Here is a 72,089-nt window from a genome sequence, read left to right on the forward strand (position 1 = left end):
CCATTACTCCTTGTCCTGTCATCTGCTATCACTGAGAATAGTCTAGATCCATCCTCTTTGGATCCACCTTTCAGGTAGTTAAAAGCAGCTATCAAATCCCCCCTCATTCTTCTCTTCCGTAGACTAAACAATCCCAGTTCCCTCAGCCTCTCCTCATAAGTCATGTGTTCCAGTCTCCTAATCATTTTTGTTGCCCTTTGCTGGACTCTCTTCAATTTCTCCACATCCTTCTTGTAGTGTGGGGCCCAAAACTGGACACAGAACTCCAGATGAGGCCTCACCAATGTCGAATAGAGGGGAACGATCACGTCCCTCGATCTGCTGGCAATGCCCCTACTTATACACCCCAAAATGCCATTGGCCTTCTTGGTAACAAGGGCACACTGTTGACTCATATCCAGCTTCTCGTCCACTGTCACCTCTAGGTCCTTCTCTGCAGAACTGCTGCCTAGCCATTTGGTCCCTAGTCTGTAGCGGTGCATTGGATTCTTCCGTCCTAAGTGCAGGACTCTGCACTTCTCCTTGTTGAACCTCATCAGATTTCTTTTGGACCAATCCTCCAATTTGTCTAGGTCCCTCTGTATCCTATCCCTACCCTCCAGCGTATCTACCACTCCTCCCAGTTTAGTGTCATCCACAAACTTGCTGAGGGTGCAATCCACACCATCCTCCAGATCATTAATGAAGATATTGAACAAAACCGGCCCCAGGACCGACCCTTGGGGCACTCCGCTAGATACCAGCTGCCAACTAGACATGGAGCCATTGATCACTACCCGTTGAGCCCGACAATCTAGCCAACTTTCTACCCACCTTGTAGTGCATCCATCCAGCCCATACTTCTTTAACTTGCTGACAAGAATACTGTGGGAGACCTTGTGAAAAGCTTTGCTAAAGTCGAGGAATAACACGTCCACTGCTTTCCCTTCATCCACAGAACCAGTTATCTCATCATAGAAGGCAATTAGATTAGTCAGGCATGACTTGCCCTTGGTGAATCCATGCTGACTGTTCCTGATCACTTTCCTCTCGTCTAAGTGCTTCAGAATTGATTCCATGAGGACATGCTCCATGATTTTTCCAGGGACTGAGGTGAGGCTGACCGGCCTGTAGTTCCCAGGATCGTCCTTCTTCCCTTTTTTAAAGATGGGCACTACATGAGCCTTTTTCCAATCTTCCGGGACTTCCCCCGATCGCCATGAGTTTTCAAAGATAATGGCCAATGGCTCTGCAATCACATCTGCCAATTCTTTTAGCACTCTCGGATGCAACGCATCTGGCCCCATGGACTTGTGCACGTCCAGTTTTTCTAAATAGTCCCGAACCACTTCTTCCTTCACAGAGGGCTGGCCACCTCCTCCTCATGCTGTGCTGCCCAGTGCAGTAGCCTGGGAGCTGACCTTGTTCGTGAAGACAGAGGTAAAAAAAGCATTGAGTACATTAGCTTTTTTCACATCCTCTGTCACTAGGTTGCCTCCCTCATTTAGTAAGGGGCCCACACTTTCCTTGGCTTTCTTATTGCCAACATACCTGAAGAAACCCTTGTTTCTGGGTCCATCCAGTGTCCATCCTGTACAGCACCTTAATGCCCATGTTAAAGCTCCTCATCTACAGCCTGAAAAACAAGGAGGTGAAGAGAAAAGGAGTACTTGTGGCACCTTAGAGACTAACCAATTTACTTGAGCATGAGCTTTCGTGAGCTACAGCTCACTTCATCGGATGCATACTGTGGAAACTGCAGAAGACATTATATATACACAGAGACCATGAAACAATACCTCCTCCCACCCCACTCTCCTGCTGGTAATAGCTTATCTAAAGTGATCTAGCTTTAGATAAGCTATTACCAGCAGGAGAGTGGGGTGGGAGGAGGTATTGTTTCATGGTCTCTGTGTATATATAATGTTGTGTATATATAATGTCTTCTGCAGTTTCCACAGTATGCATCCGGTGAAGTGAGCTGTAGCTCACGAAAGCTCATGCTCAAGTAAATTGGTTAGTCTCTAAGGTGCCACAAGTACTCCTTTTCTTTTTGCAAATACAGACTAACACGGCTGTTACTCTGAAAGGAGGTGAAGGCAGCTCTGAGGAGACTACTGGGGGGAAAGAACCACCTGGCTCCCAGGTAACCCAAACATCATGATGTTGAACGTGTAATAAAGAAGCAGAGACGTGTCAATAGTTGACTGCTCAGATTTTCTGCTAGTGTATAGTTTGGTGAGACTTTGAATCTATGTGTTCGTAACCAATTGGGGTTAGGTTCTGAGGGCATCTCAGTCATCTCCAGGGACAAGTAGGGTGGGGTTCTCAAAGCCCTCAAAAGCCAGGACCTCTGGCCATTTGGAGAACTTTCCACAGTTTTGACTGGACTTTCCCCACTCTGATGGTCTGTTGGCTCCAACATAAGAATGTAAGAATGGCCATGAACTTATCTAATTCTTTTTGGAACCCTTTTATAGTCTTGGCCTTCACAACGTCCTCTGGCAAAGAGTTCCACAGGTTGAATGTTTGTTGTGTGTTCGTTTTAAACCTGCTGCCTATTAATTTCATTGGGTGATGTCAAGGTCTTTTGTTATGAGAAGGAGTAAATAACTCTTCCTTATTTAATTTCTCCACACCACACCTGATTTTATAGACCTCTATCATATCACTCTTAGTCATCTCTTTTCCAAGCTGAAAAGTCCCAGTCTTATTAATCTCTCCTCATATGGTCCCCCTTTCCCTGGAATGTCCCTTCTGCCTTCACTTTTCTTTCCACTTAGCTGATCGCCTCCTAGCTAAAGCCATCTTTAAAAAATACATCAAGTCTCTGACCTGCTGCTTGCTGCTGTGACATGGTTTGCTGCTAGTGTGTTCTCCCCCTTCCCCCACCCTGCATCTGTCTGGGCTATGCAGACTGCCAGCTCTCTGGGGCTGGGACCATCTGTGTTTGTACAGCGCCTAATACAGTGGGACCCCTGCTTGGGGGACTCGATCCTCCCGTAGGCAAAGTTCACACAGAGCAAAGCGAGTGTGAGCTGGCTGGAGAACTCCTTCTGAAGCAGGGAAATCTCTGGCAGGGGTAAGGAGGTGGATATGCTGCATCTGCTGCTTCCTCCTCTGACAGTGCTGTGCAGCCCACCAGGAAGGGGACGGCGTGGAGCAGGTGGATCAGGGCGGGAAAGGGATGGCAGCAAGTGTGGTGGAGGGAGACCCTCCTACCCCTGATTCTCCCTCAGTTATGTGAAGTTGGGGCACAGGGAGCGTAGCTCCCATGCGCACAGAGAAGAGCTAGGCCGTGTGTGGAGTACAGCAACGCCTGTGGTTACAATTGTTGTAGTGGTATAATGTTAACTGCTGGGGTTGGAATTGTCCCTGTTTGCCCTTCGCCTCAAATTCAATTTGTTTTTTCCAAGTTTGAGCAAAACCAGTTCTGCCCTTCCCAAGAACAGGGCGTGGGGCCACTTTCCTCTGCCCTTTTCTGAACAGCTCTGGCTCTGGGAAGTTGAAGCTTGGCAGATGGGCAGTCCTGAGGTCAGCATGAGGTCTGTAATGCTCTCAGTCATAGGTGGCGCGTGACTCGTCCATTTGGGGAGGCTGGGCACATCCGGAATGTGGCCCCGCCCTAATGCCCAGCTCCTCTCGGTCTCCTCCCCCTGAAGCCCCACCCCCACCTGTGCTCCACCCCAGGCTCAGCTCAGTCCCCACATCCACCTCTTCCCCTGAAGCCCCTCCTGCCCACCGCATGCACACCCCTTTGCCCCATCCCCCGGCAACGCCCGCCTGCCCACCCGCCAGCCACTCACTGCTCCTGCTTGCCTCTTCTCCCCCATCCCCAGGCTCTAATGTGGGTGGAGCAGGGATGGGAAGAGGCAGAAGGAGGGTGGTACCTCGTGGGGGAGGAGAATGAATAGGAACAGGGCCTTGGGGTGGAGCGTGGGCGGGGCCACAGCCAGGGTTCCCTTTCAGTGACGGGACACTCCAAAAGTGGTGGGCTGGCTGTTTGGGGAGGCTTAGCCTCCCCTGGCCTCTTATACCCGTTGCCCATGGTCCCAGTCAAAATCCATCCAGGTCAGATCAGCCACAGAGCATCACCGTTTGGACATGCCCAGAAGAACATGTCCAAAACTTGTCACTCAACATTCCCAATTGCATGCAGCCAGGTCTCCGCCGACTTCTGTGAATAGTTAGCCCTTTTACAGACCTTGCACAGCTGAGGTTTCACAAAGTCACATCGGACAGAGCTGGGAAAGAAAACAGATCTTTAGTAAGGGAGACTCCTGCCTCTCAGATGGAAATTCCTGCACATCAAACCCATTCCCCTCTAGGGGCTGGGCCAATGGGTATAATAAGCTACTACTGTGGGCAGCAAGTGACGTACTAGAGTTTAACGGCTACCAATAAGGTGCTAACTTCCTCTACTAGCTCAAGTGGCAGAGGGCTGTGTAGTGGATTGGACAGTCCTGGGTTCAAAACCTGGTGGTGTTAGATGTGGGGAATTGTTTCTGTTACATGTAACAATTGATATATGTGTATTCTTTTTAGAAATCCCTAGGAAATGCCATTTAAAACCCTACATTAAGGATAAAATTTTCAATTTTACTAATCTAGCACTCTAAATTACTTTTATGGGCCACATTACTGTAGCATTGGAACATCTCCGAGTCTGCAGTGTTTATGCTCATAATGCCACAGAGAGGTATTATTCCCATTGCACCGATGGGAAACTGAGGCACAGAGAGACTTGGGCACAGATCCACCAAGGCACTTGGGCAATGGCGAGTGTTTTAGATACCTGACCACCCAGTGGCATCTCCAGTCCCAGGTTAGGTGCCCTGTAAAATGCATGGTAAGAGTTTGGGCACCTAAGAATGGGATCCACAAAGAAAGCACACTAGGCAGGGAGCCGCGTAAGTGAGGCAATGGGAGATGCTGAGGAGGAGGGTGGGGCCTAAGTCCCTCCCCTCTCAGGGATTCGGCCAGAGGGAGGCACATCCCTCTGCTTGTTGTTCTCAGCTGTGACCCCTCTCCTGGAGTTGGGTGCCAATGCCATTTTGCAAGGAATTCTGGGAGGAGGGGGCGGAATGAAGGGGGAAGCGCACCCTTATCCCAATGGCTAGGGTGCTTCCCTGTGTCATGTGACATAGGATACCCCAGTTTAATTCCCTTTCCCTCCCCAGCTGTCTTGTGTGGCCGTGCGTATGCTCTGGGTATGCCCCCCAGATGAGGAAGACAGGACAATGCCGAGCTGGGGTATCCAGCTATGGCTTTGCTGTGAGATAGGCACCAGCCATTGGGGCTCACGTAACAAGGCACAAGCCCCGTGACAGAAACTTAGGCACCTTGGGGACATTAGTGGGCAAAATTTAGGTGTCTAGGGACTTTTAGGTGCCTCCAGAGTTAGGTGTCAGCTGAGCAGGGGTTCTGAGGATCTCAGTGGCTTCTAAAGGTCAGGCTTAGGGGTCTCACATGGCAGTTAGGTGTCTAAATCCTTTTGTGGGTCTGGGCCTAAGTGATTTGCCCAGTACATAGGAAGTCTGTGGTGGAACAGAGACTTGAACCTAGGTTTCCCCTAGGCTAGTGCCCCAACCACTAAGGAGGGTGAATTAAATTTCTATAGGAGTTGGGCACCTAAATCCCTTGCGCCCTTTGAAAATCCCAGTCTCTGATGCACTATTGGGAAGAAATGTTAATGCTGCCTTGGAGACGGTGCCAAAATCCTTTAGCAGGTTTGGAAAGTGCCACCGAGAACGTCTAGGAGAGGAGAGCACGGGGTGTATGTCAGAACCGAAGAGAAAATGGCAGCTGCCACTCACAGAATGATGGCTCCTTGACATGTAAAGGTGCAGCACATGGAGAACAAAATAATAATGGTGATGCTGGTGGAGTAAGACAGATACGGGCTAACTCAAACAAAGTCCACACTTTGGGACACTTTGGGAGGGAGAGATAGCTCAGTGGTTTGAGCATTGGCCTGCTAAACCCAGGGTTGTGAGTTCAATCCTTGAGGGGGCCATTTGGGATTTGGGGCAAAAATTGGGGATTGGTCCTGCTTTGAGCAGGGATTTGGACTAGATGACCTCCTGAGGTCCCTTCCAACCCTGGTATTCTAATGATTCTAAATCCCATGCTTCACACCACTTCTGCTTCCATTCCCTGCATGTGGTGCCCCCATCGCCCCTTAGAAGACCCCAGTAGGGACCCTCCATAGATCACTGGATCCCAGATAGCTGCATCAATGAAACCCCTCTGAACCCAGGCCCCATGGAGCTTCTGTTAACCCAACTTTGGTTACACAGCAATGTACACCACAAACTTAGTGGACTTTTAAAGGACTAAGGGCCTCACCCACAGATCCCCAAGTGATGTGGTGGATTCTCCATTCCTTAATGTCTTGTTGAGTGACGTGCTAAATGATATGCTGTAGGTGAAACCCAAATGATAGGACTGGCTACAGGAATCAGTGGGTGGAGCTCTCTGGATAGTGTTCTGCAGGTCAGGCTAGATGGTCTGACAGTCCCTCCTGGCCTTGAAATTTATGAATCTTCGAGTCCTACTAGCCTTGATTCATGTGAGCATGCTCACTGGCTTCAGTGGGATAAGTAACAGCTGCATCTAAGATATTCAAAGGAGCCTAAGGGGTTTAGATGCCAAGTACCACTGACTTTCAGAGGAAGATGGGTGCCCAACTCCTTTAAGCTTTTTTGGCAATCCCAGGCTACCTGCACAAGGAGGTGTTTTCAGGATGTAAGAAAGGACTTTAGGAGGGCTTTCTAAATGTCTCCTCTGGCACAGTGCTGATGCCCTCAGGGTTATCAATGCTCAGCCCATGGCAGGATCCGGCCCTGAGGTCACTAATGAGGCAGATGATGTGCTGTGGTCACTTCTTTTCATGATGAACTGTCCTGTCTCATTTTACCTTGTCCTTCCTCTGTCTGTCTGTTGTACCACCTATTGTCTCTTGTCTTACTTAGACAGTGAGCATTTCAAGGCACAGACTGTCTTTTCATCATTTGTCTCTACATGGCCTAACACTAGAGCTGGGTGGAAAACTAATGCTTTCCATCAGACAATGCCATGTTGATTAAACCGTTTTTAAAACATCATATCCATTTCATGTAAGAAAACTAATAAAAACATTTCAAGAATGTCAGAATGGGATAGTCTGAAATTTTCAGAACAAAAACTATTAATTGTTCATTTCAAAATTTTCTCCTTTGTATTTATCATTTTTTATTAACTTTTCCCAATACAAGAAATATTCCAAAATACCAGATTCATCATAACACATAATGTAAATCAAGAGGGTTAGGATAAAGGGAGGGGAAGCAACATATTTATCTTCAGGGTCTAGGTTAATCACAGACCTTTAAAAAGTCAGCCCAAACTGCTTTGAATTTTCCGGCCATTCCCTTTCTGCAGAACACCACTCGTTCGCTACCTCTCCCAACTCACTGAGCCAGGCAGTGCTCAAGTGGGGAGAAACTTTTCCAGTTTTGCAGGATTAACTTTTTAGCGACTAAAGCTTCATTGTGGAACCACACTGCCTTGTTGCCAGGTAATCTCCAGGTATCAGGAACAGGTGAAGGAATAAAACTTAAGGGGGAAGGCTTAGCATCCAGTATTAAATTGGTCCCTTGACCAACCTCAGACCAGAAATTTTTGACATAGGGGTATTCTCAAACCATGTGAGTTAATGTAGCATGAAAGGAGTTATATTTACAACAGTGGTCAGCACTTATGAGGCCTCTGATGAAGGCTTGAAAGGTTCCCCGAAGTGGGGTAGCTGATGAAGTGGAGGATGGGAGACATCTTTTTATTTTTAAAGTTCTAACTCCTGCTGGAGAGAGTTAACAAATGATGTGTCAAACAGCAGAGAGGTATTTAACTTCCACATTTTAGTTGGGGGCGCATACAAGACATACTTATAGAACATGGTCAGATATAATAATAATTAATATTAATTAATGAATAATGACACAATCAGTGACAGAATTGATCAAGTCTTGAGATACTAAGAAATAGTCCAATCTTGACTAAATTATCTAAACTATCATTATCTTCCCAGATACAGAGGTGTGCAGAATTCCAGGTGCCTTGTAAAATGTGGAGAGTCAGAACACAGAAGCAGAGGAAATATGTAGCTGTTAGTATTATCCCCTCATTACTCACAGATCATGTGATTAACATGATCTAGGGGCAACCTCAATGCTACCTCACTTGCTGGCTAAACCACACAGGTTGACTCCCCTACCGGTCAATCCATCTGAATTTTTGTGAGTGCCGCATAGTTTGGATGACTTTCCTCATGGCTTCCTTGACCTCTCTGTTTCTCAGGCTGTAGATGAGGGGGTTGGCCAGGGGAGTCAGGACAGTGTAGAAGACAGAAAGCACTTTGTTGAGGTCTCTCAGTACAGCAAAGTCTGGGAGCATATAGACAATGATCAGGGTCCCAAAGAAAATTGTCACCACCATGAGGTGAGAGGAGCATGTGGAAAATGCTTTTTTCCTCCCGGTGGTGGAAGGGATTCTCAGGATGGTGGTGATGATTGAAATATAGGATGTTACTGTTAATATAAATGTGGAAAGCACCTCTATGGAGCAGAGTATGAAACTCACCAGTATGACCAAGTTAGTATCATTACAAGAAAGCTTAGTCATTGGGGTGAAATCACAAAAGAAATGGTCAATTTCATTAGGGCCACAGAATATTAATTGTGAAACTAAACATACAAGTAGGGTACTAGCCACAAATGGCCATAGCCATGACCTAGCTGCTAGCTGGAGGCAGAACCTCCCTTTCATACGGGCTGCATAATGCAGAGGTTTACATATTGCTAAATACCGATCATAGGACATCGCAGCTAGGAGGTAACATTCTGCACCTACTAGAGAACCAAAAAAATGTAATTGTATGAAGCAGCCATTGACTGAGATGGTTCTGTTCCCCCTCAGGAGTCTGGCCAGCAGCCTGGGCAGGATGGTGGAGATGTAGCAGGTCTCTAAGCAGGACAAGTTCCCCAGGAAGAAGTACATGGGGGTGTGAAGGTGCTGATCAGAGGCAACTAGCACAATGATGAGGATGTTCCCAGCCACGGTCACCACATAGATCACTGGAAGCAGCAGGAGGAGAAGAACCTGCAGTTCTGGGACATTCCCAAATCCTAGGAGGATGAACTCAGTGATGGACGTTTGATTTTCCCCTTCTCCTTTCCCCATGGGACATATCTAGTAGGAGGAAGGAAACAAGAAACACTGGAGTTTTTTTCTCTCTCTCCTGTTAAACTCGATAAAGCAGCATCCATATGATTACAGAAAAGTACCAATGGGACTCCGAGAAGGTCATTTACTGTCTTCTAAGGCTGAAACCTTTGAGACTTAGTAAGGAACATGGGCATTGCCACACCAGAACAATCCATCTAATCTGGTTTCTTTAATAATATGCCTTTATTAGTAGGCAGTCTCGGATTCTACAGAGGAGCTGTAAGATCCCATAATGGATATTGATGCAACAGCATCTACATGGGGAATTGTTTGGCCAGGCAATTTATTGTTGGCCTCCTGCCCAGTACTATGAAAGCTTGTATCTCTTGTACATTTTTAACTGAGCTGGTGCAATTATGTGTATGCATTTATTCTTAGGTCCTCATATGGCCCCCATAACCAAAGTATCTGATCACCTCATGTTCTATAATGTACTTACCCTCACAGCACCTCCTGGGAAGTAGGAACATGCCATTATGCCTGTTTTACACAAAGGGCCAGATGTTCAAAGGCATGTAGGCACTAAAGATGCAGGTAGTTGCTTACTGGAGTTTCAAAAGCCTACGAGCAGTTTAGGTTCATAGATTCATAGATATTTAGGTCAGAAGGGACCATTATGATCATCTAGTCTGACCTCCTGCGCAATGCAGGCCACAGAATTTCACCCACCACTCCTAAAAAAGACCTCACACCTATATCTGTGCTATTGAAGTCCTCAAATTGTAGTTTGAAGACCTCAAGGAGCAGAGAATCCTCCAGCAAGTGACCCGTGCCCCATGCTACAGAGGAAGGCGAAAAACCTCCAGGGCCTTCCAATCTGCCCTGGAGGAAAATTCCTTCCTGACCCCAAATATGGCGATCAGCTAAACCCTGAGCATATGGGCAAGATTCATCAGCCAGATACTACAGAAAATTCTTTCCCGGGTAACTTGGATCTTACCCCATCTAAAAACCCATCACAGTCTATTGGGCCTATTTACCATGAATATTTAATTACCAAAACCATGTTATCCCATCATACCATCTCCTCCATAAACTTATCGAGTTTAATCTTAAAGCAAGATAGATCTTTTGCCCCCACTACTTCCCTCGGAAGGCTATTCCAAAACTTCACTCCTCTGATGGTTAGAAACCTTCGTCTAATTTCTAATCTAAATTTCCTAGTGGCCAGTTTATATCCATTTGTTCTTGTGTCCACATTGGTACTGAGTTTAAATAATTCCTCTCCCTCTCTGGTATTTATCCCTCTGATATATTTATAGAGAGTAATCATATCTCCCCTCAACCTTCTTTTAGTTAGGCTAAACAAGCCAAGCTCCCTGAGTCTCCTTTCATAAGACAAGTTTTCCATTCCTCGGATCATCCTAGTAGCCCTTCTCTGTACCTGTTCCAGTTTGAATTCATCCTTCTTAAACATGGGAGACCAGAACTGCACACAGTATTCCAGGTGAGGTCTCACCAGTGCCTTATATAACGGTACTAAAACCTCCTTATCCCTACTGGAAATACCTCTCCTGATGCATCCCAAGACGACATTAGCTTTTTTCACAGCCATATCACATTGGCAGCTCATAGTCATCCTATGATCAACCAATACTCCAAGGTCCTTTTCCTCCTCCGTTACTTCTAGTTGATGCGTCCCTAGCTTATAACTAAAATTCTTGTTATTAATCCCTAAATGCATGACCTTACACTTCTCACTATTAAATTTCATCCTATTCCTATTACTCCAGTTTACAAGGTCATCCAGATCCTCCTGTAGGGTATCCCTGTCCTTCTCTAAATTAGCAATACCTCCCAGCTTTGTATCATCTGCAAACTTTATTAGCACACTCCCACTTTTTGTGCCCAGGTCAGTAATAAAAAGATTAAATAAGATTGGTCCCAAAACTGATCCTTGAGGAACTCCACTGGTAACCTCCCTCCAACTTGACAGTTCACCTTTCAGTAGGACCCGTTGTAGTCTCCCCTTTAACCAATTCCCTATCCACCTTTCAATTTTCCTATTGATGCCCATCTTATCCAATTTAACTAATAATTCCCCATGTGGCACAGTATCAAACGCCTTACTAAAATCTAAGTAAATTAGATCCACTGCGTTTCCTTTATCTAAAAAATCTGTTACTCTCTCAAAGAAGGAGATCAGGTTGGTTTGGCACGATCTACCTTTTGTAAAACCATGTTGTATTTTGTCCCATTTACCATTGACTTCAATGTCCTTAACTACCTTCTCCTTCAAAATTTTTTCCAAGACCTTGCATACTACAGATGTCAAACTAACAGGCCTATAATTACTTGGATCACTTTTTTTCCCTTTCTTAAAAATGGGAACTATGTTAGCAATTCTTCAATCATACGGTACAACCCCTGAGTTTACAGATTCATTAAAAATTCTTGCTAATGGGCTTGCAATTTCTTGTGCCAATTCTTTTAATATTCTTGGATGAAGATTATCTGGGCCCCCCGATTTAGTCCCATTAAGCTGTTTGAGTTTCGCTTCTACCTCAGATATGGTGATGTCTACCTCCATATCCTCATTCCCATTTATCATGCTACCATTATCCCTAAGATCCTCTTTAGTCTTATTAAAGACTGAGGCAAAGTATTTGTTTAGATATTGGGCCATGCCTAGATTATCCTTGACCTCCACTCCATCCTCAGTTTTTAGCGGTCCCACTTCTTCTTTCTTTGTTTTCTTCCTATTTATATGACTATAGAACCTTTTACTATTGGTTTTAATTCCCTTTGCAAGGTCCAACTCTACTTGACTTTTAGCCTGTCTCACTTTATCCCTACATATTCTGACCTCAATAAGGTAGCTTTCCTTACTGATCCCTCCCTTCTTCCACTCCCTATATGATTTCTGCTTTTTCTTAATTACCTCTCTAAGATGCTTGCTCATCCAGCTTGGTCTACAACTCCTGCCTATGAATTTTTTCTCCTTTCTTGGGATGCAGGCTTCCGATAGCTTCTGCAGCTTTAATTTAAAATAATCCCAGGCCTCCTCTACCTTTAAACCCATAAATTCTTCAGTCCAATCCACTTCCCTAACTAATTTCCTTAATTTTTGAAAGTCAGCCCTTTTGAAATCAAAAACCCTAGTTGCAGATTTATTTTTGTTAATCCTTCCATTCAATTTGAACTGAATTAGCTCATGATCACTTGAGCCAAGATTATCCCCTACAACCATTTCCTCTATGAGATCCTCATTACTCACCAAGACCAAATCTAAAATGGCATCCCCTCTAGTCGGTTCAGCAACTACTTGTTGAAGGAATCCATCAGCTATCGCATCTAGGAAAATCTGAGCCCTATTATTATTACTAGCACTCGTCCTCCAGTCTATATCTGGGAAGTTAAAGTCTCCCATGATCACACAGTTTCCATTAGTATTTACTTTATTAAAAACATTAAAAAGGGCTCTATCCATATCCAAATTAGATCCCGGCGGTCTATAGCACACCCCAAGCACTATCCCAGCGGAGGCTCTAATAGTTTTCTTCCCCAATTTAATTATTGCCCAGACAGACTCAGTCATATCCATTTCATCGCTTCTTATTTCTTTACATTCTATCTCATCATTGATATACAGTGCTACTCCACCACCTTTACCTTTATTTCGGTCTTTCCTAAACAGCACATACCCTTCAATACCTGTAGCCCAGTCATGACGACTATTCCACCAGGTCTCTGTTCTCCCTAGAATATCTGGTTTCACTTCCTGCACCAGTAACTCTAGTTCCTCCATTTTGTTACCTAGGCTCCTTGCATTAGTGTACAAACATCTTAATTTTTGCTGTTTAGCCTCACTCACATTCTGTACCCTGTTAGGCACGGTTATTTTACTACCAGTATAACCTATTAGACTTGTATCTACACTGCCCTTCCTCCTACCTACAGCTGTATCCACTCTTACTTCATTTTCTTTCCACTCTATGCTAAATTCTGGCGTGGAGATTACCTGGACATCTCCCAACCATCTCCCCCAAATTCCTAGTTTAAAGCTCTCTTAATCAGTTGTGCCAGCCTCCATCCTAGAAGTCTATTTCCTTCCCTACTCAGATGAAGTCCATCCCGAGAGAACTGTCCTCTATCCATGAATGCCTCCCAATGGCCATACATCCCAAAGCCCTCCTTATAGCACCACTGCCTAAGCCATCTATTGATAGTCATAATCTTGTCACACCTTTGTTGCCCTTCTCTAGGAACAGGCAGAATCCCACTAAAGATCACCTGAGCCTCAATTTCCTTAAGCGTCCTCCCCAGCCTAGCATAGTCTCCCTTAATACTTTCCAGCGAGAATCTAGCCGTATCATTTGTTCCCACATGAAGGATAATTAGGGGATTCTTTCCCGCTCCCTTTAGAATCCTTTTTAACCTCAGGTCTACATCCCGTATCTTAGCACCTGGAAGACAGCACACCCTCCTATTTTCTGGATCAGCTCTGGTTACAGGCCTATCTATTCTTCTCAGTAAAGTGTCCCCAATCACATAGACCTGCCTTTTCCTAGTGACGGTGCTATTCTCCAGTCTATCCCCTGTTCCCTCTGGCTGCAAGTTTTTTCCATTCCCATTCTCCCTTGTAATCCTTTTTAACCCATCCTGTATCCTCCTGGGGCTCATATTTGGTGTAATCTCCATTAACTCTTCCCCTTTTCCTATAGGACTAACCGCTCTTCTCTTCTTCCTTGCCCTGTCACCTTCAGTGACTACCTGCTGAGCCCCTTCTTCATTTTCCAACTCTGCAAACCTATTCTGAAGCTCTATTTCTCCTTCACTAGCCCGTCTTTTCCTCTGCCTAGTTCTTTTAGTCACATGCTTCCACTGACCACTTTCCTCACCCAGTCTCCCCTCAGAATTCCCTAGTCCTGCTTCCATCTGCAAGTCTGAGCTTTTCCCTTCAGATACCTCATGTCTTTGCTCCATAATCTGCTCAAACCCCTTCCTAAACTCTACCAGACTTTCCACCTGCATCTCCAAACCTCTGATCTTTTCCTCCATCAGCTCTATCAGACGGCATTTCATGCAGACAAAACTCTTACCAGGTGCCCCCTCCAGGATCATGTACATACCACAGCTTCCACATCCAGTCATCTTCATTGTGTCATCTGCTACATGGGTCACTCCCACTGCCACCTCTGAATCTGTCATAGCCTTCCCACCTAAATCCTGTTAATCTGGGAAACACAAACCACACCAAAACACCACCACCCACAGCAAAACCAAACCCCACACAAGCACCACAAGACAAACTCCCCTTTCAAACTCCCACTCAAACTCCCCTGTTTACAGCTCTGTTTGCTAGCTCCTGTTCCACTGCCTGACTGGCTGCTACCTTTATAGGACCCCTAGTCAGTGAAGCCCCACCCCCTAATCAGGGCTCAGCTTCTCTCCCAGCACAAAGCCCCTACAAGCCTCTACACATACAAATACTACCAATACAAAACCAATACAAGGTACCAGAGTTGCATTGAAGTCAATGAGATTAGGTGCCTAAACACCTTAGATTATTTTGAAAATCCCATTAGCTGTGTATCTGCTGCTTTAGGGGGCTAAATACCTTTGAAACTGTGGCTATAAGTGAGTTGCTAAGGTTACACAGGCGTTTGTAATGGAGCAGGGAAATGATCCCCGGTCCCCCAGGGTCACACAGGAATTGCTTTGGGGGAGTTCTATGGCCTAGAGCAGTGGTTTTCTTTGTGAAGCCCTAAAAATTTTGAATGGAGGTGCAGACTCCTTTGGAAATTTTGGCCATAATCTGCGGACCCCCCAGGGATCTGCAGATCACAGGTTAAAAGCCACTTTCTTTGGTAACAACAACCTTTCAGAGACCCCTTAGACATAGTCGGCTGACGCCCCTGGGGTCCATGGACCGCAGATTGAAAACCACTGGCAAAGATATTCAGCGTAACTGATCACAATGGTCCCTTCTGGCCTTGGAATCTATGAATTGAGGAAGTTATAAGTTATTGCCCTGGGCAAATAAATCTATCTGTCTATCTATCTATTTATCTATCTCCTACACACTGTACCTCATGCACAAGGGACACCCCAAGAAGACACGGACACAGATCCCTCACACTCTTAGGAACCCCGCGAGACAGCTAGAAACCCTCACACACATTCTGTCCCCAGCTGCACCCTGCAGCCCAGCTAACATGTGCACGCCTGTTGGTGTGCAATTACAGGCGGATTCTGGGCAGCAATAGAGCGTCTGTAACTCGGTCCTCCCAGCCACTGTCTCAGCTCAGCCATGTTAGGAGCCATGAGGAGACGTATCAGGGGGAGAATGAGAAATGGAACCGGGCAGGGAAGACTCACAGTGGGTGTCAGGCATACAGGGGGGCTGCTCTGTTCCCTGATCTGTAAAGCTTTCCACTTATCGTCACCCCAGTGCTCTGCTCCTGTGTAGGGTGGGAAGAGCCCGGAGCTCTCCCAGGGCTTGGCATAGGAGGCCACCTAGACCTTAAGGATTGGGCCCAGGAGCAGATGAAAAATCTCCACTCCTCCATTTGGAAACATCTGGGGAGGCATGTGTGAAAGGGCTGGGCCAGGAGGGATGAAGGTGGAGGAGATGTCAGAGGGATCATCAGGCCTGTCTGAGGGGAGGGGAAGGGAAACCGAAAATCAGGACAATTCTGCCTCCAGCTCCACCCAGCAGCCCAGCAGATGTGTCTGTGTCTGTCAGGGATGCGGGGACTGAAGGGGACGTCGGTGCTGTGTCCCTGCTGCAGTACAGCAGCCGTGACGCCGTCCCCCCAGCCACGCTCTGCGGCGTCTCAGCTCAGCGGCATTAGGAGCTGTGATGAGACGTGTCAAGAAGGGAACAGGCAGTGCCACAGAGCAGTAAGTGCATGGTTACAGGGCGGGCCTGAGTGAGCGCTCCGGCCACTCTGCTCCCCAACATGCTGACTTTTCCTTCCTAACTGAACCCCCCAGCACTTGTCCCAGGAACAAGGGGATACACTTGGACTTTTTACTGGTCCCATTTTGGGGCTTGCATAGCCGAGGGTTCAACTGCAAGGGCTATAATCCATGCATTTTCAGAGGGTAAGGTAAGGGTTATTTCATCTTGAGTAAAATGCAGGGTGGCACCTAGGCAACACAGCAGGTCCCATCCCAGCAACGGTGTTGGGCATTCAGGGAGGTATATTAGCTTATGGGGTATGGTTCTGTTTCCCAAAGCACATTTTGCTGGGGCATACACTAGGCACTTGGTATCTTTGCCTGTGGCTCTTGTCACAGTGAGGGAGTCTGCTACTGGCAACTGAAGGGGTTAATAAAAGCCCCGGCTCTCGGTCTGCCAGATCTCTCCAAGCCATTTCAGTTGTATGTATATAAACAAAAGGGGGTGGCCCTAAAAGAACTCACACAGCTGCTAAAAGCATAAAAACGACCGGTGGCATATTTTTCTAAACAACTGGACCAAGTAGCCAAGGGCTGGCCAGTGTGCCTGTGGACAGTGGCAGCCACCGCCCTGACCCTGGCAAAAGCAAAAAAACTGACACTAGGGGGAACAATACAGGTTTTTACACCACACATCGTACGCGCTTTACTAGATGTTAAGGGTGGCCTCTGGCTCACACAAGCACGTATAGCAAGATACCAAGCAAAGCTCTTAAAAAACCCTGAGGTCACGCTGCAGCCTTGTTCATCTCTTAACCCTGCCACCCTCTTACCAGAAACTGAGAAACAAAAACATAACTGTTTAAAAATCATGAATGCCCAATATTCTAGCCGCCCAAACTTAAGAAATGTGCCCCTCCCAAATGAAGATTATAAGTAGTACACTAATAGTAGCAGCATAGTAATAAATAAACAAAAAAGAGCGGGTTATGCTATTGTGACCCTCAATGACACCATGGAAGCTGAAAGTTTGCCCGCTGGGACCTCTGCCCAGTTGGCTGAGCTAGTGGCCCTGACCCGTGCACTCGAACTGTACAAAGGAAAACGGGTCAATATTTTCACTGATTCCAAATATGCTTTTGGGGTGCTGCATGCTCATGCTGGCCTGTGGAAGCAGAGGGGAATGCTGACAGCCCAAGGCAAGTATGGGCCCCAAATTCTCCAGCTTCTGGAGGCAGTGCAATTCCCTTTGGAAGTGGCAGTGGTACACTGTAAGGCCCATCAGAGGGAGGATCAAAATGTAACCAGGGGTAATGCCAGGGCAGATAAAGAAGCAAAGCATGCTGCCACCCTAATATCCCCTCACACTAAAAACACCTATATGCATGCCCTTATCCCATCAGTGGGGGAGCTCCCAACCCCTCAGTATTCTAAAAAAAAAAACTAGCTAGCTGACAAACTTGGTCTCCAGGAAAAGGAGGGATGGCTTCATTCCCTGGAAGGGAAAGTCCTCTTACCAAAGAGCCTAATTCTGCAAGTATTACAAAAATTACATCAAACCACTCATGCTGGCAGGGAGGCACTTATCCAACTAATGAAAAAGTACTTCATAACATCCAGACTCCGACCCCTGGCTGCCCAGGTACAAGCAGACTGCTTAGTTTGTCAAAAAAATAACCCCCGACCAAAACACCCAGTACCACCAGCAGCCCTGGAACCCACTCCAGGCCCCGGACGGGTGTGGCAAATGAACTTTACTAAGTTTCCCCGGACCCAAGGGTTCAAGTATCTCCTTGTCATAGTGGATAGATTCAGCGGATGGCCAGAAGCCTTTCCATGTCGCAATTGCACTGCCAGGACAGTGTTTGTTAAGGAGATTATTACTCACTTTGGACTTCCCCAGTGGATGGAATCTGACAATAAAACACACTTTTCACGTCAAAAATCATCCAAAGCATCTCAGACGCCTTACAGATTCCCTAAAAACTCCATACACCCTGGAGACCGCAAGCCAGTAGAGTAGTAAAGCAAACCAATCAGACCCTTAAGCAACATCTCTCAAAAGTATGCCAGGAGGCCTCCCTACGGTGGCCTGATGCCCTGCCCCCAGTTCTGCTCCGCATCCGTGCTCTCCCAAAGGGTAGATTAGGGCTCAGTCCCTTTAAAATTATGTTTAAAAGGGCATGGCCTATAAGTGGTACACCGGTTGTGTCAGGGGGAGAGTGGGAATTGGGGAATGGGTTTTTGTCTCAGTATATGTGTTCCCTGTCTGCTGTTCTTTTGTCTCTTCACAGGTATACTAAAAATTCCCAGCCTCTACCCTTAGATTCGCCCATCCACTCCCTGCAGCCTAGTAATTTAGTGCTCGTACGTACCTGGAAAGACAAGCCCCTCCAAAAAAAGTGGAAGGGACCCTATACCGTCCTGCTGGTGTCCCACACAGCAGCAAAGGTCGAGAGACACAAAAATTAAATTCATTATACCTGGCTGAAAGCAGTGTCAACCCCTCCCCCCCACCCCCGCCCCCGGCTAAAAGGTAGACCATGCATTCAGCCCCCTCCACTAAAAGTCTTAAACTAAAATTACTATTTAAATGGCAGCCCGCCAAAAAATCAAAAAAATAAATAAAAAAGTATATTTTATTCCCCCTCTTGGCCATGTGCCTAACTGTACTGCTGTTTCAGGCATTGTACCCATAAATACCTGGCTGGCACTGGCCCAGAGTGCAGTAAACGCAACGTTGTTTTGTTTGCCACATACATTTTCAGTGGGTGCAATCATAAAAACTTGTTTTATTGGTATATGTGCAGCCCCAACCCTGGTTCAACATTATTCCCTGTTAAAAACCATAAATAAAACATTTACTTATACTGATTTATATACCGTTAAATCTGCCCAGTATAAGTTAAATGCCTCCATGTTTTCTTATTACCTAGTCAATACAACCCTTGCCCCCTCTTGTATGAGGTTTGTAAATGCTACTCACATTAAAAAAAACCTCACCAATAAAAAACTTAAATATAATAACAGTGTAAAAATCTCCTTTGCCTACAGGAGCATAAAATTGCCAGCAGGGTGGTTCCTTACATGTGGCAGACATGCGTATTCCTATGTCCCAGCCAATAGTTCTGGGGGTCCCTGCTCTCTTGGTCGCGTGGCTCCATTGATTTTTCCATACCCTCCGCAGTTATATGCCCATCATAAAAGGGATGCTATTCCCCTTGATTCCACCTGTAGGTCAAAAGTAACCTTAAAGTAAGGTTAACCAAAGTTAAAGTAACCAAAAAGTAAGGCAGCAGCTCTGGCCTTTTCCTTAGTTGGTATTGGTATCCCTAGGCTTGTGGTGCATAATTATCACGCAGTAGAGCACCTTGCCTGCACGGTGGCAAAAGCCATTAATTTAGTCCTGGCCCAACTCTCACATAAGTTAAAAAAAGTACATCAAAGTATGCTACAAAACAAGCTAGCTGTAAACTATTTGCTTCTATGCCATAGTCACCTATGCCAAAAGTTTGAAGGCATGTGTTGCTTTAATATAACAAATGCAGGGCCATCCGTAAAAGCTAATTTACAACGCCTAAAGCAGCTGGTAAAAAGCATTCATCAGCAAACTAAAAAAACTTAGCTAAGCTCTTTATTTTCTGGTTGGGGCCTTTCCCCATGGCTAAGTGGGTTGTTTAGCCTATTATTTAAGTTTTTTTTCCCTGTATTAATCATGTTATGTTTACTGTGTTCTATGTAGTCCTGTATAAAAATGCTTATTTTACATAGTTTTAAAAATTTTAATTTTATGCATAGCCCGCTAATAAATAAATAAAAATAAAAAAACTCAAGCAATAAAAATAAATATTCTCAAAAAAAATTGTTAAAAACCCCAGGGCATGGCCACTAGTTAAGTCGAGGAAATAAAAGGCCATAAGAGTCAAAAAGGTCTCCCTGCTAAAAGCCTAAGGGCTTCTTCTTAACCCCCCCTTAACAAAATTCAGGCCTGGCTGGTTTAAATAAGCTCTTTTGCTCTTAAAACAATGTTGCCGCCGCAAATAATGCCTTATAATATAAAGTTTGCTAACGCCAAGTTAAAAATAATAAAAAATAGTTACAAGGCCAAACAAAATGTGCTAGTTATTTAAGTTACTAAAAATGCTTGTTAAAAATTACAAAAAATAAACATTATTATAACCCATATAAAAAAAAACAAAATATTTGTACAAAGTTTTAATTGGCTAATATGTAGTACAATAGCATTAAAAATATAAAAGTGTGTATAATAACCTGCTCTGGTGTGCAGAATTTAAAATTCTATTCTCCTTGTACCTTGTTTGCAGCTTTCTGATTCTCCACCCCGTTGTAATTATTAAGTAAAACACACTGGGTAACAAACCCCTGCTGTTGTTTTGCCTCTCGGCATTGGGTGCCGGCAACAACAGAATTGTAGAATCACAGAAGATTAGGGCTGGAGGAGACCTCAGGAGGTCAATCGGAATGATCTGATTTACCTTTAATTCTCAGCATCCAGTGGCAACCTCTCCCTCAAGGGCACCCGCTGTCCTCACTGTCTCACACACTCTCCTTCACTCAGCAAAGACACCTTAATTTTGCTGCTGGCCTGGGCTGCTCTTGCTTGATGCTCTTGCTTGTGCGGATTACACAGAACCTCAGCGCTTCCTGGGGTAGATTCTTACAGAGTTTGTAAGGGAATGCAGCCTCACACAGTCTTCTGCTGCTAGACGGGTCTCCTCCCGGACTGCTGATTGTGATCACTTTTAAATGGACCTCCTGGGGGAATTAACCCCATGTCGCTTGTTAAAACAGTGTGAATGTGGAGGCCAGTGCAACCTCATGGGAAACCTCCCTCTTTGTCATGCCCTGTGTGTGTCAGGAGCCCGGGTGACTGAAAAATAAACATCCATCACTTTACTAGTTGTACTTAAACAGTGTACAATAATTTTATTCCATACATTTTCAATGTACTGATTATATGTTTGTGAATGCCAGTTTCACAGATGGGGAAACTGAGGCCTGGGAAGGGGAAGTGACTTGCCCAAGGTCAGCCAGCAGATCAGTGGCGGAGACAGCAACAGAAGACAGGTCTCCTGGTCTCAAGGCATGTGGGAAATCCACTGGCCAATGCAGAATGTTAACTTTTCTTGTTAGGTGATATGAAGGGAAACAAGAGACAAACAGAGATATTTCAGAAATGAAATGTGCAAGACACCAAGACATGAAGCTGAGAGGTGAAGTCAATGCATAAGGGGCCTGACTGTCAGTCACACAAAGGCCTCTTTATGCCATAAATAGGATTTGCTCCCACTTTAGTGTCCCTTGTCCTCAGTATAAATGAGAATGTCGCCCAAGGCACCTAACAACATGGATATGTTCAGAAGCACCCGGGCACCTAACAACCACTGAAATCAGTGAGTTTTAGGTGCCTAAATGCTTTTGAAAATCCCACTAAATGCCTAAAATACCTTTAAAAATCTGATCTGAATAACTTAGGAGCAAGTCCCATTTCCTAAAATACCTAAAACACCTTAAAAATATCCCATAGGGACTTCTTAAAATCTTAACCAAAATGAAGGGCTGCTTATGAAGAATGCTCTACAAGCAGCCCCCTTTCCTTCATTGCAAGAACGGCCCAGCTTGAATTCCTCAGCTGGTTACAGCTCTGGCAGTATTGTTCAGAAACAAAGGTGATTTCTGATGTAGCTTGGTACCAAGCTATTTAAAGCCTAATAGGTCAAGCTTGGCACCTGGAATCCCACACTGACATCTAGGCAGCCAGCGTAGAGCCCCTCAGGTGAGTGCCCTAAGCAGTGGACTGTAGAGTGGGTCTCATGCTTTCTCTAGCCCGATGCATATTGAATTATTTATTTAATACAAAATGGACCTGCCTCAATGGATAGTCTGAGAGACACCCCCACATTGGTCAGGACAGTCACCACAGAGATAACAGATCCTTGTTCAAATCTCTTGAGGATTTATTATACTATTAATTATTATTATTATTATTATTTATTAGGCTGGGATTTTCAAATGACTCCAGGGGAGTTAGGTGCCTACTGCCATTAATGTTCAATGGGCTTCAGGCACCATAATCCCCCTCTTTTGAAAATCCTATCCTTGATTATTTCTTACTAAATAATGTCAAGACGACACAAGCCCACAGTTCCCAGTTCAGATCACCCACTGAAATCTCTGATGATGCAAGGGAGTAGCAGGCCATACAAGGGAGCTCTGACACTGTCTGATGCCCAGTGGATATGTCCAGTATAAACCTGGAGCAGCACAATGGTGAGTCAGGCCGTGTTCTAAACAGCCTTTCCTGACAGTGTTAAAAGCGGGTTGTGAGGGGAAAGAGCCAAGAGCCAGGGACTAGGACAGAAATCAGAGGCAGGTTCAAGAGACAAGGAGACCGCTAGCCTGAATCACTTCTGTGCTGGAACTCAAAGCCCTTTTTAGGGAGTTAGGAATAAACTATTCAGTGGATAGAAAGAAAAGTGGCATAAAGAACTAAGTGAGACTGACTTTATTGTCTGTCCCTCTGCTGAGCAGTAGCAGATGTTGGGTAGTTGCATTTCATTTCCTGTTGGAGGAAAACTCAGTGATGTGGAGTTTCCTGGGTGCATTCTTACTGAAGTTTATTTATGCCAGTCCTGGAACAGAGGTGGTCATAAATAGCATGAAGGCAAACCCATCTTTCAGAAATAGCAGTCCAGATACAAATGTCTGGTTTCCGGAGAACAACTCTCCCCCAAGCATTGACTCTAGTTAGAGAGATTCAGGCAGAAAGCAAACTCTTTTGTTGTTTGCAACAACTCTCCACAACAGAAACTCCATCACTAAACCAAGGACAATACACCATTTCTTCAAAGACTGTCCATTGTCCACACACTAAGGAGAGGAACGTCTAGATGATGTGCAACAGCATCACCGATTGAGTTGTGCTAGAGCGTTGATTTTATTGTCATGGCTTGAGGAAAGATTTTATTTACTTATTATTTAAATTGAAAATTGCTATGAGACTATCATGCTGCAATTAATCAGTAATTGAATTGTGTATTTGAAATGCCATCATCCCTGGGCTAGCTCTTACCTATTGCACCATCCATCTGATTTGTCTACATGGTTTCAGGTGTATTGCTCAACTTTGCGTTACTCATTTACTGGGGTCCCTCCTCCGCAGCCCTGAATGCTCAGACTCTTAAACCCATAGCCCCAAATGCAGTGGTCAGAACTTAATGAGAGACATAATTGGCCCAGGCCCTGTATATCCATCCAGAAGAGGGGAGAAGAGGGAAAGTCTGTAGTTTCTAAATCCCCATAACAAATGCCATTCTGTTATTCCTAGAGGCCAAAATGAGTTAGGTGTCCTACTCCTCACTGAAAGTCAATGGGACTTGTGCACCTAAGTCACTTAGGCCAGATTTTTTAAAGGTATTTAGTTGCCTAAAGTGGCAGATAGGTGAATAGGCACTTAAAATGCACTCGGTGGCTAATTCCCATTGAACTAAAAAGAAATTAGGTGCCTAGGTGCTTTTGAAATCCCATTTGGCCCCATCTGCATCCTTAAGTGTCTAAATACCTTTAAAAATCTGGCCCTTTGTCATTATTAAAAATTCCATTCTAGACACCTTCCTTATTTTCCTATCTCTATTCACTCAATTAAATCACTGAGGTGCTTTAGAAAACCCTACCGTAAAATTCAGTGGCAGTTCAATGCCAAGCTCACTTAGGTCCTCTGAAAATCCCAGCTGAGGTCACAAGACTCTGCTGTGGCCAAGGGGTGACCTTAACTGCTCCTTAAACTGTTTTATTTTCTTGAACTGGCCTAAACTGTGCTGAACTCCACAGTTTCCTGACAGCTTTTTCTCCAGGTTTCCTTTGCCTTCATGAAGGGATTGAGGGGTGGAGACAAGAAGGTGGAGAACTCTTTGTTCAGGTCTCTTAGTGCAACAGCGTTTGGTAGCAAACCAGCTATTAGGTCCCATAGAAAATTGTAACCCCAATGAGGTGAGAGGAGCAGGTGGGAAATGCCTTTTGCCTGTGGTCATGGAAGAGATTCACAGGATGGTGGTGATGACACAAGCATAGGATGCCGGGGTCAATAGAAATGGAGCAGGGTGTCTATGGAAGAGAATCTGAAGGTCACCAGACATCCAGGTGTTGCCATGGCAGGAGAGATTGATCAATGGGGTGAAGTCACAGAAGAAATGGTCAATTTCATTGGTGTCCACAGAACATTATTCGTTACAGCAGAGACGTTACTATGGTAATAGTCAGAAAGGCACTTATGCTACAGCCATTCACCAGGGCTGCATAATAGGGTGGTTTACATATTGATAAATACCAATCATAAGACATTGCTGCTAGCAGATAACATTCAACCACGAAAACAAAACTATCATTATTTGGTACCTTACCTGCCCCTAGGATGTTGAACCTAATTATATATAATTAAATCCTCACAGAAACACCCCTAGAACCCTGACCAGAGATATTTTATCTGCTACCCAAGATCCATAAACCTGGAAATCCTGGAAGCCCCATCATCTCAGGCATTGGCACTCTGACAGCAGGATTGTCTGGCTATGGAGACTCCCTCCTCAGGCCCTATGCTACCAGCACTCCCAGCTATCTTCAAGACACCACTGACTTCCTGAGGAAACTACAATCCATCGGTGATCTTCCTGAAAACACCAGCCTAGCCACTATGGATGTAGAAGCCCTCTGCACCAACATTCCACACAAAGATGGACTACAAGCCATCAGGAACACTATCCCCGATAATGTCACGGCAAACCTGGTGGCTGAACTTTGTGACTTTGTCCTCACCCATAACTATTTCACATCTGGGGACAATGTATACCTTCAGATCAGCGGCACTGCTATGGGTACCCACATGGCCCCACAGTATGCCAACATTTTTATGGCTGACTTAGAACAACGCTTCCTCAGCTCTTGTCCCCTAATGCCCCTCCTTGCGCTACATTGATGACATCCTCATCATCTGGACCCATGGAAAAGAAGTCCTTGAGGAACTCCACCATGATTTCAACAATTTCCATCCCACCATCAACCTCTGCCTGGACCAGTCCACAAAAGAGATCCACTTCCTGGACACTACGGTGCTAATAAGTAATGGTCACATAAACACCACCCTATACCGGAAACCTACTGACCGCTATTCCTACCTACATGCCTCCAGCTTTCATCCAGACCACACCATTGTCTACAGCCAAGCTCTACGATACAACTGCATTTGCTCCAGCCCTTCAGACAGAGACAAACACCTACAAGATCTCTATCAAGCGTTCTTACAACTACAATGTCCACCTGCTGAAGTGAAGAAACAGATTGACAGAGCCAGAAGAGTACCCAGAAGTTACCTACTACAGGACAGGCCCAACAAAGAAAATAACAGAACGCCACTAGCCATCACCTTCAGCCCCCAACTAAAACCTCTCCAATGCATCATCAGGGATCTACAACCTAACCTGAAGGATGACCCATCACTCTCACAGATCTTGGGAGACCGGCCTTGCTTACAGACAGCCCCCCAACCTGAAGCAAATACTCACCAGCAACTACACACCACACAACAAAACCACTAACCCAGGAATCTATCCTTGCAACAAAGCCCATTGCCAACATACCTATTCAGGGGACACCATCATAGGGCCTAATCACATCAGCCACACTATCAGAGGCTCATTCATCTGCACGTCTACCAATGTGATGTATGCCATCATGTGCCAGCAATGCCCCTCTGCCATGTACATTGGCCAAACCGGACAGTCTCTACGTAAAAGAATAAATGGACACAAATCAGACGTCAAGAATTATAACATTCAAAAACTAGTCAGAGAACACTTCAATCTCGCTGGTCACTCGATTACAGACCTAAAAGTGGCAATTCTTCAACAAAAAAACTTCAGAAACAGACTCCAATGAGAGACTGCTGAATTGGAATTAATTTGCAAACTGGATACAGTTAACTTAGGCTTCAATAAAGACTGGGAGTGGATGTGTCATTACACAAAGTAAAACTATTTCCCCATGTTTATCCCCCCCCCTCACTGTTCCACACACATTCTTGTCAACTGCTGGAAATGGTCAACTCCATGGAAATGGAGTCTCTTGATTACAAAAGGTTCCCCCCGCCCTGGCTCTCCTGCTGGTAATAGCTCACCTTACCTGATCACTCTTGTTACAGTGTGTATGGCAACACCCATTGTTTCATGTTCTCTGTGTATATAAAATCTTCCCACTTTATTTTCCACTGAATGCATCCAATGAAGTGAGCTGTAGCTCACGAAAGCTTATGCTCAAATAAATTTGTTTGTCTCTAAGGTGCCACAAGTACTCCTTTTCTTTTTGGAGATACAGACTAACACGGCTGCTACTCTGAAACCTAATTATACTGTGGGCACAGCTGCTTAGTGGCTCCCTCTACTGTTAAGCCTTGATCCTGTATATTACTTTGAATGGCAGTCTAAGGCACAAGGTACTACTCAATGGGTAGAATTTGCCAAGCCTCTAAGTGATTTAGAAGCCTAAGTTCCATTTTCAAAAGTGAACAAGGTCCTTAGAAATCTACGTTTCAGTGAAAGTCAGTGGGATTTGTGCTTTTAAGGAATTTAGGCACTTTGATAATTTTACCCAATGTGCTTCAGGAGAATAGATCCTGGCGTTTTTCAAATATAGAATTGAGTAGCATTTTCTTCACATGTACTTAGAATTTTTTACTTAACAATGACTTGTTGTTGTTATAAAGAAATGTTTCAACAAAAACATTTTTATCATTTATTGACTGATTATTGATTGATGGGAAACTATTTACGGTCTTCTAAACTTACTAATCTTTGCAAGAGAACCCATAATTACAAAAATACAGTCTTCCCAGATACAAAATTAGGGAGCATTTAGGAATCCAGGACACAAAGGAGAGATCAACTAGTATAACAATCAAGACCCACCCACTGGAATCCAAAACCAGGGCTATGCAAAATGTGTTTTCCCAACTGAGAGCAGAAGAGCAGAACGGAACTGGAATCTTGAATTTTGCTGTGTGGAGTGCAGAGTATATCACAGTTATGTTTGCAGTGAGGGCAGTAGTAAATAGGAGCTCTAGTATTTAATGGGAATGCAGCCATCCCAAAACTTAGTATGTCCTCACATTCCCCACTGAAGCTCCAATGGGCATGAGCTACAGGCCACCTAGATGCTACCTCCACTGCTACTTCAGCCAGATGGATTTGTTCCCACAGCCGTCACTCCTTCTGAATTCCTGTGGGCACCATCAACTTATGAATGATCTTTCTCAGGGCCAACTTGACCTCTTTGTTCCTCAGGCTGTATATGAGGGGATTGACCAGGGGAGTCAGGACAGTGTAGAAGACAGAGAACACTTTGTTGAGGTCTCTAAGAGTGTCAGTGTCTGGTAAAATACAGACAGTGATTATAGTTCCATAGAAAATTGTCACCACCATGAGGTGAGAGGAGCAGGTAGAAAATGCCTTTTTCTTCCTGGTGGTGGAAGGGATTCTTAAAATGGTGGTGATGATAAAACTGTAGGATGCCACGGTTAATAGAAATGGGAAAGGGACACCTATGGAGGTGACTATGAAACTCAGCAGTGTGATCAGGTTGGTGTCATGACAGGAATGTTTAATCAATGGGTTGAGATCACAGAAGAAAAGGTCAATTTCACTAGGGCCACAGAATGTTAATTGTGACATCAAATATACAGTTATGGTACTAGCCACAAACGCCCATAGCCATAACCCAGCTGCTAGAACCCAGGTTCTTCCATTCATAAGGGCTGCATAATGCAGAGGTTTACATATAGCTAAATACCGGTCACAAGACATTGCTGCTAGGAGATAACACTCTGTACAGGCCAAGAAACCAAAACAATAAAACTGCATGACACAGCCACAGACAGAAATGTATCTGTCCCCAGTCAGGAGACTGGCCAGCATCCTGGGCAGGATGGTGGAGCTGTACCAGGTCTCCATGCAGGACAAGTTCCCGAGAAAGAAGTACATGGGTGTGTGCAGGTGCTGATCAGCCACAACTAGAGCAATGATGAGGATGTTCCCAGCCATGCTCGCAATGTAGATCACGAGAAACAGCAAGAAGAGAAGAGTCTGCAGTTGAGGATGATCCCCGAATCCCAAGAGGATGAACTTGGTGATGACTGTTTGATTGTCCACTTCTGCTTTCTGTATGAGGGTCATCGAGGTAAATATAAAAATACTATATAGGAGAGGCAGGACTTTCAAAGGCAGAATTGGGAAACTGTGAACTTGCACTGTGTCAAGGTTCCTTCCCCACTCTGAACGCTAGGGTACAAATGTGGGGACCAGCATGAAAACCTCCTAAGCTTACTTTTACCAGCTTAGCTTAAAACTTCCCCAAGGTACAAACTATTTTACCGTTTGCCCCTGGACTTCCACTGCCACCACCAAACTTTATCTGGGTTCCTGAAAAAATGGAGTTTGGACACGTCTTTCCCCCCAAAATCCTCCCAACTCCACTTCCTGGGGAAGGTTTGGTAAAAATCCTCACCAATTTGCATAGGTGACCACAGACCCAAACCCTTGGATCTTAGAACAATGAAAAACCATTCAGTTTTCTTACAAGAAGAATTTTAATAGAAGTAAAAAGGAATCACCTCTGTAAAATCAGGATGGTAGATACCTTACAGGGTAATTAGATTCAAAACATAGAGAATCCCACTAAGCAAAACCTTAAGTTACAAAAAAGACACACAGACAGGAATATTCATTCTATTCAGCACAGCTATTTTCTCAGCCATTTAAAGAAATCATAATCTAACACATACCTAGCTAGATTACTTACTAAGTTCTAAGACCCCATTCCTGTTCTGTCCCTGGCAAAAGCATCATACAGACAGACACAGACCCTTTGTTTTTCTCCCTCCTCCCAGTTTTTGAAAGTAACTTGTCTCCTCATTGGTCATTTTGGTCAGGTGCCAGCGAGGTTACCTTTAGTTTCTTAACCCTTTACAGATAAGAGGATTTTTCCTCTGGCCAGGAGGGATTTTAGAGGGCTTTACCCTTCCCTTTATATTTATGACACGCCCCCAAATCTAGGGTAAAACGCTGGCTGGTATTTCTTCCTGGAGCTCTAGGAAAAAACAGAGTTAATAAGACACATGAACCTCTAAATATACTACCAAGTACATAAAGACTAACAATATTTTCCACATCTCAAGGACGATTTTAATCAGTTGATTCTGGGAAACTTTCAAGGGACAGTGCATCAGTCACTTTGTTAGAAGCTCCTGAGATGTGTTGGATGTCGAAATCAAAATCTTGGAGACCTAAACTCCACCGAATAAGTTTTTTTTCATTTCCCATGGCAGTATGAAGCCACTGTAGTGCAGCATGGTCGGTTTGCAGGTGGAAACGCCATCCCCAAACATATGGGCATAGCTTTTCCAGGGCGTAGACAATGGCGTAACATTCTTTTTCACAGACTGAGCAGTTGCTTTCCCTCTCAGACAGTTTTTTTGCTGAGAAACACTACAGGGTGGAATTCTTGATCAGGTCCTTTCTGCATTGAAACTGCTCCCACACCACGCTCGGACGCATCTGTGGTTACTAGGAACGGTTTGTCAAAGTCTGGAGACCTTAGTACAGGGTCAGACATGAGTGTCGCTTTAAGCTGGTTAAAGACCTTCTGACACTCTTCGGTCCACTGAACGGCGGCGATTTGGCTGCATACGGGACAAATCGTCTGTAATAATCGGCCAAGCCGAAGAAGGATTGAACCTGTTTCTTTGACTTTGGGACAGGCCACTTTTGGATAGCATCCACTTTGGCCTGTAGGGGGCTGTTAGTTCCTTGACCTATCTGGTGTTCAAGGTAAGTCACTCTGTTGAGGCCTATTTGACACTTCTTAGTCTTAACAGTTAGTCCTGCCTCCCTTACGCGCTCAAGGACTTTTTGTAGATGTTCCAGGTGTTCTGCCCAGGAATCCGAAAATATGGCCACATCGTCAAGATAGGCGACTGCATATTCTCCTAATCCCGCTAGGAGACCATCTACAAGTCTTTGGAAGGTGGTGGGTGCATTTCACAGCCCGAAAGGGAGTACATTAAATTCATACAGCCCGAGATGTGTGGTGAAGGCTGACCCTTCCTTGGCAGATTCATCTAGCGGTACCTGCCAGTACCCCTTGGTTAAGTCCAAGGTAGAGATGAACTGGGCCCGTCCCAGTTTCTCTAATAGTTCATCTGTGCATGGCATTGGATAGTTGTCTGGGCGAGTTACAGCATTTAGCTTACGGTAGTCCACGCAAAAACGTATCTCCCCATCTGGTTTGGGAACTAGAACCACTGGAAATACCCATGCACTTCCAGAGGGGCGGATTACACCCATCTGTAACATATCATGGATCTTCCGGTCTATAGCAGTTTTAGCTTGAGGAGACACCCAGTAAGGTTGGACTTTAATTGGGTGAGCATTACCTGTGTCAATGGAGTAGTATGCCCGTTCAGTCAGCCCTGGGGTGGCTGAGAACATCGGCGCATAGCTAGTGCACAGCTCCTTGATCTGCTGTCACTGCATACGCCCAAGCGTCATGGAGAGGTTCACCTCTTCCACACCACCAGCACTTTTCCCTTTGTAGTAGACAGCTTCAGGCCACTCAGCGTCGTCTCCTCCCTGGGCTGTAAACTGACAAACCTTTAATTCTCTGGAATAAAAGAGCTTTAGAGAATTAATATGGTACACCTTAGGCTTTCAGTTGGAGGTGGGGAATGCTAGGAGATAATTAACAGCTCCCAGACACTCCTGGACCGTGAATGGCCCTTCCCACGAGGCTTCCATTTTATGGGCCTGGAGCGCCTTTAAGACCATGACCTGGTCCCCTACTTTGAAGGAACGCTCTCTGGCATGTTTATCCTACCAGGCATTTTGGCTCTTTTTGAGCATCCTGTAGGTTTTCTTTAGCAAGGGCTAAAGAGGTTTGGAGGGTGTCTTGTAGGTTGGTTACAAAGTCCAGAAGGTTAGTTCCTGGAGAAGGTGTAAATCCCTCCCATTGCTGCTTCACCAACTGTTTTGGCCCCTTAACCTCACGGCCATATACAAGTTCAAATGGTGAAAACCCTAAACTGGGATGTGGTACAGCTCTGTAGGCAAAGAGCGACTGCTGCAACACTAGGTCCCAATCATTGGAGTGCTCATTTACGAATTTACTTATCATGGCCCCCAAAGTTCCATTAAACTTCTCCACCATGCCATTTGTTTGATGGTGGTAAGGAGTAGCAACCAAGTGATTTACCCCATGAGCTTCCCAGGGGTTTTCCATACTTCCTGCCAGGAAATTAGTCCCTGCATCTGTGAGGATGTCGGAGGGCCAACCTACCCTGGCAAAAATGTCTGCTAGTGCCTGGCACACACTTTCAGCCCTAGTGTTGCTTAGAGCTACTGCTTCTGGCCATTGGGTGGTAAAATCCATGAAAGTCAGTATGTACTGCTTTCCTCTGGGTGTCTTTTTCGGAAAAGGACCCAGAATATCCACAGCTACTCGCTGAAATGGAACTTCAATGATGGAAAGTGGCTGGAGAGGGGCTTTGACCTGGTCTTGGGGTTTTCCCACTCTTTGGCATAGTTCACAAGACTGGACATAGGTAGAAACATCCTTGCCCATTCCCTCCCAGTGGAATGACCCCCTAAACAGTCTTTGGTCCTGTTCAACCCAGCGTGACCACTAGGATGATCGTTGGCTAAGCTCAAGAGCTTGGCCTGGTATTTAGTTGGAACTACCAACTGTCTCTGAGGATGCCAGTCTTCCTGGTCTCCACCAGAAAGAGTTTCCTTGTATAAAAGTCCTTTTTCTACAACCAACCTGGATCGATTAGAAGAGCTGAGAGGCGGTGGGTTGCTCCGTGCCGCCGTCCAAGCTCTCTGGAGGCTTTCATCTTCTTCCTGTTCGATCTGGAACTGTTCCCTTGATGCTGGAGGCATCGGTTCCTCATTGGATTGTGGACCTAATCTTGGTCTCTCTGGAAGCGATGTAGGGGATGGGGCTGTTTCCGTTGACTGTGAACCGCTCTCCGCTGGGACACTATTTTGGGGTTCAGGCTCCGGCTGAGCCTCTTGTGTAGGGTTATGGGCTGCTGCCGGTTCAGGTTCGGTGGGACCCTCTGGTGTTGAGGTTGCAAGTTCTGGATTCAGTGCTGGCAATGGGTCTGGTATTGGTTGTTTCGCTGGTTCTGGTTCTGGGACTGGTTCCGTCTGGGTCTCTGGGAGTGGATCCACTACTGCTGTTGCAGATATTGGGCTGGGGTTCGGGTCCATCACCTCTGACCGGGTCCTGATAGAAGTTTCCGGAAGAGAGCTAGGCGTCACGGCTTGTTTAGCCTTGGCTGTGGGTGACCATTCCCACCCTCTTGGCCCGCTTCACATGATTGGCCAAGTCTTCCCCCAAAAGCATGGGGTTGAGATAATCATCATAGACTGCAAAAGTCCACATTCCTGACCAGCCCTAGTACTGGACAGGCAACTTGGCTGTAGCCAAATTGAAGGAGTTGGACTTGAAGGGTTGAATCGTCACTTGGATCTCTGCGTTGATTAAATTGGGGTCCACTAAGGAAGCATGGATAGCTGACACTTGTGCTCCGGTGTCCCTCCACGCGGTGACCTTCTTCCCACCCACACTCACAGTTTCCCTCCGCTCCAAGGGTATCTGGGAGGTATCTGGGCCTGCGGATCTCTGGTGTGATTCCGGTACAATGAACTGTAATCTGTTGGGGTTCTTGGGGCAGTTGGCCTTTACATGCCCCAGCTCGTTACATTGAAAACATCGTCCAGCTGACGGGTCACTGGGGCGAGGCGGGTTGCTGGAGAACGGGGTGGCGGGACGATAAGGGGTCTGGAGGGTTCTTTGGGAGGTAGGTGAGGCCTTGGGTGGCCCCCGGTAATAGGGTGTGGTCTGGGGTTGTCCCTTCTGGTCTCCACTCCAACTGCGACCAGTTTTCTTCTTCTCTGCCACCTCTACCCATCTGGTTCCAATCTCTCCTGCTTCGATTACAGTTTTGGGCTTCCCATCTAGGATGTATCTTTCTATTTCCTCAGGAACACCCTCTAAGAATTGTTCCATTTGCATTAGGAAGGGCAAATTTACTGGCGATTCAACACTTGCTCCTGATATCCAGGCATCCCAATGTTTCACAAGGTGGTAGGCAAGGTCAGGTAAATGGCACGTCTGGTTTCCACCTTAGGGCTCTGAACCTCCGACGAGACTGCTCGGGTGTTATCCCCATTCTGACTCTCGCCTTGGATTTAAACAGTTCATACTTGTTCATGTGTTCTTTAGGCATTTCAGCAGCCGCTTCAGCTAAGGGTCCACTGAGCTGCAGCCTCAGCTCTACCTCAGCTCTATGTATTGGTCGGTAGAGATGCTGTACCCAAGGCAGGCCCTTTTGAAGTTTTCTAAGAAGGCCTCAGTATCATCTCCTGCCTTGTAGGTGAGGAACTTTCTGGTATGGGAAGTGGTACCTGGAGAAGGATTGGTAGGGTTTGTTGGTATATTCTGCTCCAGTTCATGCTGCCTCTCTTTTTCCTTCTCTTCCTCCACGCTTCCTCTCTTTTTCCTTCTCCTCCTCCACATGCTTCCTTGCCTCCATTTCTCTCCTGTGGGCAGCCTCCTGTACCTCCTTCTCCAGTCGCATGAGTTCTATCTGTCTTTCATGTTCCTTTTGTTTTTCAGCAGCCTCAAATCTGGCTAATTCCAGCTTTTGTTGAGCCGTGGAGTCTGTTATCCTAACCTCTCTGTTTTTAACTAACTTTACACCCGAGGTTTAGAAATAAAACAAACAAAACTTGGCTTGTAAAATTTTGCTGTGCTGGATTAGGATACCTATTCTCTGATAGTGATTGTCAGCCTATAGAAAAAGATAATTCCCTTTGTCTCTCTGGCCCCAAAGAAAGCAAAAAAAAAAAAATCACCGTCCAACTATTGCCAGTTGGAGACACAAAGCAACACAAAGATCTATGAATCTAGGTTTAATTGGTCCTGCCTAAGCACAAGGGGCTGGACTTGATCTCTTGAGGTCCCTTCCTGCCCAACATTTGTATGAATCTATGAAAAGGCTAGTAGGAACCACTGTGATCTTCTCTCGTCTGACCTCCTGTGTCACACATTCCACAGGGCTTTCCTGAATTCATGTCTATAAAACAGCATATTTTTAAGACAGATGTCCAATCTTGTTTTAAAAAAATGTCCAGTGATGGAGAATCCACCACGACCCTTGATAAAGTGTTCCAAAGGTTAATTACCTTCTCTGATAAAAATGTATTCCTTTAGTCTGTCACTGTAAGGCAGGTTTTCCAATCCCTTAAACATTCTTGTGGTGCTTCTCTGAACACTCTCCAATTTATTAACATCCTTCTTGAATTGTGGCCAACAGAATGAGACAAGTTATTCCAGTAGTGGTTACACCAGTGACAAATACAGAGGCAGTATATCCTACTTACTCTTACTCGAGATTCCTCTGTTTATACAGCCAAGGATCATATTATCCTTTTGGTCCCAGCACCACGCTGGGAGCTCATGTTTAGCTAATCCTCCAAGTCTTTTTCTGAGTCACTGCTTCCCAGGATGAAATCCCTCATGCTGTAAGTATGGCCTATGTTTTTGCTCCTAGATGTACCACTTTACATTTGACCTTATTTAAATGTATTTTTTAAAATTGTGCCTAGTTTACCAAGAGATACCAATTTCTCTGCATAGGTGGTCTGTCCTTTTCATTATTTACCCACTCACCCAACCTTTGAGTTATCTGAAAACTTTACCAGTGAAGATTTTATGGGTTTTTCAGAAAAGGTTAAGGCTTGCAGGGCACCACTAGAAACACATGCACTAAGTGATGATTTCCCATTTACAATTACATTTTGAGACTTGTCAGTTAGCCAGTTTTTAATCCATTTAATGTGTGCCAGGTTAATTTTGTATCAGTCTCGGTTTTTAATTAAAACTGAGCTGCGAAGATATTATTTACAGCGGATCCTGCTCATTTATATAGCTCTTCTGCCAAGGCTGGGAAAAGACAGATCAAAAGGACAGAAACAGTTTAAAAAAAAAGAGAGAGAGAGAGAGTTGTCAGGGGCCCTTTGCAGGGAAACAGACTGACACATAGGGCTTGTCTATACTTATGGATAAATCAGCACTGTTGCGATCGATGCAGTAGTGTCGATTTAGCGGGTCTGATGAAGACAAGCTAAGTTGATGGCAGAGTGCTCTCCTGTGGATGTCTTTACTCCACCTCCCAGAGAGTTGGAAGGTAAGTGAGCAGGAGAGTGTCTCCCATCAACACAGTGTGGTGTAGACATCGCTTTAAGTCGACCTAAGTTATGTCAACATCAGTTACATAATTTACATAACTGAGGTAGCGTAACTTAGGCCAATTTACAGCTTTAGTGTAGAACAGCCCATAGACAGGCCATTCCAGATGGGGCTGTGTCATATATATAAAGGGAAGGGTAAACCTCTTTAAAATCCCTCCTGGCCAGAGGAAAAATCCTCTCACCTGTAAAGGGTTAAGAAGCTAAAGGTAACCTCGCTGGCACCTGACCACAATGACCAATGAGGAGACAAGATACTTTCAAAAGCTGGGAGGAGGGAGAAAAACAAAGGGTCTGTGTCTGTCTGTGTGATGCTTTTGCCGGGGATAGAACAGGAATGGAGTCTTAGAACTTAGTAAGTAATCTAGCTAGGTATGTGTTAGATTATGATTTCTTTAAATGGCTGAGAAAATAGCTGCGCTGAATAGAATGAATATTCCTGTCTCTGTGTCTTTTTTGTAACTTAAGGTTTTGTCTAGAGGGATTCTCTATGTTTTGAATCTAATTACCCTGTAATTATCTACCATCCTGATTTTACAGAGGTGATTCCTTTTCTACTTCTATTAAAAGTCTTCTTGTAAGAAAACTGAATGCTTTTTCATTGCCCTAAGATCCAAGAGTTTGGGTCTGTGGTCACCTATGCAAATTGGTGAGGATTTTTACCTAACCTTCCCCAGGAAGTGGGGTGCAAGGGTTGGGAGGATTTTGGGGGGAAAGACGTGTCCAAGCTCCGTTTTTTTCAGGAACCCAGATAAAGTTTGGTGGTGGCAGTGGAAGTCCAGGGGCAAAGGGTAAAACAGTCTGTACCCTGGGGCAGTTTTAACCTAAGCTGGTAAAAGTAAGCTTAGGAGGTTTTTATGCAGGTCCCCACATCTGTAAATACAGTTCAGAGTGGGGAAGGAACCTTGACATGGTGGCAGAGTGGTGGGATTAACGTGAAATCCTTTTGAGATCAATTTGAGATTTTTTGAACCAGAAAAACAGGTTTTAAAAAGGAATTTTTTTTTCTTTGGAGCTGCTGGAAAGGAGGTCCAACCGAAAGCGGCTAGTTTTTTCTCTGCTTTGGAGCCAGAGCACAGACAAAAGGGGATTATCTTTGTGAATTGCAGGTTTTCTTTGCCTGGAGGCAGAGTAGTTAACCTCCTGCAGGGAAATTCAGTCTTCACAAACCTGAGGTTTTTTTTCCCCTAAAAGTAAATAGGAGAGTGTTCTACCCATTTGCCTGGAGACAAAAGTGGTAGGGTTGTTTTTTTTTTTTTTTTAGGAGAAGGAGGTACAGGAGGCTGCCCACAGGAGGGAAATGGAGGCAAGGAAGCATGTGGAGGAGGAGAAGGAAAAAGAAAGGAAGCATTTGGAGGAGGAGAAGGAAAAAGAGAGGAAGCATGTAGAGGAGGAGAAGGAAAAAGAGAGAAAGCATGAACTGGAGATGGAGAAGGTAAAGGCTCAGCAGAATATACCAACAAACCCTAGCAATCCTTCTCCAGGTACCACATCCCATCCCAGAAAGTTCCCCACCTACAAGGCAGGAGATGATACTGAGGCCTTCTTAGAAAACTTCAAAAGGGCCTGCCTTGGGTACAGCATCTCTACCGACCAATACATGGTAGAGCTGAGGCCGCAGCTCAGTGGACCCTTAGCTGAGGTGGTGGCTGAAATGCCTAAAGAACACATGAACAAGTATGAACTGTTTAAATCCAAGGCGAGAGTCAGAATGGGGATAACACCTGAGCAGTCTCGTCGGAGGTTCAGAGCCCTAAGGTGGAAACCAGACGTGCCATTTACCTGACCTTGCCTACCATCTTGTGAAACATTGGGATGCCTGGATATCAGGAGCAAGTGTTGAATCGCCAGTAAATTTCCCTTCCTAATGCAAATGGAACAATTCTTAGAGGGTTTTCCTGAAGAAATAGAAAGATACATCCTAGATGGGAAGCCCAAAACTGTAATCGAAACAGGAGAGATTGGAGCCAGATGGGTAGAGGTGGCAGAGAAGAAGAAAACTGGTCGCAGTTGGAGTGGAGACCAGAAGGGACAACCCCAGACCACACCCTATTACCGGGGGCCACCCAAGGCCTCACCTACCTCCCAAAGAATCCTCCAGACCCCTTATCATCCCACCACCCCGTTCTCCAGCAACCCGCCTCGCCCCAGTGACCCGTCAGCTGGACGATGTTTTAAATGTAATGAGCTGGGGCATGTAAAGGCCAACTGCCCCAAGATCCCCAACAGATTACAGTTCATTGCACCGGAATCACACCAGAGATCCGCAGGCCCAGATACCTCCCAGATACCCTTGGAGCGGAGGGAAACTGTGAGTGTGGGCGGGAAGAAGGTCACCGCATGGAGGGACACCGAAGCACAAGTGTCAGCTATCCATGCTTCCTTAGTGTACCCCAGTTTAATCAACCCAGAGATCCAAGTGATGATTCAACCCTTCAAGTCCAACTCCTTCAATTTGCCTACAGCCAAGTTGCCTGTCCAGTACCAGGGCTGGTCAGGAACGTGGACTTTTGCAGTCTATGATGATTATCTCATCCCCATGCTGTTGGGGGAAGACTTGGCCAATCATGTGAAGTGGACCAAGAGGGTGGGAATGGTCACCCACAGCCGGGCTAAACAAGCCGTGACACCTAGCTCTGTTCCGGAAACTTCTATCAGGACCCGGTCAGAGGTGATGGACCAGGGCCAATGTCTGGACCAGATGATGGACCAGCCCAATGTCTGCAACAGCAGTAGTGGATCCACTCCCAGAGACCCAGATGGAACCAGTCCCAGAACTGGAACCAGCAGAACAACCAGCACCAGACCCATTGCCAGCACTGAATCCAGTACTTGCAACCTCAACACCAGAGGGACCCACCGAACCTGAACCAGCAGCAGCCCATAACCCTACACAAGAGGCTCAGCCGGAGCCTGAACCCCAACATAGTGTCCCAGTGGAGAGCAGTTCACAGTCAATGGAAACAGCCCTATCCCCTACATCGCTTCCAGAGGGACCAAGCATAGGTCCACAATCCAATGAGGAACTGATGTCTCCAGCATCAAGTGAACAGTTCCAGACCAAACAGGAAGAAGATGAAAGCCTCCAGAGAGCTTGGACGGTGGCACGGAGCAACCCACCACCTCTCAGCTCTTCTAATTGATCCAGGTTTGTTGTAGAAAGAGGACTTTTATACAAGGAAACTCTTTCTGGTGGAGACCAGGAAGACTGGCATCCTCAGAGACAGTTGGTAGTTCCAACTAAGTACCAGGTAAAGCTCTTGAGCTTAGCCCACAATCATCCTAGTGGCCATGCTGGGGTGAACAGAACCAAAGACCGTTTGGGGAAGTCCTTCCACTGGGAGGGAATGGGTAAGGATGTTTCTACCTATGTCCGGTCTTGTGAAGTATGCCAAAGAGTGGGAAAACCCCAAGACCAGGTCAAAGCCCCTCTCCAGCCACTCCCCATCATTGAAGTTCCATTTCAGCGAGTAGCTGTGGATATTCTGGGTCCTTTTCCGAAAAAGACACCCAGAGGAAAGCAGTACATACTGACTTTCATGGATTTTGCCACCCAATGGCCAGAAGCAGTAGCTCTAAGCAACACTAGGGCTAAAAGTGTGTGTCAGGCACTAGCAGACATTTTTGCCAGGGTAGGTTGGCCCTCCGACATCCTCACAGATGCAGGGACTAATTTCCTGGCAGGAAGTATGGAAAACCTCTGGGAAGCTCATGGGGTAAATCACTTAGTTGCCACTCCTTACCACCATCAAACAAATGGCATGGTGGCCATTCACAGTCCAGGAGCGCCTGGGAGCTGTTAATTATCTCCTAGCATTCCCCACCTCCAACTGAAAGCCTAAGGTGTACCATATTAATTCTCTAAAGCTCTTTTATTCCAGAGAATTAAAGGTTTGTCAGTTTACAGCCCAGGGAGGAGACGACGCTGAGTGGCCTGAAGCTGTCTACTACAAAGGGAAAAGTGCTGGTGGTGTGGAAGAGATGAACCTCTCCATGACCCTTGGGCGTATGCAGCGACAGCAGATCAAGGAGCTGTGCACTAGCTACGCGCCAACATTCTCAGCCACCCCAGGACTGACTGAACGGGCATACCACTCCATTGACACAGGTAATGCTCACCCAATTAAAGTCCAACCTTACTGGGTGTATCCTCAAGCTAAAACTGCTATAGACTGGGAGATCCAGGATATGTTACAGATGGGTGTAATCCACCCCTCTGGAAGTGCATGGGTATTTCCAGTGGTTCTAGTTCCCAAACCAAATGGGGAGATACGTTTTTGCATGGACTACCGTAAGCTAAATGCTGTAACTCGCCCAGACAACTATCCAATGCCATGCACAGATGAACTATTAGAGAAACTGGGACGGGCCCAGTTCATCTCTACCTTGGACTTAACCAAGGGGTACTGGCAGGTACCGCTAGATGAATCCGCCAAGGAAAGGTCAGCCTTTACCACACATCTCGGGCTGTATGAATTTAATGTACTCCCATTCGGGCTGCGAAATGCACCCGCCACCTTCCAAAGATTGGTAGATGGTGTCCTAGCTGGATTAGGAGAATATGCAGTCGCCTACCTTGATGATGTGGCTATATTTTCGGATTCCTGGGCAGAACACCTGGAACATCTACAAAAAGTCCTTGAGCGCGTAAGGGAGGCAGGACTAACTGTTAAGGCTAAGAAGTGTCAAATAGGCCTCAACAGAGTGACTTACCTTGGACACCAGGTCGGTCAAGGAACTAACAGCCCCCTACAGGCCAAAGTGGATGCTATCCAAAAGTGGCCTGTCCCAAAGTCAAAGAAACAGGTTCAATCCTTCTTCGGCTTGGTCGATTATTACAGACGATTTGTACCGCAATACAGCCAAATCGCCGCCCCACTGACAGACCTAACCAAACAGAAACAGCCAAATGCCATTCAGTGGACTGAAGAGTGTCAGAAGGCCTTTAACCAGCTTAAAGCGACACTCATGTCTGACCCTGTACTAAGGGCCCCAGACTTTGACAAACCATTCCTAGTAACCACAGATGCGTCCGAGCATGGTGTGGTAGCAGTTTTAATGCAGAAAGGACCTGATCAAGAATTCCACCCTGTAGTGTTTCTCAGCAAAAAACTGTCTGAGAGGGAAAGCAACTGGTCAGTCAGTGAAAAAGAATGTTACACCGTTGTCTACGCTCTGGAAAAGCTATGCCCATATGTTTGGGGACGGCGTTTCCACCTGCAAACCGACCATGCTGCACTACAGTGGCTTCATACTGCCATGGGAAATAACAAAAAAACTTCTTCGGTGGAGTTTTAGCTCTCCAAGATTTTGATTTCGACATCCAACACATCTCAGGAGCTTCTAACAAAGTGGCTGATGCACTGTCCCTTGAAAGTTTCCCAGAATCAACTGGTTAAAATCATCCTTGAGATGTGGAAAATATTGTTAGTCTTTTTGCACTTGGTAGTATATTTAGAGGTGCATGTGTCTTATTAACTCTGTTTTTTCCTGAGCTCCAGGAAGAAATCCCAGCCAGCATTTCACCGTTGCTGAGATTTGGGTGGCGTGTCATAAATATAAAGGGAAGGGTAAACCCCTTTAAAATCCCTCCTGGCCAGAGGAAAAATCCTCTCACCTGTAAAGGGTTAAGAAACTAAAGGTAACCTCGCTGGCACCTGACCAAAATGACCAATGAGGAGACAAGATACTTTCAACATTTGGGAGGAAGGAGAAAAACAAAGGGTCTGTGTCTGTCTGTATGATGCTTTTGTTGGGGACAGAACAGGAATGGAGTTGTAGAATTTAGTAAGTAATCTAGCTAGGTATGTGTTAGATTATGATTTCTTTAAATGGCTGAGAAAATAGCTCTGCTGAATAGAATGACTATTCCTGTCTGTGTGTCTTTTTTGTAACTTAAGGTTTTGCCTAGAGGGATTCTCTATGTTTTGAATCTAATTACCCTGTAAGGTTGTCATAAATATAAAGGGAAGGGTAAACCCCTTTAAAATCCGTCCTGGCCAGAGGAAAAGTCCTCTCACCTGTCAAGGGTTAAGAAGCTAAAGGTAACCTCGCTGGCACCTGACCAAAATGACCAATGAGGAGACAAGATACTTTCAAAAGCTGGGAGGAAGGACAAAAACAAAGGGTCTGTGTCTGTCTGTATGCTGCTTTTGCCGGGGACAGAACAGGAATGGAGTCTTAGAACTTTTAGTAAGTAATCTAGCTAGGTATGTGTTAGATTATGATTTCTTTGAATGGCTGAGAAAAGTGTTGTGCTCAATAGAATGACTATTCTTCTCTGTTTCAGAGTAACAGCCGTATTAGTCTGTATTCGCAAAAAGAAAAGGAGTACTTGTGGCACCTTAGAGACTAACCAATTTATTTGAGCATAAGCTTTTGTGAGCTACAGCTCACTTCATCAGATGCAGCTGTAGCTCACGAAAGCTTATGCTCAAATAAATTGGTTAGTCTCTAAGGTGCCACAAGTACTCCTTTTCTTTATTCTTGTCTGTGTGTCTTTTTTGTAACTTAAGGTTTTGCCTGGAGGGATTCTCTATGTTTTTAATCTAATTACCCTGTAAGGTATCTGCCATCCTGATTTTACAGAGGTGATTCCTTTTCTACTTCTATTAAAAGTCTTCTTGTAAGAAAACTGAATGCTTTTTCATTGTTCTAAGATCCAAGGGTTTGGGTCTGTAGTCACCTATGCAAATTGGTGAGGATTTTTACCAAACCTTCCCCAGGAAGTGGGTGCAAGGTTTGGGAGGATTTTGGGGGGAAAGATGTGTCCAAACTACGTTTCCTAGTAAACCAAGATAAAGTTTGGTGGTGGCAGTGGAAATCCAAGGACAAAGGGTAAAATTAATTTGTACCTTGGGGAAGTTTTAACCTAAGCTGGTAAAAGTAAGCTTAGGAGGTTTTCATGCAGGTCCCCACATCTGTACCCTAGAGTTCAGAGTGGGGAAGGAACCTTGACAGGGCTATTGCCACTCGCTTCTCACCTGTGAGGGCTGCTCTCATCTTGGTATTCTTGCCCCTCAGGGCAGGGGAAAGCAAATCACAAAGTTGCATGAAAGTGCCCTTACGCATGCGAAAGTTTCGCAGCCGCTGGGAATCGTTCCAGACCTGCAACACGATGCTGTTCCACTAGTCTGTGCTTGTTTCCTGGGCCCAGAATCGGCGTTCCACCATATGAACCTGCCCCATTAGCACCATGATGCCCACATCGCCAGGGCCTGTGCTTTGAGAGAAGTCTGTGTCCATGTCCTCGTCACTCTCGTCTCCGCGCTGACGTCGCCCACTTGCCTGGTTTCCCTTTGCCAGTTTCTGGTGCTGCATATACTGCTGGATAATGCACGTGGTGTTTAATGTGCTCCTAATTGCCAAAGTGATCTGAGCGGGCTCCATGCTTGCCGTGGTACGGTGTCTGCACAGAAAAAAGGTGCGGGATGATTGTCTGCCTTTGCTCTGAAGGAGGGCGGGGTGACTGACAACATGGTTTACAGGGTTGGCTTACAGGGAATTAAAATCAACAAAGGGGGTGGCTTTACATCAAGGAGAAACAAAAACAACTGTCACACAGAATGGCCCTCTCAAGGATTGAACTCAAAACCCTGGGTTTAGCAGGACAATGCGCAACCCAATGCTCAATGCACTGAGCTATCCCTCCCCCTGATATTTCACACAGGACTGAATCTCTGTTAAACTTTTCAAGGTGCCCCTGACAGACCTCACTGAAATGATTGTCAGCCATAGATTTCACGGAGAGAGGGAGGGGGAGCAAATGAATACAAAACAAATCTGGTGTATTTCTTGTTTTGATCCACTCCATCTATCTTTTACATCTTTGGCTGGCAGCAGACGGTGCAGTAGGACTGCTAGCCATCTTCATCTCCTGCCTGCTTGCCATAAGACGGTACAACAGGACTGCTGGGAGGACTAAAGAGAATGACCTGGTCGAGTCACTCCTATTTTAGTCCTTGCGCCCATGTCTGCCCAGGCGCTCCTGACTGACCAGGAGCACCTCAGACATGATGACGATGGTTATCAGGCCTATTGTACCATCTGCTGCCACAAGGCAATAGGTTGCTGCTGTGTAGCAATGCAGTACCATGTCTGCCAGCACCCAGGAGACGTACGAGCTGAGTGGGCTCCATGCTTGCCGTGGTATGGCGTCTGCACAGGTAACTCAGGAAAAAAGGCATGAAACGATTGTCTGCCGTTGCTTTCACAGAGGGAGGGAGAGAGGGCTTGATGACATGTACCCAGAACCACCCGTGACAATGTTTTTGCCCCATTAGGCATTGGGATCTCAACTCAGAATTCCAATGGGTGGCAGAGACTGCGGGAACTGTGGGATAGCTACCCACAGTGCAATGCTCTGGAAATCGACACTAGCCTCGGTACTGTGGAAGTACTCCGCCGAGTTAATGCACTTAATGCAGTTAGAGCATTTTGTGTGGGGACACACACAATCGACTATATAAAAACGATTTCTAATAAAACAACTTTTATAAATTCGACCTAATTTCATAGTGTAGACATACCCTCAGGCTATATATAAGGGGATTGACCATAGGAGTTAAGACAGTGTAGAAGACAGAAAACAATTTGTTTAAATCTCTGAGTGTGTTGTTTTTTGGTAACACATAGACAATCATTAGTGTCTGGTAAAAAACTGTAACAGCTACGAGGTGAGAGGAGCAGGTGGAAAATGCCTTTTGCTTTCCAGAGATGGAAGAGAGTCTCAGGATGGTGGCTATAATAAGAACATAGGAGATAATGGTTAATAGAAATGAGGGCAGAGTGAAAATGGAGGCAAATAGGAATGCTACAAATTCCACCACGATTGTGTCACAGCAGGAGAGTTTTATCACTGGGGTGAGCTCACAAAAGAAATGGTCAATTTCATTGGGGCCACAGAAAGTTAACTGTGACATGAACGATACTATTATGCTAATAGCCAGAAATGCACTTATCCAAGACCCAGCTGTGAGCTGAAGGAAGAACCTGGCTGTCATAAAGGTTGCATAATGCAGTGGTTTACATATTGCCAGATACTGATCATCAGACATTGCTGCGAGGAGGTAACATTCTGCAGCTGCCAAAGAACCAAAAAAATACATTTGTGTAACACAGCCCATGAAAGAGATGGTTCTGTCCCCCGTCAGGAGACTGGCCAGCAGCCTGGGCAGGATGGTGGAGGTGTAGCAGTTCTCCAAGCAGGCCAAGTTCCCCAGGAAGAAGTACATGGGGGTGTGAAGGTGCTGATCAGCCATAACTAGAGCAATGATGAGCATGTTCCCGGTCATGGTCACAATGTAGATCACTAGAAATACCAGGAAGAGAAGAACCTTCAGATCCTGAATATTCTCAAATCCCAGGAAGATGAATTCTGTGATTATCGATTGATTTCCCCACTCAGTGTTTGCCACTGATTGCATCTAGGGGAAAGAAAATAAATTCAGCCATTTAAATTTAAGGAGATACTTTTAAATTTTGGCCAAGTATCTTTTATTTAAACCCAGAAATACCAAAATCCTCACCTCTCTTCTGGGATCTGGGTTCTTTACTCAACTGCTGGGCTATTTACTTTCCCAACAGGTGGATCAAGACCCCAGATCAGAAAGGTGAACTTTCCGGTATCTTGACATTTTAACCAACCATGTATTTTGCTCCCAGCAGTCTGAATGTCTGAAATTCCCACTATACAAATTCATTTTAATTCTGGTAACCCATCTCCTCTTATGAGAGTTCAAGCAGGTTCTCTGTTTATCCACACACCTGGCTGGTGCCATCAGAATTTTTTCATCTTCTTTGGTGTCCTATCTCCTCACAGTGGAATATGAGCACCCAACTGCCTTAGACAATTTTTACAATCCCAAATTCTAAATTCAGTATACATATTTGCTACCTTGACATTCCCCAGGGTACAATCTGGACTGTTGAACAACTGTGTCCCCTCCATTCTCCAGTCTGGGGTGCCTTTTACACTGCTTCACTGTGAAAGCCACCACACCTAATCTGTTCACACACAATCTCCAGCATGTAAATCACTCCCAGCTATATTGTACGAGTGCTATAACCAGCCACTCTTGAATTACACTGCAGAACGCCAGCAAATTCCCGGTCCCTGACTTCCCCCCAGAAACATGCGTCTTGTACAGCCCAGCTCTCTCCTTCTAGACAAGCTCATATAAAGTCTGTCACTTCATCAACAGAAAGGTGGAGTGGTGGAATCTCCATCCTTAGAGGTCTTTAAGGCCTGGCTTGACAAAGCCCTGGCTGGGATGATTTAGTTGGGGTTTGTCCTGCTTTGAACAGGGGATTGGACTAGAGGACCTCCTGAGGTCTCTTCCAACCCTAATCTTCTATGATTCTATGATTCTATGCACTGAAAGGTTCAGAAACAAGAATGCAAATAAAAAGCACCCCCGACCCCCAAAAGTTCTGTTTGGTTTTTGTGTATCTTATGATTTTCAACCAACCTTATGAGATTTTGGGGGCCTGACTCATGATTTTTGAATGACTGGGGTTGGCAATCCGTGTGTGTGTGTGTGTGTGTTTGGTTGTGTTTCTTTCTGTGTGTATGTGACTGTGTCTTTGTGTGTTTGTCTTTGGATAGGATCTGCTGCTGCTTTATATTTGATTTTGGCAGTATGGCCAATCCCAAGTGTTAAAGATAAGTAAATTAGGTCACAGAAAATAGAATCATAGGACTTGAAGGGACCTTGAGAGATCATCTAGCCCAGTCCCCTGCACTAATGCACTCAATAATAATTACATTATTATTGTTATTATTATTACTATTATTAACAATAATAACAACAATAACAATATAAAACCATGGTTCTGCATACAATTATGAATATCAAGGAAGATGTAGAGAGGTTGTACATCCAATGATGTGATGGAGGGAAAGGTCTGCTATCTTTGGAGGAAGAAATTAACAATGAAAAATATAACATCAATTCTATGAGGAGTCAGTCAGAGTAAAAGGTCACGATACCAAGCGACGGCCAAGTGTGCATCCTGGCCCAAGGAAGCATAAAGGAGAGAAGAAAGCAAATCTCTAAGGAAAGACTGGAAATATTTACCCGGAAATCAACGCATGGTCAGAAAATATGTCTGATCACACCACTAAACATATCTTCATGGTCTGGTGAGTTATTGCTTCAAAGTTACCTGAGCTGTCATCTCATCTACCTAATAAAAACAAAGACATCCTTTGAGTTAGAAGTTCTTCTCACTCCTTAATTTTCCCTTTTGAGTTTAGAAGTTGACTCCATTGCTACCTCTGCTAATACTGTCTAGAGAGTATAGATATGATTAGCTTTTCCCCTTTGGCTTATTTCAAGCACCTACCAGCCGAAGTGCCAAGGGAGATGCCTTCTTCTCACATGAAGGATAAATAATGAAGCAAAAGAAACACAAGCTTTTTAGTACTACATACAAGGCACGGGAAACCAAGCAGGCCATCGGGACCATTGCTGAGAGAATAAAGACAAGTGAAAAAGATGGTGACTGATGGTCGAGAGTGCAACCTGCATCCAGCTCTCCAAAATGCTGACTGAAGAGGTTATATCAGAGATTCAAGATCATGCAGATCAGTCTTAAAGGTAAAGCAATCTTGTCCCCCTCTTCCTATTTGAAATGGTAGAAATAGATCAGGAAATAAAAATACAACCATTCATAGATTCCAAGGCCAGAGAGGGCCATGGTGAACATCTAGTCTGACCTCCTACAAAACACAGGCCTTTGGAACTTCCCCAAATTAATTCCTGCGGCACCCACCAATAAAAGAAAATGCATCTGTGTGCAATACAGTATCAGCTTGAAATAGTTTCTCATCTGAAAGTGAAATGTAGCTGGATTTCCAAAACAAACAGATATTTATATGGCCAAATTTGCATTCACTGTGATACTGTCGTGATTTATGGCTGTGATGACTTGGGGAATTTATCTGTGCAATTTATGAATTCTGTTTGATGCTATGAAGTTGCTATAACATGGATGTATCCAGGAATGCCTCTATGTGGATGTGGACTCCACCACTTGCTGACACGGGCTGAAGGATGTACCTACCAGGCAATGGAGGGCAGTTAACCCTGATGGCTGAACTCTGACTCAACAATTGGTATGCTGAGGAAGTGGGCTGTGCTTGGAGAAGCTACTTCCTCCAGATTGTTGCGGGGGGTGGGGGAGGGACTAGTGATGGAGGATTTGGGAAAAACACTGGGAGCAGAACAAAGGAACCAGGTTTTGGTAGGGGAACATATACATTGAAGACACTTGCTAAGACAGGAAGACGAAGCTTTGAGTAGGAGAGGAGAAGAGAGAGAAAAACTTTTGTAGTGGGGGGGGTCCTGTTTAGTTGCAGACTAGCCAAGTCAGAGAAGGCTGGCTGGGGTAGAGAAGTCATGAGCTGCCAGCAGAGGATCCTGTACACCCAAAGGGTGTCTCCCAAGCCCAGAGAACTCTCCAGAGTGGGGAGAAAGCTGAGGCAGGGAAATGTGGATGGGTGTGTTGAATATTTTGTGTAACTCTGTGTATCTCTCGTGCTGTTAAGTAAAGAGCAATGGGGTTTTAGAATCCTGAACAAAATCTGTCTGTGCATCTGCTGGCTCTCGCTGCAAAACAGAGGGCTCATACCTTTTGAGGCACAGAATGCACAAAAGCTGCTTGGGAGGCCTGAGGAGCTGGTGCTAGTTTCAGAGCCTGGGCAACGGGATCTGGGGTCCTCACTGGCGAGAGGGGTGTCAGACAAAAGGTCTGCACCTGGAGTCCCAAAGCCAGGGACAGTGCCTACACTCAGCCCAGCACCAGAAAGCTAAGAGCATATGTGATTCAGCATTTGTAACCCCTGACAACGTTCTGAGACGTGTCCCTCGTGGGGAGCGGGACTAGATCCCTGACAATGGCATTACACAGATGTTGGTGTTATCCTTGTCACTTCTATTCAGGTAATTCTGTTCTATCCCACACCAGTCACAATCATATCACAGCACCTACAAGAGTGAAAACCCGCTAAAGAGCAATAAGGGAGTCACCCCAAAATATCAAATAATGAACATCCTCAGCAGTGGGCTCTTCACTGAAGGGAAGCATTTTTCTGCTCCTATATTTAGTGCATGACAGAAGGTGATCAAACAATCTGAACTGTTATGTTTCAGTGTTTGGGGTTTTGGTTCTTCTACTTAGGTCTCTAAACACTGAGGGGGGATGGATAACTCAGTGGTTTGAGCATTAGCCTGCTAAACCCAGTGTTGTGAGTTCAATCCTTGAGGCAGCAGTCTGAGGCAAAAATTGGGGATTGGTCCTGCTTTGAGCAAGGGGTTGGACTAGATGACCTCCTAAGGTCCTTTCCAACCCTGATATTCAATGATACTGCTAGTGAAAATTTTTTCACTGAGGTGCATCTTTTGAAGCAAAATGGTCTTATAAATGAAATGGAATATTTTGTGAAAATTTCCATATTCTGCTAAATTTTCTGGGGTTTTTTTCCTTTTGAAGAACCAAAACCCCAAACACTGAAAACAATGAGCAAAAATTGTAGATGAAAACATTTTTTTTCATCCTTTTTTTCCAGAGGAAAAAAAAGAGCAATTTCCCAACCACCTCTAAGTTGGGTAGCCTGAGCCATTATTTGATCTTTTACTGGTGTAGTTTGGATGGCAGAATATGCATGATTTGTTCCAAAATGAGAGATACCAGGCAAAGAAGCCATGGTCTGGGGTTTTGATCCAATTGCTGGAAAGGTAATTAGCAGGGAATGATGAGTTTTGAATATTTCAGGAACTTAAAAGAAGATGTGGTTTACGTTTATTCTCTTCAAGTTGAATTTTTGCATTTGTTTGTGTTCCCTAGATATGACAATGGCAAACACAGAGTGGAGAAACCAAACGGCCATCACAGAATTCATCCTCCTGGGATTTGGGGATCTTCCTGCATTGCAGATCCTTCTCTTCCTGTTGTTTCTAGTGATCTACATTGTGACCTTGGCTGGGAACATCCTCGTCATTGTGCTAGTTGTGGCTAATCAGCACCTTCACACCCCCATGTACTTCTTCCTGGGGAACTTGTCCTGCTTGGAGACCTGCTACACCTCCACCATCCTGCCCAGGATGCTGGCCAGTCTCCTGACAGGGGACAGAACCATTTCTGTTAGAGGCTGCCTGGTACAATTATATTTCTTTGGTTCTCTAGTAGGTACAGAATGTTACCTGCTAGCTTCAATGTCTTATGATCGGTATTTAGCGATATGTAAACCACTGCATTATTCAACCCATATGAATGACAGGTTCTGCCTCCACCTAGCAGCTGGGTCTTGGCTAAGTGCATTTTTGATTGTTACCATAATAATATTTTTAATGTCACAATTAACTTTTTGTGGCCCCAATGAAATGGACCATTTCTTTTGTGATCTCACTCCAGTGATAAAACTCTCCTGTAGTGTCACCCATCAGATGGAACTTGTGACCTTCTTGGGCTCCTTCCTATTCACTTTACCACCATTTCTATTAACCCTGACATCCTACGTTTGTATCATAACTGCCATCCTGAGAATCCCTTCTAGCACTGGAAGGCAAAAGGCCTTTTCCACCTGTTCCTCTCACCTTATTGTGGTTACTACTTTCTATGGCATGCTAATCATTGTGTATATTTTACCAAAAACCAAGATGCTGCAAGAGCTTAACAAAGTATTCTCTGTCTTCTACACCGTCCTGACTCCCCTGGCCAACCCCCTCACCTACAGCCTGAGAAACAAAGAAGTCATGGAGGCCCTGAGAAAAGCTGTCAGGAACGCTGTGGCTTTCATGAGCTCATTTATGGAGGGTGACGTGAAATGGAGTGTATGATGTATGACATTCAGTCACTGGACCAGAATCTGTCTGGTCTGTTTTCAGAGTCCTTTACTGTAAGTTTTTCAAAGCGGGTGTAACATAATAAAAGTATAGCTGTACTGGTCAGATAAATATGTGTATGGAATCAATTAAAGTTGGGGACAAGGAAACTGGTACATACTGTGTTTGACCTAGTAGATTTGGTTAGAGGTTTTCATGACTTCTGAGAAGGTCGTAAAGTTACTGTAGTAAGAATCCAAAATGTGAGTTGCATCAACTGCAAATAAGTGGAACCATTAGATAGTTGTTTTTGTTAATTAAATTGGATGTGGTGATGTTGCCACCTGTCTCTGGACATTTCTTTTCTGGGGTCACTTGGCAACTGGCTTAAGTCTGAAGAATGAACTGGTTGATGGATGAGGTGGGAGGAGAAGTGGTGAACTTCATCAGCAAGGCTGTCCACACCATTTATTCAGACACTGAGCCCTTCCACAACATCACTAGGTGTGACTTATCCTGATCCAGAAGCATGCTGGCTGGGATTTCAAATGAGCCTAAGGGAGTTAGGAGACTTGTTCCCCATGAACACTAATAAGAATTGTGATCCAGACTTTCAAAGGTAGTTAGGCACCTAAGGATGCAGATAGGCACCTGGCAGGTTTTTTAAAAACAGCTAAGCAAATTACGAGCCTAATGCCCCATTGGAATCTTATGATGCAGCAATTGTTAGAACTTTTATTAGGAACATCCCTAAACTTCAAATGATGAAACCAACAAACCAAACATTCCTGCATTCTTCCAAATTTATTTTACACATTTGTTTATTTTTAATTAACACAGGAATGGCAGATCTCCATTATTCTTTCCTCTGCCAAAATGAAATCCATACCACCATCATAACTATGGCATCACAACCAGCTCCACCATAATACTTGGATCTTCTTGTTATCCATATCAGTGATGAATCCCTCTTCATCTGTTTCAGCTACCCTGACAACTCCACCATTACAACACTGCTGTAATTTTAAAAGCATGGGCTTAAAAAACAATCCAAGATCATCTATTACAATACTATCTAGTATCAAAAATTGCCCTAGTAAGAGCTTTAAATATTATCTACAGAGACTGTCACTGCAGGGATTTCCTTTATAAATGATTTTATGTACAAATGACTTTAATTAATCTTTGTTGGTTACTCCAGTTGGGGATTTGACCATTAAAACTAAAGTATAACTCCCTACTCCGCCACCATTTTCATTTATTTTTGGAACTTTTTCACACACAAACCCCAATATTTAGATTTTAAAAGTTATAAAAATTTTCAAGTTTTTGTTGTTTACAGAAAAATCGAGTTGTAAGTGAATAAAGAATAAAAGTTTTTTTATTTATGAAATCTTCAAAATGATTGAAATAGGATCAATTGTGCAGGAAATTAAAGTTTTCAAACTTGGTGATAGTTTTTCATTAAAACTATATATATTTTTTAAAAAGACTTGTTTCTAAAATGTGAATACAAATCTTATAAAACATTTGACAAAAATAATTGACAGTCAGCAAGTTTTTGTTAAAAGTTTTAATTTAAAAAAAGACCATTTGTAATTCAGGTGAGACACTTTTCATTTGAAGAACGCTGACCCTCTAAAAAGTAAAAAAAATGAGAAAAGGGGGATTGTTGAAATGAAATGATCATTAACTTTATAAGTTTCAAATATTTTAACTGTCTCCTTCCTTTTCTGTCAGTATAATAATCAAATAAAATAATTGTTAATGGTCTTTGTTACAATGGGAATAAAAAAAACCAATCTTGATCTGAAAGGCAGGTCAGACTGAGCTGTTCAATATTTTAGCAATAAGCATTCATTTTAAACCAATAATATTCACTTTTGGGTCTCTGACACCCACCCTGAATAATACATCTGACCTTTGACAAGTTCTTGGAGCAAAGAGAACATAAGAACAGCCATACTAGGTGAGACCAAAGGTCCATCAAGCCCATTATCTTTTTTTCTGACAGTGGCCAATGCCAGGTGCTTCAGAGGGCATGAACAGAACAGGCAATCATCAAATGATCCATCCCCTCTTCCTAGCTTCTGGCAAACAGAGTCTAGGAACACCATCCCTGCCCATCCTGGCTAATAGCCATTGATGGACTTATCCTTCATGAACTTACCTAGTTCTTTTTTGAGCCCTGTTAGTGTCTTGGACGTCACAACATCCTCTGGCAAAGAGTTCCACAGCTTGACTGTGTGTTGTGTGAAGAAAGACTTCCTTTTGTTTGTTTTAAACCTGCTGCCTGTTAATTTCATTTGGTGACCCCTAGTTCTTGTGTTATGAGAAGGAGTAAATAACACTTCCTTATTTACTTTCTCCACACCACTCATGATTTTATAGACCCCTATCATATTCCCCCCTTAGTCGTCTCTTTTCCAAGCTGAAAAGTCCCAGTCTTATTAATCTCTCCTCATATGGAAGCTGTTCCGTACCCCTAATAATTTTTGTTGCCCTTTTCTGTACCTTTTCCAATTCCATTTTCATAGAATCATAGAATCATAGAATATCAGGGTTGGAAGGGACCCCAGAAGGTCATCTAGTCCAACCCCCTGCTCGAAGCAGGACCAAATCCCAGTTAAATCATCCCGCCAGGGCTTTGTCAAGCCTGACCTTAAAAACCTCTAAGGAAGGAGATTCTACCACCTCCCTAGGTAACGCATTCCAGTGTTTCACCACCCTCTTAGTGAAAAAGTTTTTCCTAATATCCAATCTAAACCTCCCCCACTGCAACTTGAGACCATTACTCCTCGTTCTGTCATCTGCTACCATTAAGAACAGTCTAGAGCCATCCTCTTTGGAACCCCCTTTCAGGTAGTTGAAAGCAGCTATCAAATCCCCCCTCATTCTTCTCTTCTCCAGGCTAAACAATCCCAGCTCCCTCAGCCTCTCCTCATAAGTCATGTGTTCTAGACCACTAATCATTTTTGTTGCCCTTCGCTGGACTCTCTCCAATTTATCCACATCCTTCTTGTACTGTGGGGCCCAAAACTGGACACAGTACTCCAGATGAGGCCTCACCAATGTCGAATAGAGGGGAACGATCACGTCCCTCGATCTGCTCGCTATGCCCCTACTTATACATCCCAAAATGCCATTGGCCTTCTTGGCAACAAGGGCACACTGCTGACTCATATCCAGCTTCTCGTCCACTGTCACCCCTAGGTCCTTTTCCGCAGAACTGCTGCCTAGCCATTCGGTCCCTAGTCTGTAGCGGTGCATGGGATTCTTCCATCCTAAGTGCAGGACCCTGCACTTATCCTTATTGAACCGCATCAGATTTCTTTTGGCCCAATCCTCCAATTTGTCTAGGTCCTTCTGTATCCTATCCCTCCCCTCCAGCGTATCTACCACTCCTCCCAGTTTAGTATCATCCACAAATTTGCTGAGAGTGCAATCCACACCATCCTCCAGATCATTTATGAAGATATTGAACAAAACCGGCCCCAGGACCGACCCTTGGGGCACTCCACTTGATACCGGCTGCCAACTAGACATGGAGCCAGTGATCACTACCCGTTGAGCCCGACAATCTAGCCAGCTTTCTACCCACCTTATAGTGCATTCATCCAGCCCATACTTCCTTAACTTGCTGACAAGAATACTGTGGGAGACCGTGTCAAAAGCTTTGCTAAAGTCAAGAAACAATACATCCACTGCTTTCCCTTCATCCACAGAACCAGTAATCTCATCATAAAAGGCGATTAGATTAGTCAGGCATGACCTTCCCTTGGTGAATCCATGCTGGCTGTTCCTGATCACTTTCCTCTCATGCAAGTGCTTCAGGATTGATTCTTTGAGGACCTGCTCCATGATTTTTCCAGGGACTGAGGTGAGGTTGACTGGCCTTTAGATCCCAGGATCCTCCTTCTTCCCTTTTTTAAAGATTGGCACTACATTAGCCTTTTTCCAGCCATCCGGGACTTCCCCCGTTCGCCATGAGTTTTCAAAGATAATGGCCAATGGCTCTGCAATCACAGCCGCCAATTCCTTCAGCACTCTCGGATGCAACTCATCCGGCCCCATGGACTTGTGCACGTCCAGCTTTTCTAAATAGTCCCTAACCACCTCTATCTCCACAGAGGGCTGGCCATCTACTCCCCATGCTGTGATGCCCAGCGCAGCAGTCTGGGAGCTGACCTTGTTAGTGAAAACAGAGGCAAAAAAAGCATTGAGTACATTAGCTTTTTCCACATCCTCTGTCACTAGGTTGCCTCCCTCATTCAGTAAGGGGCCCACACTTTCCTTGGCTTTCTTCTTGTTGTCAACATACCTGAAGAAACCCTTCTTGTTACTCTTGACATCTCTTCCTAGCTGCAGCTCCAGGTGCGATTTGGCCCTCCTGATATCATTCCTACATGCCCGAGCAATATTTTTATACTCTTCCCTGGTCATATGTCTAACCTTCCACTTCTTGTAAGCTTCTTTTTTATGTTTAAGATCCGCTAGGATTTCACCATTAAGCCAAGCTGGTCGCCTGCCATAATTACTATTCTTTCGACTCATTGGGATGGTTTGTCCCTGTAACCTCAACAGGGATTCCTTGAAATGCAGCCAGCTCTCCTGGACTCCTTTCCCCTTCAAGTTAGTCCCCCAGGGGATCCTGGCCATCCGTTCCCTGAGGGAGTTGAAGTCTGCTTTCCTAAAGTCCAGGGTCCGTATCCTGCTGCTTACCTTTCTTCCCTGCGTCAGGATCCTGAACTCGACCAACACATGGTCACTGCCTCCCAGATTCCCATCCACTTTTGCTTCCCCCACTAATTCTACCCAGTTTGTGAGCAGCAGGTCAAGAAAGGCACCCCCCCCAGTTGGCTCCTCTAGCACTTGTGCCAGGAAATTGTCCCCTACGCTTTCCAAAAATTTCCTGGATTGTCTATGCACTGCTGTATTGCTCTCCCAGCAGATATCAGGAAAATTAAAGTCACCCATGAGAATCAGGGCATGCGATCTAGTAGCTTCCGTGAGCTGCCGAAAGAAAGCCTCATCTACCTCATCCCCCTGGTCCGGTGGTCTATTGCAGACTCCAACCACTACATCACTCTTGTTGCTCACACTTCTAAACTTAATCCAGAGACACTCAGGTTTTTCTGCAGTTTCGTACCGGAGCTCTGAGCAGTCATACTGCTCCCTTACATACAGTGCTACTCCCCCACCTTTTCTGCCCTGCCTGTCCTTCCTGAACAGTTTATAACCATCCATGACAGTACTCCAGTCATGTGAGTTATCCCACCAAGTCTCTGTTATTCCAATCACGTCATAGTTCCTTGACATCACCAGGACCTCCAGTTCTCCCTGCTTGTTTCCAAGGCTTTGTGCATTTATATATAAGCACTTGAGATAACCTATTGATCGCCCCTCATTCCCAGTATGAGGCAGGAGCCCTCCCCTCACAGACGTTCCTGCCTGTGCTTCCTCCCGGTTTCCCGCTTTCCCACTTACCTCAGGGCTTTGGTCTCCTTCCCCCGGTGAACCTAGTTTAAAGCCCTCCTCACTAGGTTAGCCAGCCTGCTCGCAAAGATGCTCTTCCCTCTCTTCGTAAGATGGAGCCCGTCTCTGCCCAGCACTCCTCCTTCATGGAACACCATCCCATGGTCAAAGAATCCAAAGCCTTCTCTCCGACACCACCTGCGTAGCCATTTGTTGACTTCCAAGATTCGACGGTCCCTACCCAGGCCTTTTCCTTCCACGGGGAGGATGGACGAGAACACCACTTGCGCCTCCAACTCCTTTATCCTTCTTCCCAGAGCCACGTAGTCCGCAGTGATCCGCTCAAGGTCATTCTTGGCAGTATCATTGGTGCCCACGTGGAGAAGCAGGAAGGGGTAGCAATCCGAGGGCTTGATGAGTCTCGGCAGTCTCTCCGTCACATCACGAATCTTAGCCCCTGGCAAGCAGCAGACTTCTCGGTTTTCCCGGTCAGAGCGGCAGATAGATGACTCAGTCCCCCGGAGGAGAGAGTCCCCGACCACCACCACCCGCCTTCTCCTCTTGGGAGTGGTGGTCGTGGAACCCCCAACCTCAGGACATCGCATCTCATGCCTTCCAATCAGTGGAGTCTCCTTCTGCTTTCTCGCCCCAGACATATCATCTGGTCCACTCTCCGCAATGGTACCTGTGGAGAGAACATGAAAGCGGTTAATTACCTGTGTCTGTGTTACTGGAACCCGGACATTCCGCTTACCTCTTCTGGAGGTCACATGTTGCCAAGCTTCTTCACTGGCCTCTTGGCTCCTCTGTGCAACCTACTCTATATCTTTAGAGCTTTGTGCCCCTAGAAGCCTATCCTGAGTTTTGTCCAGAAAATCCTCAGTTTCTCGTATGCAACGCAGGGTCGTTATCTGTTGCTCCAGACCTTCAATCTTCTCTTCCAATATGGAGACCAGTCATCTGGGACTTCCCCTGTTCGCCACGAGTTTTCAAAGATAATGGCCAATGGCTCTGCAATCACAGCCGCCAATTCCTTTAGCACTCTCGGATGCAACTCATCTGGCCCCATGGACTTGTGCACATCCAACTTTTCTAAATAGTCCCTAACCACCTCTATCTCCACAGAGGGCTGGCCATCTACTCCCCATGCTGTGATGCCCAGTGCAGCAGTCTGGGAGCTGACCTTGTTAGTGAAAACAGAGGCAAAAAAAGCATTGAGTACATTAGCTTTTTCCACATCCTCTGACACTAGGTTGCCTCCCTCATTCAGTAAGGGGCCCACACTTTCCTTGGCTTTCTTCTTGTTGCCAACATACCTGAAGAAACCCTTCTTGTTACTCTTGACATCTCTTGCTAGCTGCAGCTCCAGGTGCGATTTGGCCCTCCTGATTTCATTCCTACATGCCCGAGCAATATTTTTATACTCTTCCCTGGTCATATGTCCGACCTTCCACTTCTTGTAAGCTTCTTTTTTATGTTTAAGATCCGCTGGGATTTCACCGTTAAGCCAAGCTGATCGCCTGCCATATTTACTATTCTTTCGATTCATCGGGATGGTTTGTCCCTGTAACCTCAACAGGGATTCCTTGAAATACAGCCAGCTCTCCTGGACTCCTTTCCCCTTCATGTTAGTCCCCCAGGGGGACTAACCCATCCGTTCCCTGAGGGAGTCAAAGTCTGCTTTCCTAAAGTCGAGGGTCCATATCCTGCTGCTTACCTTTCTTCCCTGTGTCAGGATCCTGAACTCAACCAACTCATGGTCACTGCCTCCCAGATTCCCATCCACTTTTGCTTCCCCCACTAATTCTTCCCGGTTTGTGAGCAGCAGGTCAAGAAAAGCTCCCCCCGTAGTTGGCTCCTCTAGCACTTGCACCAGCAAATTGTCCCCTACGCTTTCCAAAAACTTCCTGGATTGTCTATGCACCGCTGTATTGCTCTCCCAGCAGATATCAGGAAAATTAAAGTCACCCATGAGAACCCAGGGCGTGTGATCTAGTAGCTTCTGCGAGTTGCCGGAAGAAAGCCTCATCCACCTCATCCCCCTGGTCCGGTGGTCTATAGCAGACTCCAACCACTACATCACTCTTGTTGCTCACACTTCTAAACTTAATCCAGAGACACTCAGGTTTTTCTGCAGTTTCGTACCGGAGCTCTGAGCAGTCATACTGCTCCCTTACATACAGTGCTACTCCCCCACCTTTTCTGCCCTGCCTGTCCTTCCTGAACAGTTTATAACCATCCATGACAGTACTCCAGTCATGTGAGTTATCCCACCAAGTCTCTGTTATGCCAATAACGTCATAGTTCCTTGACATCACCAGGACCTCCAGTTCTCCCTGCTTGTTTCCAAGGCTTTGTGCATTTATATATAAGCACTTGAGATAACCTGTTGATCACCCCTCATTCCCAGTATGAGGCAGGAGCCCTCCCCTCACAGATGTTCCTGCCTGTGCTTCCTCCCGGTATCCCGCTTTCCCACTTACCTCAGGGCTTTGGTCTCCTTCCCCCGGTGAACCTAGTTTAAAGCCCTCCTCACTAGGTTAGCCAGCCTGCTCGCAAAGATGCTCTTCCCTCTCTTCGTAAGATGGAGCCCGTCTCTGCCCAGCACTCCTCCTTCATGGAACACCATCCCATGGTCAAAGAATCCAAAGCCTTCTCTCCGACACCACCTGCGTAGCCATTTGTTGACTTCCAAGATTCGACGGTCCCTACCCAGGCCTTTTCCTTCCACGGGGAGGATGGACGAGAACACCACTTGCCCCTCCAACTCCTTTATCCTTCTTCCCAGAGCCACGTAGTCCGCAGTGATCCGCTCAAGGTCATTCTTGGCAGTATCATTGGTGCCCACGTGGAGAAGCAGGAAGGGGTAGCGATCCGAGGGCTTGATGAGTCTCGGCAGTCTCTCCGTCACATCGCGAATCTTAGTCCCTGGCAAGCAGCAGACTTCTCGGTTTTCCCGGTCAGGGCAGCAGATAGATGACTCAGTCCCCCGGAGGAGAGAGTCCCCGACCACCACCACCCGCCTGATTGGCTGGTAGCCTGCAGGGGGCGGGCATTGGGGCTGTCTGTTTGTTTGTTTCAGGGAAGCCTGGCTGTTTAAAAATAGCCAGAGCTTTGCGAACCAGCTGAGCGGCGGCGAACCAGCTGAGCAGCGGGGAACAGCAGAGCAGCACACAGCAGGAGTTTGCCTGGGATTGGTGAGTATCCCAGTGCGTGTTTGCTGAGTAAGTATCCGAGTGTGTGTTTGCTGGGAGGGCAGTGTGAAAGCCTGAGCGAGTGCCTGATTGGCTGGTAGCCTGCAGGGGGCGGGCATTGGGGCTGTCTGTTTGTTTGTTTCAGGGAAGCCTGGCTGTTTAAAAATAGCCAGAGCTTCCTGAACCAGCTTTTATCTTTTTTGAGATGGGGTGACCAGATCTGCACACAGTCTTTAAGATGAGAGCATACCCATGGATTTATATAGAGGCAATATGATATTTTCTGTCTCATTCTCTATCCCTTTTCTGATGTTGCCCCCCATAATTCTTTATGGAAATATGCTCATGAATGTATTTATGCCATAACTGGAATATGTTTTATGCTACATATGCCACGTAACATATATATGTAAAGATTAAGATCTACTGAATATATTCATCCTATTTGTATGCATGTGTCATTTTTGTATTCGAAGTTATGAATATCGGCTGTGTACTTGTTTGAGTTTAAGTAGCCTTAGTAAAGCATTTGGTCAGCTTCTTGAGAAAGGAATGTGCAAATTAAGTGCCTAATCAAGAAACACTTAACTGACAATGGATCTTGGAAGACTCCAATCCACATAAGAAGTCTTCCTGGAGACATTCAAGATAGCATGTGGGCAATGGCTGCTGTCTGTAAAAACGGAGTCATGCATGGACATGTGACTTGCCCGTGTGACTCCAAAACTCCATCTTGGAGTTGGATTCTGCATAGGAGAGAGGAGGGGGTCTCCACCCACAAGAAAAAGTCTATTTAAACCCCTGGGAGACCCCTACATTTTGTCTTCAGCTGCCTCAAGAGATAGCCTCTCCACCCCCAAAGGATACCCGAAAGAAACTGGAACAAAGGACAGTAACCACAGGGGTGTGAGTGATTGCTGGACCCAGACTAGAAGGAGCCTAGTCTGTAAAAGAATCTTACTGGAACACCTCTGAGAGTGAGATTTCATTTGTAATCACTTTCTTACTGTATTAGGTTTAGACTTGCATGTTTTATTTTATTTTACTTGGTAATTCACTTTGTTCTGTCTGTTATTACTTGGAACCACTTAAACCCTACTTTTTTATTTAATAAAATCACTTTTTACTTATTAATTAACCCAGAATATGTATTAATACCGGGGAAAAGGGGGGAACAAACAGCTGTGCATATCTCTTTATCAGTGTTATAGAGGGTGAATGATTTATACAGGGTAGAATGGATTAATTTGGGGTTTGGACCCCATTGGGAGCTGGGTATCTGGGTGCTGGAGACAGGAGCAGTTCTTAAGCTGTTTTCAGTTAAGCCTGCAGCTTGTGAGGGATGTGGTTCAGACTTAAATCTGTTTTTGAAGCAGGCAAGCATGTCTGGCTCAGACAAGGCAAGGTACTGAAGTCCCAAGCTGCCAGGGAAAATGGGCTCAGAGGTATTCCCAGCACATCAGTTGGCAGTCCCAAGGGGGGTTTCTGTGATCCAACCTGTCACACCTTTCCTAATGATTCCCAACATTCTGCTATCGTTTTGACTGCTTCTGCACATCAAGTGGATGTTTTCAGAGAACTATCCACAGCGCCTCCAAGATCTCTTTCTTGAGTGGTAACAGCTAATTTAGACTCCATCATTTTATATGCATAGTTGGGATTATGTTTTCCAATGTGCATTACCTTGCAAAAGGATGCACGGAGGTTTCTGACCACTGTGCTCCTCATGTACGGCTAACTTTGATAGTGGATCAGGTCAATAAACCCACCTGCCTATGCACTTGTGTCTCTAATAGAAGCTTGGGACCAGATTGCACTATCCAAGTCTAATAATTTCACTAGCTAAATCATCAACAAGAACTTAACCTAGAACATCTCTAGGTTAAAAGCATGAGCCTCTACTGTACAAGCTAAAGGAACAACTGTCAGCTCGGAGCCTGGAGCAGACACAGAAATGCCTGGGGCCGGTTTTGTTCAATATCTTCATAAATGATCTGGAGGATGGTGTGGATTGCACTCTCAGCAAATTTGCAGATGATACTAAACTGGGAGGAGTGGTAGATACGCTGGAGGGCAGGGATAGGATACAGAGGGACCTAGACAAATTGGAGGATTGGGCCAAAAGAAATCTGATGCGGTTCAATAAGGATAAGTGCAGGGTCCTGCACTTAGAACGGAAGAACCCAATGCACAGCTACAGACTAGGGACCGAATGGCTAGGCAGCAGTTCTGCGGAAAAGGACCTAGGGGTGACAGTGGACGAGAAGCTGGATATGAGTCAGCAGTGTGCCCTTGTTGCCAAGAAGGCCAACGGCATTTTGGGATGTATAAGTAGGGGCATAGCGAGCAGATCGAGGGACGTGATCGTCCCCCTCTATTCGACATTGGAGAGGCCTCATCTGGAGTACTGTGTCCAGTTTTGGGCCCCACACTACAAGAAGGATGTGGATAAATTGGAGAGAGTCCAGCAAAGGGCAACAAAAATGATTAGGGGTCTGGAACACATGACTTATGAGGAGAGGCTGAGGGAACTGGGATTGTTTAGTCTGCAGAAGAGAAGAATGAGGGGGGATTTGATAGCTGCTTTCAACTACCTGAGAGGTGGTTCCAGAGAAGATGGTTCTAGACTATTCTCAGTGGTAGAAGAGGACAGGACAAGGAGTAATGGTCTCAAGTTGCAGTGGGGGAGGTTTAGGTTGGATATTAGGAAAAACTTTTTCACTAGGAGGGTGGTGAAACACTGGAATGTGTTACCTAGGGAGGTGGTAGAATCTCCTTCCTTAGAAGTTTTTAAGGTCAGGCTTGACAAAGCCCTGGCTGGGATGATTTAATTGGGGATTGGTCCTGCTTTGAGCAGGGGGTTGGACTAGATGACCTCCTGAGGTCCCTTCCAACCCTGATATTCTATGATTCTACGATTCTATGAAATCTCTGTAATCAGTCTATCCACTAAAAGGGAGCAGAGAGCTGCACTTTGCTAGCTTGTGTTAAACGACTGTGGTCAGTGGCGCCAGAACCTGGGGACCAGGGGCCATGGCCCTCCCACTTTTTGAGGGGACTGACCTGACCCATCCACTTTTCACCAGGGCAGACCCTGCCCCCCTTCCCCATCTCTTTCCCCCTGAGGCTCCACCTCCACCAGGCCAGTGTGGAGGTTGACCCTCCACCTGCCAGTGGTGCAGGGGCCCACTGAGAGCAGCCTCTGGTCCATGTCCCTGCCCCCCGGGCTCCCCGCCTGACCCAGGGCAGGTGGAGGTGGAGGGTCCACAACTCTGTGCTGGCTCCCCAGAGCTGTCCGTGCGGCTCTCCAGAACCCAGCTCCAGCCGGGGGCAGGAGGCTGGGAACCTCACCCCAGACATGGTAAGAGCTGTGCGGGCAGCTGTGGGAAGCCGTGGACCCTCCACCTGCCCTGGGCGGTGGTCGGGGACACGGGATGGGGACTGCTCTCAGTGGGCCTCCCGCACCATGCACAGGTGGAGGGTCAGCCCACAGCTCCTCACAGCTGCCTGTGCGGCTCTTACCAGAGCTGGGCTGCAGCTCTGAGGTGCCCCCCACCCAGCCAGGGAGAGCCATTCAGGCAGCTGTGGGGAGCCTAGGTTCCTCCACATACCGTGGGCTGAGGGCCCAGGGGGTGGCGACACAGGCCGGGGGGGCACTTTTGGGAAGGCTCCAGCGCCCTTGACTGTGGGCCATGGACATCACTATCTTGCAATTTACCTTTAATATAAGGAACACACATCTTCTCCCACTCTGTCCTCCAGCTGTTGGCTAGACCAGAGGTTCTCAAACTGTTTACCATTGTGCTATGGGCATGTCTACACTTACCTCCAGAGTGATCGATCCAGTAGGGGTTTATTTATTGCACTCTCCTGTCGATTCCAGTACTCCACTGAAGCGAGAAGCATAGGTGGAGTCGACAGGGGAGCGTCAGCAGTAGACCTACTGAGGTGAAAACACCGCAGTAAGTAGCTCTAAGTACGTCGACTTCAGCGACGCTATTTTCATAGCTGAAGTTGTGTAACTTAGACCTACTTAGCTTGCCCACCTCAGTGTAGTGTTATGTGGGCCATCTCCAGACAATAGATCTCTATAGGGTGACCATAATTCCTGTTTTGGCTGGGGGAATCCCTTTCTTAAGTCCTGGCCCAGCCATCCAGACTTTTTTGACATGAGCAAATGGGACAAATGTCCATTTTGGCAAAAAAAGTGGGGTACAGAGGAATGTGCAGGGGGGAGGTGAGCAGTGATGCCAGTTAGCCAGGGCTCAGGTGAGGGGCATGCAGGGCTCAGACAGGCAGGAACTCCAGTCCCATACTGTTGTGGGGAAGGGAGGGGGCATGGACAAGCAGCTCAGACCAGCACCGTGCGAGATGGGGGAGAGTTTGGGCTAGCCCCATGTGGTGTCCCATTTTTCCTTTTGGAAATATGGCCACCCTATATATATATACTACCTGTATGGCCCTGAGGATGTCACATGGGCTACAAATGTATGCTGTTTAGGCTGCAAGTGGCCTGTAGGCCGTGGGTTGAGAACCACTGGGCTAGGGAAACACATGTTTCCTTAGAGGGGTCACAGATTGCCTCCAGCATTCAATGGGCAAGAAACACATGATCTGGCTTTTAAGCTGAACTTTTTGCTTTGGCAAGATATTATTTCACAGTCATAGGAAATCTCATCCCATCTACCTGGAAAAGAGGAATATTTCCTATGTGGCTAGAAGCTCTCCTCTTTCTGTTCATTCTGTTTTGAGTTTTCACATTGACTCCATTCCCACAGCTGCTTCTGCTCTCTGGAGAATAAAGATACAATTAACTTCCCCTTCCTTGTTAGTTATAAGTTACTGTCTGTCAAGGAAGTGTTTCACCTTCTCACATGAAGGATAAACAATGATTTAGGAGAGACACATGCTCCCTGGTATTCAATACAATATTCCAAGCAGGACAGCACAACCAGATTTCTTCATTGACAGAACCAAAGCTCAGACAGGATATGGCGATAGAAGATGCAATGCAGAACCTATATCCTGGCTTCTAAAGCAATGAATGAAGGTTATGTCAGAGACATGGGCTCTTGTGCATAACTCTTAATGCAGTTAAAATAGTGTGAATTTTCCTCGTCTAGTGAGCCCTCTTTCTTTAAGGAGTTTCTTCATTGCCACTCCATAATTTCTCTGACACAAATGTGGAGCAGAGATATTGCTTGTACAATCTTTCAGTTCTATGGTACTGCAGTAGTTAAAAAGTCAACAAACTCTTTTATGTTAATGGCGTAATCGGCACATCTCAAATGTTTTAGTATTAGTGTCAGTCAGAGAGAGAGAGACTGGGGATAGATAGATAGATAGATAGATAGATAGATAGATAGATAGATAGATAGATAGATAGATATCTCTGGAACTATAATGCATCGAAAGATACCAAATCATTTTATAACCATAAAATAATATATTTCTTTTTGCCACAAGGAGTCAACCTGAAAAAGCCCTCTTCCCACACTCAAGCATGAGTGGGAATTGAGTTGAAAGCTCACATATTTTCATACAATACATTAAACAAAATAACAGTTTTCCTTTTGTTTAATGGCTGGTAAAATAGCTGTGTATATTCTTGGTTTTGTGTCTTTTTGTAACTTAAGGTTTTGCCTAGAGGGATTCTCTATGTTTTGAATCTGATTACCCTGTAAGGTATTTACCATCCTGATTTTACAGAGGTGATTCTTTTACTTTTTCTTTAATTAAAATTATTCTTTTAAGATCCTGATTGCTTTTTCATTGTTCTTAAGATCCAAGGGTTTGGGTCTGTGTTCACCTATGCAAATTGGTGAGGATTTTTATCAAGCCTTCCCCAGGAAAGGGGGTGTAGGGCTTGGGGGGGATATTTTTTGGGTTAAAGACATCTCCAAGTGGGTTCTTTCTCTGTTCTTTGTTTAACACGCTTAGTGGTGGCAGCATAGGGTTCAAGGACAAGGCAAAGTTTGTACCTTGAGGAAGTTTTTAACCTAAGCTGATAAGAATAAGCTTGTGGGGGGGGTCTTTCATGCAGATCCCCACATCTGTACCCTAGAGTTCAGAGTGGGGAAGAAACCTGGACAACATGTGAATCTGATCAGGGCCTTTATAGTGGATTTCTACAAAGAAAACACAGGCCAGATTCTGATCCCTTTTGCATTGGTGTAAAAATGAATTGCCTCTTGTCATAAATATAAAGGGAAGGGTAAACCTCTTTAAAATCCCTCCTGGCCAGAGGAAAAATCCTCTCACTTGTAAAGGGTTAAGAAGCTAAAGGTAACCTCACTGGCACCTGACCAAAATGACCAATGAGGAGACAAGATACTTTCAAAAGCTGGGAGGAGGGAGAAAAACAAAGGGTCTGGGTCTGTCTGATACTTTCAAAAGCTGGGAGGAGGGAGAAAAACAAAGGGTCTGGGTCTGTCCATGTGATGCTTTGGCCGGGGACAGAACACGAATGGAGTCTTAGAACTTAGTAAGTAATCTAGCTAGGTATGTGTTAGATTATGATTTCTTTAAATGGCTGAGAAAATAAGCTGTGCTGAATAGAATGAATATTCTTGTCTCTGTGTCTTTTTTGTAACTTAAGGTTTTGCTTAGTGGGATTCCCTATGTTTTGAATCTAATTACCCTGTAAGGTATTTACCATCCTGATTTTACAGAGGTGATTCTTTTTTACTTCTATTAAAAGTCTTCTTGTAAGGAAACTGAATGGTTTTTCATTGTTCTAAGATCCAAGGGTTTGGGTCTGTGGTCACCTATGCAAATTGGTGAGGATTTTTACCAAACCTTCCCCAGGAAGTGGGGTGCAAGGGTTGGGAGGATTTTGGGGGGAAAGATGTTTCCAAACTATGTTTTTTCAGGAACCCAGATAAAGTTTGGTGGTGGCAGTGGAAGTCCAAGGGCAAAGGGTAAAATAGTTTGTACCTTGGGGAAGTTTTAACCTAAGCTGGTAAAAGTAAGCTTAGTAGGTTTTCATGCAGGTCCCCACATCTGTACCCTAGAGTTCAGAGTGGGGAAGGCACCTTGACATGGGGCAGAGCGGTGGGATTAACTTGAAATCATTTTGAGATCAATTTGAGATTTTTTGAACCAGAAAAACAGAATTTTTTAAAATCCTTTGTGCTGCTAGAAAGCAGGTCTCCAACTGGCAATAGTTGGAAGGTTTTTTTTGCTTTGCTTTGGGGCCAGAGCAGAGACAAAAGGGAATTGTCTTTGGGAGCTGCAGTTTCTCTTCCTAAAGGCAGAGTAGTTAACCTCCTGCAGGGAAATTCACAAGTCTTCACAGACCTAAGAGCAACTAGAGGGGATTTCTACCTATTTGCCTGAAGACAAAAGTGTTAGTTTTTGGGTTTTTTAGGATTTTGATTTTTTTTTTTGAACAAGAAGCACAGATTTGAAAAGGATTTTTTTTTCCTTTGGGCTGCTAGAAAGCAGGTATCCAACTGGAAATAGTTGGAAGCTTTTTTGCTTTGCTTTGGGGCCAGAGCAGAGACAGCTTTTCTCTACCTAAGGCAGAGTAGTTAACCTCCTGCAGGGAAATTCACCAGTCTTCACAGACCTGAAAGTTTTTTTTTACCTAAGAGTAACTTGAGGGGATTTCTGCCAATTTGACTGGAGACAAAAGGTGTTAGGTTTGGTGGGGGGTTTTTTGGATTTTTCTGTAGGCTGACAATCACTGTCAGAGAATATACGTATCCTATTCCAGCACAGCAAAATTTTACAAGCCAAGTTTTGTTTGTTTAATTTCTAACCCTCGGGTGTAAAGTTAGTTAAAAACAGAGAGGTAAAGATGACAGACACCAAGGCACTACACAAATTGGACTTAGCCAAACTGGAGGCAATGAAAGAAGCCGAAAAAACCCTAGAAGCTGCTCACAGGAGAGCAATGGAGGCAAAGGAAAAAGAAACGGAGGCAAAGGACAAAGAAAGGGAGGCAGTGAAAGAGGCAGAACAACACCAAGCGGCTGCTCACAGGAGAGCTATGGAAGCAAGGGACAAAGAAATGGAGGCAAGGGACAAAGAACTGGAGGAGAAGGAAAAAGAAAGTAAGCATGTGGAGGAGATGGAGAAGGTAAAGGCTCAGCAGAATATACCCACAAACCCTAGCAATCCTTCTCCAGGTACCACTCCCCATCCCAGAAAGTTCCCCACCTACAAGGCAGGCGATGATACTGAGGCCTTCTTAGAAAACTTCGAAAGGGCCTGCCTTGGGTACGGCATCTCTACAGACCAATACATGGTAGAGCTGAGGCCAGAGCTCAGTGGACCCTTAGCTGAAGTGGCGGCTGAAATGCCTAAGGACCACATGAACAAGTATAAACTGTTTAAAACCAAGGTGAGGGTCAGAATGGGGCTAACACCTGAGCATTCTCGTTGGAGGTTCAGAGCCCCAAGGTGGAAACCAGACATGTCATTTACCCGACATGCCTACCACATTGTGAAACATTGGGATGCCTGGATATCAGGAGCAAGTGTTAAATCTCCAGAAGAGTTGCCCTTCCTCATGCAAATGGAACAGTTCTTAGAGGGTGTTCCTGAGGAAATAGAATGATACATCCTAGATGGGAAGCCCAAAACTGTAATCGAGGCAGGGGAGATTGGAGCCAAATGGGTGGAGGTAGCAGAGAAGAAGAAACTGGTCGCAGTTGGGGCGGAGACCAGAAGGGACAACCCCAGATCACACCCTATTACTGTGGGCCACCCAAGGCCCCACCTACCCCCCAAAGAACCCTCCAGAGACCTTATCGTCCCACTACACCATTCTCCCGCAACCCACCTCGCCCCAGTGACCCGTCAGCTGGACGATGTTTTAAATGTAACGAGCTGGGGCATGTAAAGGCCAACTGCCCCAAGAACCCCAACAGATTACAGTTCATTGCACTGGAATCACACCAGAGCTCCGCAGGCCCAGATACCTCCCAGATACCCTTGGAGCGGAGGGAGACTGTGAGTATGGGCGGGAAGAAGGTCACCGCGTGGAGGGACACCGGAGCACAAGTGTCAGCTATCCATGCTTTCTTAGTGGACTCCAATTTAATCAACCCAGAGATCCAAGTGACGATTCAACCCTTCAAGTCCAACTCTTTCAATTTGCCTACAGCCAAGTTGCCTGTCCAGTACCAGGGCTGGTCAGGAATGTGGACTTTTGCAGTCTATGATGATTATCCCATCCCCATGCTGTTGGGGGAAGACTTGGCCAATCATGTGAAGCGAGCCAAGAGGGTGGGAATGGTCACCCGCAGCCAGGCTAAACAAGCTGTGACGCCTAGCTCTGTTCTGGAAACTTCTATCAGGACCCGGTCAGAGGTGATGGACCCGGACCCCAGGTCAATGTCTGCAACAGCAGTAGTGGATCCAGTCCCAAAGACCCAGATGGAACCAGTCCCAGAACCGGAACCGGTGGAACAACCAGCACCAGACCCATTGCCAGCACTGAATCCAGTACTTGCAACCTCAACACCGGAGGGACCCACCGAACCTGAACCGGCAGCAGCCCATAACCCTACACAAGAGGCTCAGCCAGAGCTTGAACCCCAACAGAGTGTCCCAGCGGAGAGCAGTTCACAGTCAACGGAAACAGCCCCATCCCCTACGTCGTTTCCAGAGGGACCAAGCATAGGTCCACAATCCAATGAGGAACTGATATCGCCAGCATCAAGGGAACAGTTCCAGACCCAACAGGAAGCAGATGGAAGCCTCCAGAGAGCTTGGGCGGCGGTACGGAGCAATCCACTGCCTCTCAGCTCTTCTAATCGATCCAGGTTTGTTGTTGAAAAAGAACTTCTATACAAGGAAACTCTTTCTGGTGGGAACCAGGAAGACTGGCATCCTCAGAGACAGTTGGTAGTTCCAATTAAATACTGGGCCAAGCTCTTGAGCTTAGCCCACGATCACCCTCGTGGCCATGCTGGGGTGAACAGGACCAAAGACCATTTGGGGGGGTCATTCCACTGGGAGGGAATGGGCAAGGATGTTTCTACCTATGTCCAGTCTTGTGAAGTATGCCAAACCCCAAGACCAGGAACCAAGACCAAGACCAAGGAACCTTGACACCTCTACTGTCATTAGGGGATTTAAATTCGATAAGAATCTGGCCCGATATGACGGGAAGTTAATGTATTGACACTTGTTAATTTTTCTTGATACTGATAAGTGATGTCCATTTCTAGATGATGGTGATTAATTTATTTGCATGTAACTGGGATCTGGAGGCCAGTTTTCAGAAGGGATCAGTCCTACAGCTGCTGCCAAAAGGGGGAAAATTTACCATGAAAAGTTTGGCAAACATTTCATCCTGATTTTTTTTTGTCCAAAAATTTGAAATTCAGAAAACGTCAACCAGCTCTAGTAAGAGTCCATGACTGTAGCTGAAGTAATTGGTATCAGCATCTCTAAAGCTCAGGGCCCCACACTGAGATTTCCAAAGTAGATGAAGGTTGCATAAACAATGGGCCATTTCTGAAGTCCTAGCTCAAGCAAACTCATGATTACTTCAGTGGGAATTTGGCTGTATAAATCAGGAGAAAAAATGGAGTAACGGTTTCAGGCTCTGATCTTTGAGCTCTGTGAGTGGTTTTTCAAGAAAGGCTTCAATTTTGCCATCCTTTGTCATTTTGAATAGATCTTGGGACTAGTCATGGAGTAGAATATTACTCAGTGGATGAAATGATTGCACAGAATTGATGTGCAGATTGTCCAGCTAAAAGCCTACTCACTACAAAAGTCCCAAGTGGAATTTAAATGGTGCATATATATGTGACAGACATGTTAATTTCCTGCAACATAAGAGCAGACCTTACTGAATACATTGAACCCTATTATACTAAGTAATTTTAGGAGTTCATTGTATTAAAAATGCCAATGTTTATGTATTATAGTGGGATGAATGTAATGTCTGTAAAGAGGAGACCTGACTAATGAAAACCTTGTGGAGTGTTATGAGCTTCAAAGAACTATTTGGAACAATGTGAACTTTTTAAGTTAATTGGGTTACCCAGGAAATCTCTAGGCAGAGGTTTATGCTAATGTAACCCCCCCTTTGCTTGTAGATCAGCTGTTATATGAAGACAGGTCAAAGACCCAAACTGCATAAAGAAGTGACTCATAGATGCATGGGTGTACTTGTTCTGAGCCAAGGAGTTATGAACTTGTAAGCACACAAAAAAAACCCTTAGTGGTATTCGCAGGACCAGCCAGAGCCCTGGTTGGAGTTGGGGTGGTCTCTAGTGAGGTCATTAGCAGGGGTGTAGCTTCTTTTGTGGGTTCAAAAAAGAACTATAAGTTCATGGAGGATAGGTCCATCAATAGCTATTAGCCAGGATGGGCAGGGATGGTGTCCCTAAGCCTGTGTTTGCCTGAGGTTGGGAATGGGCAACAGAGGATGGATCACTTGATGATGACCTGTTCTGTTCATTCCCTCTGAAGCACCTGGCATTGGCCACTGTAGGAAGACAGGATACTGGACTAGATGGACCTTTGGTCTGACCCAGTGTGGCTCTTCTTATGTTCTTAGTGTTTTTATATGTTTTCTCTGTAATACTTTCACTTTCAGAATGAATGGGCTTGCTTAGAAAGGGCTGTGGCGGTAATTGAATGGTGAATAATGATACTGTTTATAGCTTCTGAGGAACGAAGGCAAAGCAGGCCTGGTGAGACAGGTGGTTTTGCTGGGAAATTCACAGCAAAGTCAGGGAACTGTGCAGTCTGGAAATACGCTGGTGGTCAGGAGGGCGGGAGACACGAGTCTCTGCCCAAGACAGATGATGGTTGAGGAGCCAGGAGCCTTAGAGAGGCTCCCCCGCTGGACCAGACAAGGATGAAGTGTATCAAAGTGCACTTGGGGCCAAAGGGTAGAATAGCTCTTGTGCTGGCCCCTGTGCACAGGGGTGAATTTCACCAAACGAGTCAGGCCAGAATCTAGCCCTTACTGAGGAATGAGTGAACATGGAGTAAAATTTCAGATTTGTCTCCACAATACTTACTTGCATTATCATGTCGCTTTTCCCCAGCTAAATCCTATATGGCAAAGCTCCTCCCATGGAATGAAACGTTGGTCATGAAGTTCATACTGCTGGGATTTTCAGACAGCCATGAAGTACAGATCCTACTCTTTGCGTTGTTTTTACTTCTCTACCTCGTAGCCCTGGTGGGAAACATCCTGCTGCTCATCACACTGTCTGCTGAGTGAAGCCTTAATACTCCATGTACTTTTTCCTGGGTAACCTCTCCTTCCTGGAGATCTGCTACACAACCAATATATTCCCTTGTATGATAGTCAGCTTCTTTGCTGAGGCAAAATCCATCTCTTTCAGTGCCTGTATGGCCCAGTTTTATCTGTTCAATTCCTTGGGTGGCACCAGGGATGTAAGTAAGTTAAAGGACTTACCGGTACACCGGAATCCTGAGCAAATTCCTGTGGCTTCAACTGGAAGAGGCAGGGCCTTAAATCTTGATTTAAAGGGCCCGGGGCTTCAGCTGCAGTAGTGGCGGCGGGGAGCCCCAGGCCCTTTAAATCACACCCGAGCTACCAGCTGCAGAGGGGGCTGGGAGCCCCGGGGCTCGGGAGCAATTTAAAGGGCCCAGGGCTCCAGCTGCTCCTACTGCAGTGGAGCCCTGGGCCTTTTAAATCACTGAGGAGCCCTGGGGGCTCCCAGATGCCACTGCTACCCCGGGGCCCCGGCCCTTTAAATCCCCTCCATAGCCCTGCCGCCACTACCCCAGGGCTTCGGCACCAGGACTCCGGCGGGGATTTAAAGGGCTTAGGGCTCTGGCAGCCACTACTGCCCTGGCCCTTTAAATCCCCACCAGAGCCCTGCCGCTGCTACCCCAGAGCTTTGGCAGGGATTTAAAGGGCCGGGGCGGTAGCGGCGGCTGGAGTTCCGGGACCCTTTAAGTCACCCCCGGAGCCCTGCCGCCACAACCCCCGGGCTCGGGCAGCAGGGCTCAGGCGGGGATTTATAGGGCCCCGGGGTGGTAGCGGGGGCTGGAGCCCTGAGGCCCTTTAAATCCCCGCCGGAGCCCTGCCGCTGCTACCCCAAGGCTTCGGCAGCAAGGCTCAGGCAGAGATTTAAAGGGCTTGGGCTTCCAGCAGCCACTACCACCCTAGCCCTTTAAATCTT

At 45.6% G+C, this 72,089-nt stretch overlaps 2 protein-coding genes and 1 pseudogene across 3 annotated transcripts; 1 reads left to right on the plus strand and 2 right to left on the minus strand.

The window, feature by feature from the left end:
• Positions 1–8,229: 8,229 nt before the first annotated feature.
• Positions 8,230–28,328, minus strand: LOC311529462 (olfactory receptor 6B1-like; the record flags this gene model as incomplete). The annotated part of the gene is made up of 2 exons (XM_084645426.1): positions 8,230–8,864; positions 27,986–28,328. The coding sequence occupies 2 exons, from the start codon at positions 28,326–28,328 to the stop codon at positions 8,230–8,232; spliced, it is 978 nt and encodes a 325-aa protein (XP_084501552.1).
• A 15,629-nt stretch (positions 28,329–43,957) lies between these two features.
• LOC311529463 (olfactory receptor 10A7-like) lies at positions 43,958–44,758 on the minus strand (the record flags this gene model as incomplete). The annotated part of the gene is made up of 1 exon (XM_084645427.1): positions 43,958–44,758. The coding sequence occupies one exon, from the start codon at positions 44,756–44,758 to the stop codon at positions 43,958–43,960; it is 801 nt and encodes a 266-aa protein (XP_084501553.1).
• A 4,557-nt stretch (positions 44,759–49,315) lies between these two features.
• On the plus strand, positions 49,316–50,286 carry LOC311529464 (olfactory receptor 11A1-like; annotated as a pseudogene). Its single transcript has one exon. The product of its transcript is annotated as an olfactory receptor 11A1-like (transcript).
• The last annotated feature ends 21,803 nt before the right edge of the window (positions 50,287–72,089 follow it).

This window comes from Lepidochelys olivacea (assembly GCF_965140295.1).
Source record: "Lepidochelys olivacea isolate rLepOli2 genome assembly, chromosome: 13".
Classification (NCBI taxonomy): domain Eukaryota; kingdom Metazoa; phylum Chordata; order Testudines; family Cheloniidae; genus Lepidochelys; species Lepidochelys olivacea.